This window comes from Gorilla gorilla, chromosome 16, assembly GCF_029281585.2.
Source record: "Gorilla gorilla gorilla isolate KB3781 chromosome 16, NHGRI_mGorGor1-v2.1_pri, whole genome shotgun sequence".
Taxonomy (NCBI): domain Eukaryota; kingdom Metazoa; phylum Chordata; class Mammalia; order Primates; family Hominidae; genus Gorilla; species Gorilla gorilla.
In genome coordinates, this window is record NC_073240.2 from 18,221,338 (window position 1) to 18,293,426 (window position 72,089).

The 72,089-nt window shown below is 38.1% G+C and overlaps 1 pseudogene; it reads right to left on the bottom strand.

Moving 5' to 3' along the window:
* Nucleotides 1–14,992: 14,992 nt before the first annotated feature.
* On the bottom strand, nucleotides 14,993–52,286 carry LOC129526948 (protein FRG1-like; annotated as a pseudogene).
* Nucleotides 52,287–72,089: the final 19,803 nt, after the last annotated feature.

Below are 72,089 nucleotides of genomic sequence, written 5' to 3' on the forward strand. Positions count from 1 at the left end.
AAATTAATGTTATTTTCATGACTGCTAATACAATATTTACCTTCAGCCTGTGGATCAAGGAGTGGTTTTGACTTTCAAGTGTTTTTATTAATTAATAAATGCATTTTGTAAAGGTATAGCTGTCATAGATAGTGATTTCTTTGATGAATCTGGATAAACTGAATTGAAAACCTTTTGGAAAGGATTCACCATTAATCCTTTCATGATATTTGAACCTCCTCCCGTGAATCACAAATGTCCTTAATAGCAATCCTTAAGTGCCATTAAGGACATTTGTGATTGATGGGAGGAGGTTGAAATATTAACATTAACAGGAGTTTGGAAGAAGTTGATTCCAGCCCTCATGGATGACTTTGAGGGCTAAGGATGTCAGTGGAGGAAGTCCCTGCAGATGTGGTAGAAATTGCAAGACAGCTAGAATTAGAATTAGGGCCTTAAGGTGAGATGAAATTGCTGTAAACTCATGATGAAACTTGAAAAAATAGGGAGTTGCTTCTTATGGACGAGCAAAGAAAATATTTTCTTGAGATGGAATATAATCCAGGTGGAGATGCTATACACATTGTTAAAATGACAAAAAAGGATTTAGAATATTCCATAAACCTAGCTGATAAAGCAGCAGCAGGGTTTGAGAGGGTTTACTCCAATTTTGAAAGAAGTTCTACTGTTGATAAAACGGTGCCAAACAGCATCACATGCTACAGGGAAATCTTTTGTGAAAGGAACAAACTTCATTGTTTGAAGAAATTGACACAGGCATCCAACTTTCAGCAGCCCCCACACTGATTAGCCAGCAGTCATCAATATAGAGGCAAGACCCTCACCAGCAAAAAGATTATGACTTGGTAAGGCTCAGATATTCATTAGCATTTTTTAGCACTGACGTATTTTAACTTAAGGTATGTACACAGTTTTTTAGACATGCTATTAATTACTAATTATTAAATGCTCATTAGACTACAATATAATTTTAAGCATAACTTTTATAAGCACTGGGAAACAAAATGTTTATGCAACTAACTTGATTGTAACATTTGCCTTATTGCAGTGGTCTGGAACCAAACCCACACTATCTCTGAGGTGCGCTTGTAAGTTTTTGGTTGCAACATTTGCCTTATTGTAGTGGTCTGGAACCAAACCCACAATATCTCTGAGGTGTGCTTATAGGTTTTTGGTTGTAACATTTCCCTTGTTGCAGTTGTCTGGAACCAAACCCACAATATCTCTGAGTATGCTTGTAGGTTTCTGGTTGTTCTTTGTTTTGAGATGGGGTTTCACTCTGTCGCCCAGGGCAGAGTGCAGTGGCATGATCACAGCTCACTGCAGCCTCCAACTGCTGGGTCAAGTAATTTTTCTACCACAGCCTGCTGAGTAGCTGGGACTACAGGCATGCAGCACTATGCCTGGCTATTTTTTTAAATACTTTTTTTGTGGAGACGGGATCTCACTATGTTGCCCAGCTCGTCTTGAATTCCGGGGCTGAAGCAATCCAGCCACTTCAGCCTCCCAAAGTGCAGCCATTACAGGCTTGAGCCACTGCACCCAGCTTGTCTGCAGTTCTTAAAACAAAAACGGCCAGGTGCGGTGTCTGACGCCTATAATCCTAACACTTTGGGAGGCCAAGGCAGGTGGATCACAATGTCAGGAGTTTGAGACCAGCCTGACCAAGATGGTGAACCCAGTCTCTACTAAAAATAGAAAAATTAGCCGGGCGCAGTGGCGGGCACCTGTAGTCCCAGCTACTCGGGAGGCTGAGACAGGAGAATCGCTTGAACCCAGGAGGCAGAAGTTGCAGTAAGCCGAGATAGTGCCACTGCTCTCCCGCCTTGTGACAGAGCAAGACTCCATCAAAAAAAAAAAAAGTAATTTAAAAGATTAAAAGTTAAGATAGATTTTTACAAATGTATATGTCTACCATTACAGTATCATACAGAATGGTTTTACTGCCGTGAAGATTCTCTGTGCTCTGTGTATCCATCTCTTCCTTCCCCTTGGTCCATGGCAACCACTGATCTTTCTACTGTTCCCATAGTTTCACCGTTTCCAGAACGTCATATAATTGGAATCGAACAGTACGTAGACTTTTCGGATTGGCTTCTTCTTTTAGCAATATGCATTTAAGTTTCCTCCATGTATTTTTTTGTGGCTTCATAGTTCATCTCCTGTTAGCAGTGAATAATATCCCTTTGCCATTATGCTTTTGTCAAGACTCAGAACGTACAACGTGAAGAGTAAACGTGAATGTGCACTGTAAGCTTTGAGTGATAATGAAGGGTCAAGGTAGGTTCCTGGTTGTCACAGGTGTGCTCCTGTGAGGCAGGAAGCTGTAGTGGGGAGGCTGTGTGTGGGGAAAGGGACATAGGAGAAGTCTGTACTCTCTGCTCCGTTTAGCTGTGAACCTGCACTTCTCTAAAAAATAAAATTAGTTAAAATTAAAAGCAAAAATTAGAAAAATTAAAACATTACAATGTGTCATATGGTTTTCAAATCAAAAGACAGGAAAAGACATAATAAAAGAAACTATAGAAAACAACAAAGATAGGAAGAAAACATCAGTGATAGAAGGCAGAAGACAGAAACGTGGAGCCCAACACATTAATTTATTTTAATCATTAGTTATACTCATTTATACTAATTTATATTGATTTAACATATTAATTCTGACTAAATGGCATTAAGGGAGGTTTGAGGAATTTGCATGTCACATTCTGGATGAGAGGACTCAATAATACTAGCTCTTTAGTTTGCTGTAAATCATTTAAAAATATGCTCAAATTCCAATAAAAATTCCAAGAAAAATATTTTTGAACAAGAACATGTGATTTTAAATCCATATATTGAACATACACACAATGAGAGCCAATATTATAAAATTTACTATAAGATATTTTAGATTATTATCACTATTCAAAATTAAATTTGAAATGGCACAAAAATAAACACATTAATGAAAGGGAATTAAAAACACAGAAATTGAGTGTAATTTTATCTAGTAACAGGGTAACATTTTAACCCACAAAACAGAGCGATTGTTCCATTTATGGTATTAAAATATTGGGTAATGATTTGAGAATATAAAATGACAGAACTGAATCATTGTCCCACACCTTACATAAAAGTTAATTCCAGTATTAAATGTAAAAAAAAGAGAGAGAGAGAGAAAAGAAAATTAGATGTGTGTGTGTTTTATGACCTTGAGAATGAATGTCTTCTAAAATCAAAATTTCAAACAGAAACCATATAAAAAGGAATAAACCTAATGTACGTAAAATGTAAATTCTTACACATTTCAACACCACGCAAATAGCACAAAACAAACTGGGGACATTTTTACAACAATTATGTTACATGAAAGTTAAAATCCTTATGACATATACAATGTATAAAACAGTATTATTACCACTATTATTAATACCATTATGATTACCTGGTCTTCCCACGCACCAGTCCTCTTCTGGTTCCCTGTGGTGAAACAGAGCCCTCCCTCTCTGGCCACAGTCAGGGATCCAGCAGGAAAACTGCCTAAGCCCTCAGAGGGGTGAGCCAAGCCAGGACATCACATTCCCTCCTGCAAAGGCGCAGATACCCACTCACGACAGAGATTTGGTCCCTCTCTGGAAAAGCTGTGTAACAATTATTGCAGAAACTTGTTTCTTATGTTCCCAGACACATGGAGAAAGCTGGTCTGGAAGACTGATGTCCACATGCTAAGAGAAGCAATCACTCATAACATACACACTGCACACACCACACCATGTGCACACGCACACACCCCCCACACAGAGACACCACACAAACAGCACACACACCATGTGCACACGTGAAGGGGTGGCCTGCCCCTCCACACTTGTGGGCGTTTCTCATCGGGTGGAACAAGACACTTGAGAAAAGAAAGAGACACAGAGACAAAGTATAGAGAAAGAAAAGTGGGCCAAGGGGAACGGCACTCAGCATAAGGAGGACCCGCGCCGGCACCAGTCTCTGAGTTTCGTTAGTATTTATTAATCATTATCGGGCATTTCTCTGAGAGGGGGATGTGGCAGGACAATAGGGTAATAGTGGAGAGAGGGTCAGCAGGAAAACATATGAACAAATGTCTCTGCATCATAAACAAGGTAAAGAAAAAAGTGCTGTGTTTTTGATGTTCATATACATAAACATCTCAATGCCTTAAAGAGCAGTATTGTTGCCAGCATGTCCCACCTCCAGCCCTAAGGAGGTTTTCTCCTATCTCAGTAGATGGAATATACAATTGGGCTTTACACCCAGACATTCCATTGCCCAGGAAGGAGCAGGAGACAGATGCTTTCCTCTTATCTCAACTGTAAAGAGGCATTCCTCTTTTATTAATCCTCCCCCAGAACAGACCATTTATCGGTGTCAGGCTGGGGGACAGTCAGGTCTTTCCCTTCCCACGAGGCCATATTTCAGACTATCACATGGGGAGAAACCTTGGACAATACCTGGCTTTCCTAGGCAGAGGTCCCTGTGGCCTTCCGCAGTGTTTTGTGTCCCTGGGTACTTGAGAGTAGGGAGTGGTGATGACTCTTAACAAGCATGCTGCCTTGAAGCATTTGTTTAACAAAGCTCATCCTGCACAGCCCTTAATCCATTTAACCTTGACTTGACACAGCACATGTTTCTGTGAGCACAGGGTTAGGGGTAGGGTTACAGATTAACAGCCTCTCAAGGCAGAAGAATTTTTCTTAGTACAGAACAAAATGGAGTCTCTTATGTCTACTTCTTTCTACATAGACACAGTAACAGTCTGATTTCTTTCTTTTCCCCACACACACGCATACACATCCCACACACAGGCACACACACCCCAGACACCACACACACTGCACACACACCATGTGCACATGCACACACACCCCCCGCACTGCACACACACCACACCCCCTGCACACACCATGTGCACATGCACACACCATACACCACGCACACTGCACACACACCCTGTGCACATGCACACCCCACTCACACCACACCCACTCCACACACACCATGTGCACATGCACACACCCCACACTGCACACACCACACCATGTGCACACACACACACCAGACACCACACACACTGCACACACACCATGTGCACACACACTCACCACACACAGACACCACACACACTGCACATAAGCATCTGCACATGCACACACCCCAGACACCACACACACTGCACACACCACACCATGTGCACAGGCACACACCCCATACAGACACCACACACAATGCACATACACACACCACACAGACACCATACCCACTGCACACACCACACCCACTGCACACACCACACCATGTGCACACACACACAACTCAGACACCATACACACTGCACATACACCATGAGCACATGAACACATATCACACAGACACCACACACTGCACACACACCATGTGCACAAACACACCACATATTGCACACACATGTGCACATGCACACACCACAGACACCACACACTGCACACACACCATGGGCACACACACCACACACACACTGCACACACACCATGTGCACGCATACACACCCCACACAGACACCACACTGCACGCACACATCATGTGCACACGCACACACCCCGCAGACACCACACACCACACACACCACGCCATGTGTACACACACCCCACACACAGACACCACACACTGCACACACACCCCACCACACTGCACATGCCACACCATGTGTACATGTGCACACCACATACATGCCACACACACCGTGTACACAAGCACACATGCCCCACACATACACCACACAGGCACCACACACACTGCACACAGCACACCATGCATGCACGCACACACACACCCACACACACTGTACACACACCATGTACACACGCACACACACTAACAGACATCACACACACTGCACACACACCATGTATACATGCACACACACCCACACCACACACTGCACACACACCACATGCACACGCACATACACCACATACACCACACACTGCACACACACCATGTGCACACGCACACACCCACACACACACACCACACAGACCAGGTGCACATACACACACCCCAGATACACCACACACACCACACCATGTGCACACACACACCCCAGACACCACACACACTGCACACACACCATGTGCACACGCACACACATCCCCACACCACACACTGCACAATGCGCACACACGCATACCCCCCACAGACTGCACACACTACACCACACACACGAATCTACTACACACACAACATACACATACAGCACCACACACACCCCATACTCCCCACACACATCAAACACACACCCCACACATACTCCCCACACACTGCACACGTATATATAGCACCACACACACAGAGCACACACATCACATACACACAACACACACACTGTGCACACACACACCACACATTCTACACATCACACATCAAACACTACAGTGCACACACACCCAGCACCATACATACACACACATCACATACACCACACACTGCACACACACATATCACACACACACCACACCACACCACACATAGTATACACACACCACACACAGATACACCACAAACACAGCACATATACACACCATGCACCACCCACAAACTACACACAGTATACACACATAACACCCACAATACACACCACACACATACATACCCCATGAACCTACTACACACACAGACCACATACACACACCATACATACACATCATACGCATACACCGGCGCACACCTCACAGCATGCATACAATCCTCACTTTTAGAAATTAATTTGGCTTTTAAGGGGCCTGGATAGTAAAGTATTTTATTGGCATTTGAATGAACCAAGAAAATGCATATAAATACACATGCGTAACTATAAGAGCAAAAGTAGTACTTTCGAAATCACAACATTAGATTAAACAATGTAAATTTTTAATTGTTTTTAAAAAATCAAGTCTTTCTCATCTTACTAGAAACTATTTACCAGAGTAAATAAGCTTCTTACTGAGGTCAAAAGACTTTCTGGAAAAACTTCTCCTTGATGAAATTACACTTAAAACATCACTTCCATCGTGAAGTATTTAAGATGTTCCTGGTCCTTTTCCTGTTATGTGGAATCGTCAATTCAAATTTTAAAAGTGACTTTGAGATGTTTTTCATCTATTATTTTAAAAATGTTGAAGGCTTTTTTAATTCTGCCTTCAACAGAGATGGACACACTCTGATTATGATGTAAAACTGAACACGTTACTCTGACAGGCTTTCTTTTCTGCAGCTCAGCTACCATCATTATTAATAAGGATTGAATGCTTTTACTCCTTGCACAATCTGTATTCCCTGCTTTATAAAGAACAGAAATCTAATTCTCACTATGAAGACAGATAAAAGTAATCCCTTCAACCTATAGATGAATCATTTACCAAAGCACTCAGACTTTAAATAGCATTTATCAAATGTGTCTACATTTCTACGCAGATTCATAGAAATAACATGTAGTTTAAATCATTGCACATTTTATGCTTTTAATGAGTTGTGATGGTCATTAGTATTTTTATCACATTTCCCCAAAGGTAGGCTAATTACTATTATTTTCAGCTAGAAATATAAAATGTATTTTCTATTTTTGATGACTTTGAAACATAATCCTTGCAATATAATATCTGTGTATAATATCTGTGGAAAGCATGAAAGTAATATTCAAACAGTAGGCATTTTTTCCAGAATGAAAATTTCCTCTACAATAACATTCACCTTTTTTTCCCTGATGGGCAAATAAAAGTCAACATTTCTAACATTGCTGGACGTTATTTACATTAAACTTGCCTCAGCGTCAGGTGTTGCAGAAACTGGACAAAAGGCCACAAGGTACACAATACACACACACACACACACACACACACACACACACAAAACTTGTATTATTATACTTAGCTAAGTGTCTAAAGAGGTGGATAAATATATTAGATTGCTCCAGAGGAAGGATTTTTATGGGGCCTATTGGAAAGTATGACTACAGTTTGAGTGAGATGTCTGTAAGAGATTCAGTTTGGCCACTAATAGAGTATCCAATTTTAAAAATACTGACAGAAGGCTCATGAGATAGAAATTTTCACCTAGATCTATTGGAAATATGCTACTAGATTCTGTAATAAAAAGACTGGTGCGGTAATTCTAAAACACATCTGATATCTAAACCTTTGTTTGTTTTTTACCTGAAATCCTTATGAGGGTGATTGTGTATGTCAATTTGAATCTTCCCATCAACAAGATAAATAAATACATAAATAAATAGCCAGGCTGCCTGGATAAATTAGTTCACCTTTTCTATATTTTGAGGGCAGTGCTTCTCCTCCTTTGACAGACACAAGATTCACCCGGGGATCCCTTGCAATGAAAAACCATAGACCACACTTTGACTAGCTTGGATAAGGGGCCAGAGCATTGAAATGAGTGTGTAGGTGACTGTGCTAAGATTCTGCTGCTCATTTGGGCACTGGCTCACCATATAAACAAAGCTTAGGACCTCTAGTCCTTGCTGGAAAAGAAATACACATACATAGGATGTGACTGTGCATATGGAATATCTGTTGTGTTCTGGACATTGTGCTAGACAACAGAGATAAGAAGTCAAATAATCCCTTGTCTCTATTGGAAAAGAGCTTCCTAAACACTGGCTTTTGAGGTCTTTGAAACTAGATTCACTTTCAGATTTGATTATTATATTTATGATTTGATATTTTCATTGAACCCCATGATATAAGTTTTCTAGAACCTGCTAGAATAATTGACTTTGCTCTCAGCATTATGAAGCCACTGGGGCACATAAGTAATTCATTTATGTTTCTATTTAACCAGACAGGAACAACTTGAGCTACTTTTCTAGCCACTTTCGTTTAGAGCTGTTTTTGTTTGTTATTTTTGTTTGTTTGTTTTTAAGACGGGTCTCACTCTGTCACCTAGGCTGGAATGCAGTGGCGTGATCAGAGCTCACTGCAGCCTCTACCTTCTGGGCTCAAGCAATCCTCTCACCTCAGCCTCCTGAAAAGCTGGGACCACAGGTTCATACCACCATACTCAGCTCATTAAAAATATATATTTTTTTTGTTGAGACGGTTTTTCCATGTTTCCTAGACTTGTCTCCAACTCTTGAACTTAAGCAATCTGCCTGACTCAGCCTCCTAAAGTGTAGAGCTGTGTTTTCAGTCTTTTTTGAGCTGTTTTACAATCCAATTTTGAATTGGTAAGTTTGGATTCATTCTGACATTTACAGATTTAACATCCTACTTCACAAGATGCTCATAGCCTTAATCCATTACAGCCGATGACTCATCCATCTCTGCTCATAGCCTTGATCCATTTCAGTAGCCACCTCGTCCATCTCTGCTCATAGCCTAAAGTAATAGAAGCCAGAGGGAAGAAATGGAAGCCAACGTGAGTCCAGAACACACATTTTATAAGAGTATAAGAAATATAAAAATAGCAAAGTATATCGTGAAGTTTGTAATAGATGTGCATGGCTAAAATTTATTCTTAATATATTCTATAAATTGGGAAAAAATATTAAACACATGAAAAGTAAGGAACTTGGGCTGGGTGTGGTGGCTCATGCCTGTAATCCCAGCACTTTGGGAGGCCGAGGCTTGCGGATCACAAGGTCAGGAGATCAAGACTATCCTGGCTAACATGGTGAAACCCCGTCTCCACTAAAAATACAAAAAATTAGCCAGGTGTGGTGGTGGGTCTCTGTAGTCCCAGCTACTCGGAAGGCTGAGGCAGGAGAATGGCATGAACCCGGGAGGCGGAGCTTGCAGGGAACCGAGATCGCGCCACTGCACTCCAGCCTGGGGACAGAGCGATACTCCATCACAAAAAAAAAAAAAAAAGAAAGAAAAGTAAGGAACTTTCATCATTAATATATAACTAATATGACAAGAATGTGGTTTATGTTTTTATCTTTGCAAAATTTGGGAACATTTAGTGGAAGGAGGAAGAATTTATAATCATGAAGAGTGTGTATGATACTGGAGGGAGCCTTTTGACAAGGGGGAAATGGCATCACGAGATATGCTATGGTCATAGCTATGTGGGAGCGCAGCCAGCTATGATCTCCCCCGTCAAACCCACTGGGCAGTGTTCAGTTACCAACATTGAGATAGGGCTCACCCACCCAGGACAGAAGAGAAAATATACGCTGCAGTCAGAAGCCACTGTGTAGGAAGCTCCTTTCAGAAAGAGGCAAGGGATATTTGAATTTTTATCTCTAGTGTCTAGTACAATGTCGAGAACACAACAGATATTCCATATGCACAGTCACATCCTATATATCTGTATTTCTTTTCCAGCAGGAACTGGAGGTCCTAAGTTTTGTTCATATGGTGAGCCAGTGCCCACATGAACAGTAGGATCTTAGCACTGTCACCTGGACATCCATTTAAATGCTCTTGTCTTAGCTAGTCAAAGTGTGGTCTATGAGTTTGCATTTTAATAAGATTTCAGGGTGAATCTTGTGCATGTTACAGGGAAGCACTGTCCTACATCATATGTGACAGGCTGTCATAGTCACCATCATCACGGGAATCTTGTGCATGTTACAGGGAAGCACTGTCCTACGTTGTATCAGACAGGCTCTCATAGTCACAATCATCATGGGAATCCTGTGCGTGTTACAGAGGAAGCACTGTCCTACATCATATGTGACAGGCTCTCATAGTCACCATCATCACGGGAATCTTGTACATGTTACAGGGAAGCACTGGCATACATCATATGTGATAGACTCTCATAGTCACCATCATCAGGGCAATCTTGTGCATGTTACAAGGAAACACTGTCCTACATCATATGTGAAAGGCTCAAATAGTCATCATCATCATGGAAATCTTGTGCATGTTACAGGGAAGCACTGTCCTACATAGTATCTGACAGGCTCTCATAGTCACCATCATCATGGGAATCTTGTGTATGTTACAGGGAAGCACTGTCCAACATCATATGTGACAGGCTTTCACAGTCACCATCATCACAGGAATCTTGGGCATGTTACAGGGAAGCACTGTCGAACATCATATGTGACAGGCTCTCATAGTCACCATCATCACGGAAATCTCGCGCATGTTACAGAGAAGCACTGTCCTACATCATATGTGACAGGCTCTCATAGTCACCATTCCCATGACCATAGTCATGGGAATCTTGCTCATGTTACAGGGAAGCACTGTCCAACATCATATGTGACAGGCTCTCATCGTCACCATCATCATGGGAATCTTGTGCCTGTTACAGGGAAGCATTGTCCTACATCGTATCTGACAGGCTCTCATAGTCACCATCATCAGGGGAATCTTGCGCATGTTACAGGAAAGAACTGTCCTGCATCGTATCTGACAGGCTCTCATAGTCACCATTATCACGGGAATCTTGCACACGTTACAGGGAAGCACTGTCCTACATCATATGTCACAGGCTCTCACAGTCACCATCATCACAGGAATCTTGCACACGTTACAGGGAAGCACTGTCCTACATCATGTGACAGGCTCTCATAGTCACCATCACCATGGGAAGCTGCATTTAGAGCATTTAACTATATGGGCTCTGAAATCAGATGACTTAGGTTTAGACTTACTTCTACTTCTTACTATGCAGAGAACTCTGGGTTGAAAACTTTACGAGACCCAGTTTTATCATGTCCAAATTGGAGGCATGGGGAAATTATAGCATTTTGCATAGAATATTGTTTTAAGTATAAAATGAAATAGTACATAGTAAGCTTCTGCCATACACTGACTGCACAATAAATATTAGTTAATAGTAACTCATTTAATCCTAAGGTCTATAAATTTGTACACAATAATTTTTTGTGACTACCTTAATTTTCATAATTAGTCTAGATTTAAAATCAAGGAATGTTCTTACGTGTAGTTGGCAATCAATATGACATGCCAAAATGATATGTAAGTATTTCATTGTTGGTGGGGATATAAGAAATTTACCATCAAAAGAGAGACGATAATCTATGTTTGCAGACTCCAGAAAGCTATCTCTCACATAAGAATTTGCAATTTCTGGGGGAAAAGAAAAAGTTGATTGTGCAAAGAAAGATTACCATGGAGTCTTCTCTATGGCAACACCAAAAATGAAAGCTGATTCTCATCTTCCTAACAATCTGCAAAGACGAGAGAAACACAACCTACTGAGCATCAAGTTAAAGAAGGAGAGAATTTGAGTGGCACAGGAGGAAATCATGTCACCGCTAGCGAAATCAATATGACCAGTGCTCCTCTGCCCTCCTCCGAGGCTAAGGAGGGGTTAAATATCAGTGGCTGACCTCAGGTAATGGAATGAGCAAAAAAGCTATAAAAATGCATGCATTACGTAATTAAGAGGGTGGGAAGGGATTTTTTTAAAAACGCGATTCCCACTCGGGTTCCTTCCTGTTCACCCCATTGGTGAAGAAGCTAGTCTTGCCCTAGAATTCTGGGAATGGCTGCAGACAAAACAAACACTGAGCAGACGAAATTCCCAGTAATTTACTTGTCACACATACTCAGCCCAGTGGGGGATGACACTGCATTTATGCAGGTCTACCCAGGGTTGCTCTCTGGAACAGATGGTGTGGGAGGAAGGCTTGGTAGAAATCAGAGGGTGGGGTAACCCCTCGTCCCTTCAGGGATGTGCTTGACTAATTCAGAGTTTTGCAGTCTGGTGAGGGCATGAAAGCCATTAGGCTGAGGACATGGTGGGGTGCTGCATGAAATTTTAGGTGTCACAATACAATTGACCCGTGATGCTTTAACATCAGACATTTATTTTTGTGATGAATAATATTTTGAGAGCCTGAGCGAAAGCTGCTGAGACATTGTAATAAGTGTTTAGGGACATAAGAGATTAGGAAGGCCACAGTTATGAGTAATGTAATGTGGAAGCCGATGCAAAGCTACTGCCCCCATTTATTTAGCAGGAGGCAGGAAAAGTGATCTGGGGTCTCTGGCAGAATAAGCGTGTTTGTAAATATTTGGGTGATATCATGCATTCCCCATGCATTGGTTTAGAGATCTGGGGTCTCTGGCAGCACAAGAGTGTTCATAATTATTTGGGTGACGTCATGCATCCCCCATGCATTGGTTTTCATGTCTCCAGTGAGTTGTTGGGCAAGTCTGATATTACTGATCCACACGCAGCAGGCAGCTTCCTGTACTGAGCTAGCTCCACACCTTGGACAGTCCAGGACTGAACGGTTGTCAAAAATGTGAACTCCTTGATGTCCAGTAAAGGCAACTGAGGGAGCTGTGTAGCATTGGTGTAAAAAGTGCACTTTCCTAAGAAGCATGAACTTAGAGTAATCAAAGCCTGTGGCAACACTAGAACCCAGCAGGGCATCCACTCGCTGCTTTGTAACTTAAATAGGAATTCTTTGAGGAGCTCAGTCTATCTCTCAACTAAAGCAGCTGCCTGCAGCCTATAGGGGCAGTGGAAGCCCTACTAGACACTTTCACAAGCCTAGCACTGTGTTTTCTGATGAAATGTTGCCTTGGTCACCATCAGTAGTGTCAGGAACTCTGCAGGGGATAAGGAGTGTCCCTGTGAGATCCATACTGTGTCCTTCGTTATAAAAAAGGCATCTGTTACCTTGATTGTATTCTGAGTATCCATGAGGCAAGAAGTTTCTTTAATTCAATGGGGATGGAAGGTGGATAATTCTTGGCAATTGCCAAAAATTTGTAAAAATGTACAAATGGGGCTAATTGTTGGCCCAGCATCAGTGCTGAGATGACCACCTCAAGTTTGGCCAGTCGTGCTGAGGCTTGGGTGTCATCCTTTATCAGGGACATCCTGGCTAAGGGAGGGAAGACAGCAGCAACAACCCACTGAGCTCCATCACGTCAGATGATGGCATCCATTCAGAAGGTGGATGAACTTCACTGCTGGTCACTCAGTCAATCCCAAGGGGCCTCGGAGATGGGTGGCTTCCAGCAACACAGCCTGAGGATGAAGGAGGCCAGTGTTTCCTGCAGATGAGAATGGCAGGGGGTCCAGGTTTGACTCCATCCTGAGGCAAGGAGGTCTCTGCAGCTGTGCCAAGGCTGTGGGGTGCTGCTTCCCAAGGCCTGATGGCCAGATGGGCATGAAGGCTCGTGGACATGGATGCAGAGCCCTCTGTTTCCAGAGGGTCCAGTATGTGGTCAGCAATCACTGCCCTGATGCTGTACAGAACACAGTGAAAAGGGGAAGGTTTGTTTTTTACATCAGAAGCCCATGGACTACTTATGGCCACCATATGCAATCCAGATACTTCAGGAGGCATGGGAAGAGGTTGCTAAAGCATCCACAGTGTATTCTCTGAGGGAATTCATAGGAGCACCTGTTAATTTAGATTCGGACAGATTCCAGACTTGTTGGAGGAGGCTTCATTCAAGGTGGGTCAGTTAGCCAATGACAGACAGCATCAGTGAGATTAAGTAAGATTTGTAAATAAGAAATATGTTGTCACCTGAACCCCAAGTAAAGAATTAAAGGGCTGGGAACAGTGGCTGACACCTGTAGTCCCAGAACTTTGGGAGGCCGAGGTAAGAGGATCGCTTCAGCCCAGGAGTTTGAGACCAGTCTGGGTAACATAGCGAGACCTTTTCTCTACAAAAAAATAAACAAAATTAGCTGAGTGTGGTGTCACACACCTGCAGTCCTAGCTACTTGGAAGGCCGAGATGGGAGAATTGTTAGAGCTCAGGAGGTCGAGGCTGCAGTGAGCTGAAATCGTGCCACTTCATACCAGCCTGGGTGACAGAGCAAGACTGTGCCTCCAAAAAACAAAACACAAATTAAAGAATGTTGGGCTTGTACTAACATTGTGGATGCTGAGAGGATCAATAACTATTTCTTGAAAGTGTCAGGAATAGAGCAGCCCCATGTTTACCAAGGAATTTTCAGGAATTGAAGCAAAGTGGCAGGGCCTTGCACTGCTGTGTTGGGGAAAGATCCATTCCCTTTGTGTAAGCCTCCTTGTATCTGTGTGTCCTTATTGCATAAAATGAATTTTCTCTGAGAATGATGTCATCAGTATAATGTCACACTTGTGCTCCTGTAGAAAGCTGGTTGCAGTGAGATCTTGTCTGTGAAGATTGCATGCAATAACAAGGCTGCCAAGGCACTCGGTGGGTCGCCTGGTCCCTTCAGAGATGAAGGCAGGCTATGACTGAGACTCTGTTAAAATAGGCACAAAAAGAACATGGTAGCCAAATCTGTAACAACAAAATATTTATCAGTTGCATGAATATATATAGGTTTATTGTAAGGAATTGGCTCATGTGGTTATGAAGGCTAAGAAGTCCCAGGACCTCCATTCAGCAAGCTGGAGACCCAGGACTGCCAATGTTGGAGTTCCAGTCCAAGCCTAAAGTCCTGAGAACCAGGAAAGCTGATGGCGTAAGTTACAGTCCACGTCTGACTTCAAAGGCGAGAGAAGATCTACATCTCAGCTCTGAAATCATCAGAGAGTGAATTCTCTCTTCCTCTACCCTTGTGTTTTATTTGGGTTTTAATGGATTGGATGAGGCCCACTCACACTGGGGAGGGCTAGCACTTTACTAAGTCTACATATTCAAATGTTCGTCTCATCAAGGAACACCCTCACAGACACATCCAGAGTGTTTAACCAAATATCTAGGCAACCCAACTTGGCAAATAAAATTAACCATCATAAGGCGAAAGATATATACGATCTGAAGACAAATCAGGGATGCAGGATGGTTAAATATCTGCAAGTCAATAAATGTGATACACCATATAAACAGAATTAAAAACAAAAATCACATGATCATCTCAATACATGCAGAAAAAGGATTTGACAAAATCCAGCATCCCTTTATGCCTAAAACCCTCAGCAAAATTGACATAGAAAAAACATTTGGCAAAATCCAGAATCCCTTTGTGACTAAAACCCTCAGCAAAATCAACATCGAAGGGACATACCTTAAGGTAATAAAAGCCATATATGACAAACACAGCCAACATTATATGGAATGGGGAAAAGTTGAAAGCATTCCCCCTGAGACTGGAACAAGACAATGATGCCAACTTTCACCACTTCTATTCAACACAGTACTAGAAGTCCTCGCCAGAACAATCAGATAAGAGAAATAAAGGGCATCCAAATCGGTAAAGAGGAAATCGAACTGTCACTCTTTGCTGATGACACGATCGTATACCTAAAAAACCCTAAAGACTCATCCCAAAAGCTACTAGAACTGGTAAATGAATTCAGCAAAGTTTCAGGATACAAAATTAATGTACACAAGTCAGTGGCTCTGCTATACAGTAATAGTGAACGAGCTGAGAATTATATAAAAAACTCGCCCCCTTTTACAATAGCTGCAATAAAAACCTTAGGAATATTATAATTCCTATAATTATAATAGTATATTCCTATAATTGTCAATTGCATGCAATCTTTGCAGACAAAATCTTAATTATATCTGGAATACTTAACCAAAGAGACAAAAGACCTCTACAAGGAAAACTATAAAACACTGCTGATAGAAATCATAGATACAAACAAATGGAAACATATCCCATGCTCACGGATGGGTAAAATCAATATTGTGAAAATACCATACTGCCAAAAGCAATCTACAAACTCAATGCAATCCCCATTAAAGTACCAACATCAGTCTTCACAGAACTACAAAAATTCACATGGAACTAAGAAAGATATAGAAGGGACATACCTTAAGGTAATAAAAGCCTAGAACCAAAAAAGAGTCTGTATAGCCAAAACAAGACTAAGCAAAAAGAACAAATCTAGAAGCCGACTTCAAACTGTACTAGAAGGCCATAGTCACCAAAACAGCATGTTACTGGTATAAAAATAGCCATATAGATCAATGGAACATAATAGAGAACCAAGAAATAAAGCCAAATACTTACAGTCATCTAATCTTCAACAAAACAAACAAAAACATAAAGCAGAGAAAGAATACCCTATTCAACAAATAGTGCTGAGATAAATAGCAAGCCACGCATAGAAGAATGAAAGTGGATGCTCATTTCTCACCCTATTCAAAAATCAACTCAAGATGGATCAAGGACTTAAATCTAATATCTGAAACCATAAAAATTCTAGAAGACAACATAGGAAAAAGCCTTCTAGACATTGGCTTAGGCAAAGACTTCATGACCAATAACCCAAAAAGCAAAAGCAACTAAAACAAAGATAAATAGATGAGACTTAATTAAACTCAAAGGCTTCTGCGCAGTAAGAGAAATAATCAGCAGAGTAAACAGATAACCTACAGAGTGGGAGAAAATCTTTGCAATCTGTACTTCTGATTAAAGGACTAATACCCAGAATCTGCAAGGAACTCAAACAAACCAGCAAGAAAAACATCCCATCAAAAAGTGGGCTAAGGACATGAACAGACAATTCTCAAAAGAAGATAAGCAACTGGCCAACAAACACATGAAAAAATGCTCAACATAACTAATTATCTGGGAAATGCAAATCAAAACCACAATACAATATGATACCCCGTCACTCCTGCAAGAATGGTCATAATCAAAAAATCAAAAACTAATAGATGTTGGCGTGGATGTGGTAAAAAGGGAACACTTTTACACTTTTTGGAGGGAATGTAAGCTAGTACAACAGCTATGGAAAACAGTGAGGAGATTTCCAAAGAACTAAAAACAGATCTATCATTTGATCCAGTAATTCCACTCCTGGGTATCTACTCAGAGGAAAATAAGTCATTATATGAAAAAGATACTTGCACACGCATGTTTATAGCAGCACAATATGCAATTGGAAGAATTTGAAACCAGCCTAAATGCCCATCAATCAGTAAGTGGATAAATAAAATGTGGTATAAATATTTACCACATGGAATACTACTCAGCCATAAGATGGAATGAAATAATGCATTCATAACAACCTGGATGAAACTGGACACCATTATTCTAAGTGAAGCAACTTAGGAATGGAAAACCAAACATTGTATGTTCTCATTCATAAGTGAGAGCTAAGCTATGAGGATGCAAAAGCATAAGAATGATACAATGGTCTTCGGGGACTCAGGGAAAGGCTGGGAGTGGTGGGGTGGGTGCGGTGAGGGATAAAACACTACACAACGGGTACAGTGTACACTGCTTGGGTGATGCGTGCACCACAAATCTCAGAAATCGCCACTAAAGAACTTATTCCTGTAACCAAACACCACCTGTTTCCCAAAAACCTATTGAAATAAAAAAAAACCCATCATATTCCCCAAAAACCTGTTGAAATAAAAAAAAATTAACCACAATATTAGGCATTGGGTACGAGGGCCTTAATGGATGGGAGCACTGCAGTCACATTACAGCAATCCACTGTGAAACACCATTTATTATTTGCAGGTTTAAGAACAGGCCAAATTCTACTGCTAAACGTTGAAGCAATGAGAATTATCACCCCTTCACTAATTAATTAGGTCTTATATAATAAGTTTTATTTATCTGAAGTCATGTTGTAATTTATGTTGGACCATATTTGCTAATTTATCAAGATGGGGAGGCTGGACACGATGGTCCACACCTGTAATCCCAGGACTTTGGTAGGCCGAGGCAGGAGGATTGCTTGAGGCCAGAAGTTAGAGACCAGCCTAAGCAACATAGCAAGACTCCACTTCTATAATTGTTTTTAATTGGCAATGTTGGTGCATGCCTGTAATCCCAGCTACTTAGAAGGCTAAAATGGGAGGATTGCTTGAGCCCAGGAGTTCAAGGCAGCAGTGAGCTATGATTGTGCCACCACACTTCATTCAGCCGGGGTAATGGAGCAAAACCTCATCTCTAAAAAAATGAAAAATTAAAAATAAATGAAATTTAAAAAAAAACAGGAGAGGGAGTTCTGTAAGGTTACATTTGGTGAAGTCAATGTGTAAGTGCAAATGATTTAATATCAATTTGTTACTCATTAGGTCAGAGCATCCAGGTCCCCTATGGACAAAGGCTTCTACGACTACGGGAAATTTAGTCAAGGTAAAAAATGTGAGGCATAACTATGTGTCCTCTATTCTATATGCAGTTACTCTGCTAGGATTAGGGGATGCAATGTTTAAATTTAGTGAAATCTCAGGTATAACAAAGTTTGAGCTCCAGTATTGATTAAGTTTGTGAAGGTATGCCAATTGGTAGATTTCAGCAGATGTTAAAATTGATTCAGAATATATGCTGGAGAGTTACAAATACCAATCAGCACACTTTTATCTTTGGACTGTATAAATTGTTTTAGAAAATAGTACATTTCCAATTAGGCCAGATGATAAACTTCCGTTTTAATTTAAATTTTGTTTTTCTGCATATCCAAGTTCCTTCCCTTCCTTCCTTCCTTCCTTCTTTGCATCTTTCCTTCCTTCCTTCCCTCTTTCCTTCCTTCCTTCCTTCCTGCCTTCCTTCTCCTTCCCTTTCCTTCCTTCCTTTCTTCCTTCCCTCCTTCCTTCCCTCTCTCCTGCCTTCCCTCTCTCCTTCCTTCCCTCTCTCCTTCCTTCCTTCCCTCCCTCCCTCCTTCCTTCCCTCTTCCTTCTTTCCTTCCTTCCTGCCCTCCTTTCCTCTCTCCTTCCTTTCTTCATTCCTTCCTTCCCTCTCTCCTTCCTTACTTCCTTCCATCCCTACCTCCCTCCCTACTTCCTTCCTTCCCTCTCTCCTTCCTTCCCTCCTTCCTTCCTTCCCTTTCCCTCATTTTTTTGCCGCTGGATATAGGGAAGGTTGTTCTCTTTCCCACTCATATTTATAATTTCTTTCTTTGAAACAGCCCCAAATCAGTGTCTTCAGAGTTAAGGTCCTCCTTGTGAGCAGATTGTGTGGTTTAAGAACCCTAGACTTAAGTCTTGTTTGGATTTATCCCTTCTCTGTGCCTCAGGGGTACCGCAGGTGTCTTTTCCTATAACCCTGGGAATTAGATCTTTGTTGCGGCAGAACCATAAGTCACAGAGCGATGCAGCACAACCAGCCCACAATTCAGGGGTCAGTGGATTGAAATCATCTGCTACGGCTCCATCTGGTTCTTCCAGGACTTCTCTCCCCTCCTTTTTTCCCTTTTAGGGTGTTGAAACTTTAGTGGTATATACATTGCCTCATAATCAGTCAAAACTCCCTTTATCTCACATCATGGATTGAAGAAAACATTGCCAGGAGCCCTTCACTCTTCTAGAAGGACTTAATTTGATAGTTCCTTTTTCCATGGTTTAGAATAAAAGAGGTAATAACTAAAAATATCTCCCTCATAATAGGCTCTACAGCAAATTCTACTTTAAAGGCTGTTGTTCGTGTGTTTAACTGTGGCTGCCTTAATGTTTTTATCATCCACAGACAATTGTTGTCTCATTTTGGTCCTCTTTAAATGATGGTTTTATAATCAGCTATAAAATTTAATAGATGCCCTTAAATGCAGGATTCTGATTAATGACGCTGGAGATTGTGATATTAGAATAGAGGGAAAACTTTCAAATGGAAGAGTGAATGGTGTTTGTTCTACTTTGGACTGTATTTTTATAAATATGTTATTAGTATGTGTTCCAAAATTATTGGAAACTTCTATAGAAATGTAATCCCCAGTGTTGGAGATGGGGCCTGCTGGAAGATGGCTGGTCCATGGGAGCAGTTTCTAATGGATAAGCATAATCCCCCTAGCGCTGCTCTTGTGATAGTGTTCCCATGAGATCTTGTTGTTTAAAGTGTGTAGGACCTTCCCCCTCTCTCTCTTCCTCCTGCTCTTGCTTTCCCTTCCACCATGATTGTTAAGTTTCCTGAGGCCTCCCCAGAAGCTGAGCAGATGTCAGCATCATGCTTGCTGTACAGGCTGTGGAACTGTGAGCCAATTTTCAGTACTCTTCTGTTTTCTTTTTATTTTTTTAAATTTTATTTTAAGTTCCAGGATACATGTGCAGGAGATGCAGGTTTGTTACGTAGGTAAACGTGCACTATGATGATTTGCTGTACCTATCAACCCACCGCCTAGGTGCCTAGGTATTAAGCCCCACATGCGTTAGCTATTTATCCTGATGCTCTCCCTCCCCTTCCCCACTGACAGGCCCCAGTGTGTGTTCTTCCCCTCCCTGTGTCCAGGTGTTCTCATTATTCAGCTCCCACTTATGAGTGAGAACATGTGTTTGGTCTTCTGTTCCTGTATTAGTTTGCTGAAGATGATGGCTTCCAGATTCATTCATGACCCTGCAAAAGGCATGATCTCATTCCTTTTTATGGCTGCACAGTATTGCGTGGCGTGTATGTACCACATTTTCTTTATCCAGTCTATCACTGATGGGTATTTGGATTGATTCCGTGTTTTTCCTAATGGGAATAGTGCCGCTATAAACATACGCGTGCATGCATCTTTATAATAGAATGATTTATAGTCCTTTGGCTATATACCCAGTAATGGGATTTCTGGGTCAAATGGTATTTCTGGTTCTAGATCCTTGCAGAATTGCCAAACTGTCTTCCACAATGATTGAACTAATTAACATTCCTACCAACAGTGTAAAAGTGTTTATTTCTCCACAGCCTTGCCAGCATCTATTGTTTCTTGACTTTTTATATTTTTTATTATAGTTTAAGTTTTAGGGTACATGTGCAAAACGTGCAGGTTTATTACATATGTATACATGTGCCATGCTGGTGTCCTGCACCCATTAACTCGTCATTTAGCATTAGGTATATCTCCTAATGCTATCCCTCTCCCCTCACCCCACCCCACAACAGTCCCGAGAGAGTGATGTTCCCCTTCCTTTGTCTATGTGTTGTCATTGTTCAATTCCCACCTATGAGTGACAAAATGCGGTGTTTTGTTTTTTGTCCTTGTGATGGTTTGCTGAGAATGATGGTTTCCAGCTTCATCCATGTCCCTACAAAGGACAGGAACTCATCATTTTTTATGGCTGCATAGTATTCCATGGTGTATATGTGCCACATTTTCTTAATCCAGTCTATCATTGTTGGAAATTTGTGTTGGTTCCAAGTCTTTGCTATTGTGAATAGTGCACAATAAACATATGTGTGCATGTGTCTTTATAGCAGCATGATTTATAGTCCTTTGGGTATATACCCAGTAATGGGATGGCTGGGTCAAATGTTATTTCTAGTTCTAGATCCCTGACGAATCACCACACTGACTTCCACAATGGTTGAACTAGTTTACAGTCCCACCAACAGTGTAAAAGTGTTCCTATTTCTCCACATCCTCTCCAGCACCTGTTGTTTCCTGACTTTTTAATGACCGCCATTTTAACCGGTGTGAGATGATATCTCATTGTGGTTTTGATTTGCATTTCTCTGATGGCCAGTGATGATGAGCATTTTTTCATGTGTTTTTTGGCTGCATAAATGTCTTGAGAAGTGTCTGTTCATATCCTTTGCTCACTTTTTGATTTTTTTTTGTTTTGCATTGTTTTGTTGTCAATTTGTCTGAGTTCATTGTAGATTCTGGATATTAGCGCTTTGTCACATGAGTAGGTTGCAAAAATTTTCTCCCATTCTGCAGGTTGCCTGTTCACTCTGATGGTAGTTTCTTTTGCTATGCAGAAGCTCTTTAGTTTAATTAGATCCCATTTGTCAATTTTGGCTTTTGTTGCCATTGCTTTTGGTGTTTTAGACATGAAGTCCTTGCCCATGCCTATGTCTTGAATGGTATTGCGTAGGTTTTCTTCTAGGGCTTTTATGGTTTTAGGTCTAACATGTAAGTCTTTAATCCATCTTGAATTAATTTTTGTATAAAGTGGAAGGAAGGGATCCAGTTTCAGCTTTCTACATATGGCTAGCCAGTTTTCCCAGGACCATTTATTAAATAGGGAATCCTTTCCCCATTGCTTGGTTTTGTCATGTCTGTCAAAGATCAGATGGTTGTAGGTAAGTGGCATTATTTCTGAGGGCTCTGTTCTGTTCCACTGATCTATGTCTCTGTTTTGGTACCAGTACCATGCTGTTTTGGTTACTGTAGCCTTGGAGTATAGTTTGAAGTCAGGCAGTGTGATGCCTCCGGCTTTGTTCTTTTGGCTTAGGATTGACTTGGTGATGCGGGATCTTTTTTGGTTCCACATGACCTTTAAACTAGTTTTTTCCAATTCTGTGAAGAAAGTCATTGGTATCTTGATGGGGATGGCATTGAATCTATAAATTACCTTGGGCAGTATGGTCATTTTCATGATATTGATTCTTCCTACCCATGAGCAAGGAATGTTTTTCCATTTGTTTGTATCCTCTTTTATTTCATTGAGCAATGGTTTGTAGTTCTCCTTGAAGAGGTCCTTCACATCCCTTGTGAGTTGGATTCCTAGGTATTTTATTCTCTTTGAAGCAATTGTGAATGGGAGTTCCCTCATGATTTGGCTCTCTGTTTGTCTGTTATTGGTGTATAAGAATGCTTGTGATTTTTGTACACTGATTTTGTATCCTGAGACTTTGCTGAAGTTGCTTATCAGCTTAAGGAGATTTTGGGCTGAGACAATGGGGCTTTCTAGATATACAATCATGTCATCTGCAAACAGGGACAATTTGACTTCCTCTTTTCCTAATTGAATACCTTTTATTCCCTTCTCCTTCCTGATTGCCCTGGCCAGAACTTCCAACACTATGTTGAATAGGAGTGGTGAGAGAGGGAATCCCTGCCTTGTACCAGTTTTCAAAGGGAATGCTTCCAGTTTTTGTCTATTCAGTATGATACTGGCTGTGGGTTTGTCATAGATAGCTCTTATTATTATGAGATATGTCCTATCAATACCTAATTTATTGAGAGTTTTTAGCACGAAGTGTTGTTGAATTTTGTCAAACGCCTTTTCTGCATCTGTTGAGATAATCATGTGGTTTTTGTCTTTGGTTCTGTTTATATGCTGGATTACATTTATTGATTTGCGTACGTTGAACCAGCCTTGCATCTCAGGGATGAAGCCCACTTGATCATGGTGGATAAGCTTTTTGATGTGCTGCTGGATTTGTTTTGCCAGTATTTTATTGAGGATTTTTGCATCAATGTTCATCAAGGATATTGGTCTAAAATTCTCTTTTTTAGTTGTGTCTCTGCCAGGCTTTGTTATCAGGATAATGCTGGCCTCATAAAATGAGTTAGGGAGGATTCCCTCTTTTTCTATTGAATGGAATAGTTTCAGAAGGAATGGTACCATCTCCTCCTTGTACCTCTGGTAGAATTCGGCTGTGAATCCATCTGGTCCTGGACTTTTTTTGGATGGTAAGCTATTGATTATTGCCACAATTTCAGCTCCTGTTATTGGTCTATTCAGAGATTCAACTTCTTCCTGGTTTAGTCTTGGGAGAGTGTATGTGTCGAGGAATTTATCCATTTCTTCTAGATTATCTAGTTTATTTGCCTAGAGGTGTTTGTAGTATTCTCTGATGGTAGTTTGTATTTCTGTGGGATCGGTGGTGATATCCCCTTTATCATTTTTTGTTGCACCTATTTGATTCTTCTCTCTTTTCTTCTTTATTAGTCTTGCTAGTGGTCTATCGATTTTGTTGATCTTTTCAAAAAACCAGCTCCTGGATTCATTAATTTTTTGAAGGGTTTTTTGTATCTCTATTTCCTTCAGTTCTTCTCTGATATTAGTTATTTCTTGCCTTCTGCTAGATTTTGAATAGGTTTGCTCTTGCTTTTCTAGTTCTTTTAATTGTGATGTTAGGTTGTCAATTTTGGATCTTTCTTGCTTTCTCTTGTGGGCATTTAGTGCTATAAATTTCCCTCTACACACTGCTTTGAATGTGTCCCAGAGATTGTTATGTTGTGTATTTATTTTTTTTAAGGCAGAGTCTTGCTCTGTCGCCCAGGCTGGAGTACAGTTGCTTGATCTCAGTTCACTGCACCCTCCACCTCCCAGGTTCAAGCGATTCTCCTGCCTCAGCCTCCTGATTAGCTGGGATTACAGGCGCCTGCCACCACACCCAGATAATTTTTGTATTTTTAGTAGAGATGAGGTTTCACCATGTGGGCCAGGCTTGTCTCAAACTCCTGACCTCATGTGATCCACCCGCCTCAGCCTCCCAAAGTGCTGGGATTACAGGTGTGAGCCACCGTGCCCTGCCTGTTTCTTGTATTTGATGATGAAAGTCTGTTATTGACAGTAAGAGGATGGGGGCTCAGGTTAACAACAGGGTGTTAGAAAAGCAGCAATAAAATTTTGGTTCTCAAAACATTTGATGTCTTATTCCTTTTTTTGAACATGGGTTTTGCTAAAAAAAAAGGCCAGGCATTTTGAAACTTGATTTTATTGTCATGTTCTTATTTTGAAATTCATCTTATTGTTTGTACGAATTGGCAGCCGTATGTGGGAAATTTCAGTTTTGCATATTTTCAGATTATTTTCATTTTTACATCAGAGATTTTGAACAGATGCTATACAAAAGTATTCATGTATTTATTCAACAAAATTTAGTTCTGGTTATGTTGCAAGCTCTTAGTGAACTTCATGCTGTACGTGCCTCAGATACTTTTGTGAATGTAATGGCAACATCAAAAACTTTGCCCTTATGCACCTTATAAATCTTTAATTTCAAGGCATGTTGATGAGTGAGCATCTGCTATAACATACTTTCATTGCCATTTAATTAACCATTATTTGGGCATACCTTATATTAAAACTGATTATTAAAAACTGGAAAATATTTAACACATCTTCATCTTGCCTTTTTCCTTAACATATGTAGATCAAGGGAGTCACTGAGAATCAATTTTAGGGATAGTTATAAAAATCTTAACTTTGCAATATAACTTTGTCCTCAATGTAAGAAGTGGAAACAATAATTTTCGTTTCAAAGGCTTTAATCTTTGTATTTTTTTGAAAAGGAGCCTTCACTGAGATTCTTTAAAAATTCTTGCTCTGTCCTACAGTAGAGACTGATAGACTCATGGATATGGTCCTCTAATGGATCTGTACCACTTCAGTTCTCTGATTGTCGCCCTCCTGTGGTGAAAATTAAAGCTTATTTTCATTTCATGTTTAGGATGTAGTGTGTTCTTTTTGGAAAAAATGATGTTTCTTGAGAAATAAGTGCCTTCAGTATCACTGTGTGTCACTTAATAAATACGACTAGTATCTACTTTTACCAATTGCTGCAATTTGATCCTTAAAGAGCCATCTTTAAATTATACTTTTTCTTTGGTTAAAGAAATTATAATAGACATTAATAATTTTTACATAATTTTCTTATGTGGACAGCCATTCTTAGAACTAAAACTTTCAGATGTTTATATTACAAGTACAATTATTATTTATTATTATTAATGTCAGTAGCCAAATGTAATCAACTGTCTTCCTTTTACTTCCTTTTTTGAATCAAAATGTTACACTTATACAAGCAAGAGCAACAGCTCTATATCTGCATCACTGCAGTGCCTAGAAGATACAACAGCACAATTTACAAATCCAAATTTCCAGGAAGTCTCTGCACATACCTCTAGTACAAAAGATGCTTCAGAGACTAGAGGGTCAGAGGGCAGAGAGGAAATATTCAACTCCCAGTTCAGGTCAAAAGGGAAGAAAGACTGGTGTTGAAAGAAATCCAAGGATGACTGTATCTGCAACTCGCTCCTTTCTGTAAAGTATTCATGGTGTTTTACTTAAAATATTTGCTCTTATGATGGTCAATAATATTAATATTTATGTTTTGTAAAAGAATTTATTCTTTACTTATAATTAATGGATCATTCTAAGTTATTATATGTTTAGTAGCTATAGTAAGATGACGTGAAAGATTTGTTGCCTGTTAAATGTTTCTGGGATCTTTGCTTTATTTTTATATTATGATATGTGCTTCCAAAGTTGAGCTGTAATTTTATTGTTTATACGAACGTAGAATAAAGCTTAAGTATGGGGAGAAAAATAAAAGCTAGAGTTTTCCTTTCAGCTATAGAACAGTCATTTATTTCTATAAATGTTCTTTATGTAGCTTTCCTAGTTCCACATTTAAGAAGATAAATATGGGGATCTACACAGGTCTCAGTAAATAATAGTTCTTGATTAATAATGCATTTATTATAAAGCTTCAAGTTTAAAGTAGAATTTTGCTCAGCCTACATATCTTTTATGGTCAGGCTGCTCTAATTATGTAATACCCAGTTAAATTTCAATTTCAGAAAAATAAGGAATAATATTTTAGTATAAGCATGTCCCAAATATTGTATGGGATATACTTACACTGAAAAAAGTATTTGTTTATCTGAAATTTCAAATTAACTGGGCATGCTATATTTTCTGTGGCAACCTGTTTTATAGAGAACAGAGTAAGTCAGCTGAATTTTAGAATACTTAACCCTAACCTGGTGTTCTAGGTCTTTCCTTTTTGTAATTATTATTATTATTTGGAGTTAGGGTCGTGCTCCATCACCCAGGCTGGAGTGCAGTGGCACAATCACAGTGCCCTGCAGCCTTGAACTTCTGGGCTCAAGTGATTCTGGCACCTCTGCCTTTGCCTCCCAAGTAGCTAGTACCACAGGTACATGGGCCCAGCTAATTTTTTTTTTTCTCATAGAGACAGGGTCTCTGGCTGGTCTGGAACTCCTGGGTTCAAGCAATCCTCCCACCTCTGCCTTTACTTCCCAAATAGCTGAGACCACAGGCACACGCCACCACCATACCCAGCTTATTTTTTGTCAGGTTAGTGCAAGAGTAATTGCGGGTTTTGCCATTGAAAGTAATGGCAAAACCAGCAATTACTTTTTGCACCACCCTAATAATTTTTTGTGGAGACAGGGTCTTGCCCTGTTGTCTAGGCTGATTTCCAGCTCCTGGGCTCAAGTGACCCTCCTGCCTTGGCCTCTAAAAGTTCTGAGATTACAGATGAAAGCCACTGCACCAAGCTACTTTGTATAATTTTTAACATAAACATAAATATTTTGAGAAATAGAAATGTTAAAACTATTGGAGGAAAATATATTGTAAAGTATACAATAGAAAAAAATCAAACAAAATACAAAAAATACAACAAAAAATTATCAAAATATTCAGAGGAACAAAACAAAATCTAGTTTTACAATCTTCAGAATTCAATCCCATTATATCAAACATATAAAGAAACATATTCAAAGAAAAAGGCAATCAATAGAGACTAACCTCGAGATGACCCAGATGTTGGAATTAGTGTGGATTTTTAAAGTAGTTAGTTATTGTAATTCTTACTAAAATCAAAATCCCAAAAACCCTTAAAATAAATGGATAGGAAATCACAGCAGAGAAGAAGAAACTACAATAATAACAGGCTCAAGTGGAAATTCTAGAAGTGAGAAAGTTTTCAAAATTAAAAAATAGTAATCAGTTGTGTTCAGGAGCAGCTTGGAGGTGGAAAAGAGTCAATGAACCTTAAAATACAATTGAAATGATTCAATCTGAAAAATGTGGGCAGTCATAGGTTGGGGTGAGGGAGCTTTTCCTTTGATTAATGCTTTTAGGTAATCTTGGTTTTGATAAGATTACTAGACTGATCCGTCAGGGGCATGCTAAGCCAGAGTTTATCTTGGTTTCAGTAGTGCTTTAAACAAACTCATATCCTTGTGTACAAGATGGAAGAAGAGTGGACCAGATGACAATATTTAGATGCAGTCATTCTTAACCTCCGTTGCTCTCCCAGTGGTCTAGCTGGGGTTTGTATAAAGTGGAATGGGAGGAATAGGGAAGGAGCCCACACCAACCCTCTCCCCTTGTCCACTTGTCCTGTTTCACTAGTGGATAAAGTCCACGGAAACAGGCAAGTTATTTTAAATCTGTATCTTCTGTTGTCAAGATCTGTAATCAGTTCTGCTCCCTGGACTGGGGACAGGAACCAGGGAACATGAGGGTGAACGGGTTGACATGGAGTCCAGGAACACACTGTGCCTACATGCAGAATGTTTGTGCCAGGAAAGCCAGTCAGCAGGCAGATTGTCTCAGATACCAAGCTAGTGTTGTGAAGCAAGATTCAGTCTCTTGAAGGCGTGTTCCTCATTCTGCGGTTTGTATCGCTTGCTCAGAATGACCTGGAGTACTTGTTAAAATGCAAATTTTGAGCCCAATCCTAGACCTCCTAAGCCTGCATCTCTACGGATGGGTCTCAGTAGTCGATATTGGAAATGTGCAGGTTCCTAGGAGATGCTTATGCATATAGATTTGAACTGTTGTGTTTAAGGGTTAGGGAGCTGGCAAAAGCAAGGAATAGACCAAGCCCTTGGGTGGGAAGGCTCCACAACCTTGACACTGTTAGCATTCTGGGCGGAACAGGATTCTGCTGCATGCTTTGCAGCATCCCTAGCCTCTACTCTCTAACACCGTATTCCAGTTGTGAAAACCAAAAATGTCCCCTCAGAGGCAAAATAGTCACCAGTTGGGAACCGGAACCACTGCTTTGTGGGATCAGAGTGGTTACTTTGTTCCCAATCCAAGGATCAGAACACACGATGAGAGAAAGTCCAGCTATTGGAACTGGAGTGCCAAGTTGAAGCTAGACCTACAACAAAAGCTCCAAAAGCTCCTTTATAGGGCTGATCCCATGCCTCAGCTACCTAGCTTCTACAGATGCCATGTAACTCTAGATTTGGTGACAGAAGGAATTTAAGGCTAGAACTAGATAGGGTCTTTCAAGTTAGGCCAGCACACAACGTGGACTTTTGACATCATCCAGATGCTTGAACCAACCTCAGTCCTGAGGCAGAATTTCCCGTAGCATCTGATACACAGCCTGGATTTGGAGCACTCACTGGGATTAGATGCCACGGGAATATTGTGTTTAGGAACTCTGAAAGAGACAGGCTTCAACAAAGCAGACCTAAGCAACACGTAGCGTCTGAACTTCTTTATCAGCTTCCATTCCAGCCCACGAAGACAAAAGCGTCACATACATACCCAGTGTGGCAAACCTGTCCTCAGTAGGGAGTTTCCCCAGTACTACTCTCCCCTCTGTTCTGAGCCTACTTGCTCCTTTGTAATGTTTCCACTTTCTGTCCCACTCCCTAATAGATGATTTGTCCTCTCTGTCCAGCCCCCTAGTTCTGATATTTGGATTGTCTGTGATCTGGGTAGTACTTAGGAGGTAGAAACAAAGCCTTGTTGATTGGATTGGGAGTTTCTAACTTTCTATGAAAGGCACTGATTAAGCATCTATTGTTTAAAGTAAAGTAAGATTATGATCCATTAAGAAAGATTCCACAAGTAGCGCAGGAAGAATTGGTTTCTAGTACACTTCATGCTTCAGGACAGGAAATCCAGAAAAAAATTCTGTGGTACGTTAAATATGTACTGTAAGTTTCATTTCCATGTGAAAAACTGTAGTTAGCTAAAAAGTACATCCATGAAGAATCCTGATTAAACTTGTTTAATCCTTGTTATACTAGCTACTAGCTAAACAATAATTTCACAACTACTCAAGAACTCTGTAAAAGCATTTCCTCTGAATATTTTATTCAGAAAAAAAACACAAAAAGATAAGACAGAAACAAAAATCCCGGTCATCTGCAGTATCTGTCGGCTTTCAATTTGGTTCTCTTGTTTAAATAAAGAAAAATAGTAAAATTAATCTATGTAAAACATGCCATATATATTCAACTGCTACTAAATATAAAAAGCTTTAAAACTGTGTGTTCAGTTTTGGTTATTGTATTACCACAACACTTATATTAAAACATGTATACTTTTAAATTTGGTTTCCATAAAAAATGGATTCTAATCTTATAAAAGTTATTTCCTAATGTTCAATAAATGTTGCCTAAGGGCTTTTCAATCCAAATAGCAATTTTAATTATTCTGGAATTTAAGGGTGCTCTAAATTTCCATTTAACAGGGTGAGAATGCTGTATTATTACAAGTGAAAAAAGTTACAGGACATAGAGCTTATTCCGTTTTAGAGTCCATATCCTGATAATATTTTATATCCTCTTCTTGATTTCTTACAACTAGATACATATTCATTTGCTCAGCTGGAAAAAATTCTTAACATTATTTACTGACTTTAGGTATGAACTCTACCAGCTAGTTAACAGGAAATATGTAATTAAACATTGCCTTTATCAAGTAATGTAAAAAAAGGGTAAGAGTAACTTTGCAACATAGGACTTGAATGAGCAGCTGGTGATTATCAAAATCTGGCACTTAATTGATTTATATTTGTACACTGACAGCTAAACATCTTTACCTGTTTTTCTATGTTGTAAATCTAGGACATCACTTATCTACATAGGAAGAGTAATAAATATTAATAATGTGCTATGATAAACATCCTGCACTCTTCCAAATCTTACAATAAAACTGCTTCAATTTCACTTATTTAGCTTTTATACTTAGTTTTTTAGTTGATCTATGCTTATTTTAAGGAATCTGAACTACTCTAACAGAATCCACATAATTTTTGTATTAGTCAAACTGCTTCTTTCTAATTCTGGTTCTAATAGTTATAAAAAGATAATGATAAATTTATGAAGTAGATACAGTCAAACCTGAATTTCTTAAAGTATATACTTAGAATTGGTTATAATTTTTAGATATTCTTTCTTGACAGTCTTTTCCCAAACTCATGATGTCCTCTCTAGGTAATATTGCCACACTCATAAATTATAAATAAAGACAAAAATGTGAAAACTACAGTAATTTAAGAGAATATAGGTTTTCTACATGCCATTTGTATTGGCTACTGAAAATAGTGAAAATAAGTAAATAGCTACCTGTCCAGAAGCGTTTCATGCAAAAATCCATCTTTCTGAGCCTTTTTAAGAATTTTACTGTATTCTTTACTTATTTTAAGTTTGTGGTCTTGGAAGCTCTGAAATTTCTTTCTGCAAAGAAAATGTCTTCATTGAAAAATACCTCAAACTCTGATTATACATATTTACTATTAAATTTATAAATACTGTTAATTTCTTTTTCACTTCTTAAAAAAGTCTAATTGTAGGCCAGGCGCAGTGGCTCACGCCTGCAATCCCAGCACTTTGGGAGGCCAAGGCAGGCAGATCATTCGAGGTCAGGAGTTCGAGAACAGCCTGGCCAACATGGTGAAACCCCGTCTCTACTAAAAATACAAAAATTGGCCGAGGGCAGTGGCTTGCGCCTGTAGTCCCAGCTACTCGGGAGGCTGAGGCAGGAGAATCACATGAACCTGGGAGGCGGAGGTTGCGATGAGCCAAGATCATGGCACTGCACTCCAGTCTGGGGGACAGAGCGAGACTCCGTCTTGGGGGAGAAAAAAAAGTCTAATTGTATTTTTTTAATAAGCTGGAGCTTTTGAACAACAAGATGAACTTTGTGACCTCTCAAGAGGAGGGCCACTCATTGACTGGGTAACACAAGAACCCACTTCTATTAGGGCATGCTGGCTGGAGTCCCCTGTGTCCTGGCCAGAGAACAGCCTTTGACTGCCATCACGCCCATTCTATGAATGAATAGAGAGGGTGACTAACCCGACTGAGTAGCTTTGGGAGCTGGTAGGATGATTAGGAAAACTGAACCCTCAAGAAAAGAAAAGAATTTAGCTCAGTGCTCTGTCCTAGAGGCTACATCGTGTTGCCTCTTCTTGTCCATCAGTTTTTATTTTTTCAGACGGGATCTTGCTCTGTCACCCAGGCTGGAATGCAGTGGTGATCAGAGCTCACTGCAGCCTTGAACTCCTGGGCTCAAACAATCCTCCTGTCTCAGCCTCCCAAGTAGCTGGGCCTACAGACATGCACCACCATCCCCAGCTAATTAGGTAATTTATTTTGAAAGCACTTTGAGAAGCACTTCACTGTCAAATCTGTAGGTCTAAAAGGAAAAGCATACACACACGTAATTGATTTCACATTGTTTTATATTTCCTTTGTCTTCTTCTGGAATGTCATCTTTTTTCTTTGTTTCTCTTTCAGCACAGGATCTAATCTAGATATTGGAAAAGAGAATCCAGTGGGTTATATGTTTATCTTCCACCTTCCCCACTTTACGTATCACATAAGAATATTCGAGATGATTTCCTATGCAGAAGAAAAAATTAACTGAGCAACTATATTCAGAAAAAGACAGGTTCTGGCTATGCGTTTTTAATTCATATATATAATCTATATGAGTAAGTGCTATCACATGCTTCCTCCGCAGCCCTTGTGTCAGAAACACTACAGACAAAATTATTTCAGAAACATTTTACACATCAGATCCTGCTAGGCAATAAAGAAATCATTCATTTAATTTCATCCTCCAAGTGAATACACTAGGATCAAATTATCCCTAGTAGACAAGTATTCATTTGATCAGACTGAAAGCTTAATAGCTATTTTACATTGCACAGACTATTATCAAAGTATTAAAACTTTTAACATTACACAACTTGTTTTTAATTAATTGGAACCCACCTCTTTTACTGGCTTCTTATAGTCTCCTAAGTTTGGACAGATGTTTACTATCACATGTCATAAGTTAATTGATCTGCATTCAACAATTAGGATCACCCACAGAACAGGCAATTGGCAATGGTAAGGACTCATGTCTCCTAAATGATCTCTGTGGCCAGAGTCCAGTTCCAGGGCTGCTTAGAAAGTGATGACAAATAACGTGTTTGTGCCAATGACATCTTTGTGACAGTTTTGATTAGAGGGGTCCCAGACCTGAAAACATTCCCTGCTAGGGCCTGTAACACAATGCTACCTTTAGTAAGAGGGATCTGTGTTCTGGTAGATAAGGCAAGGTCATAAAGGTGAAGGGCTGACAGAGATTAGGAGAGCCTGCAATTAAATGGTATGAAAAGAGTCCTAAATAATCACTGTTCAGAGCTTCCAAGTACTTGACTAACCAAAGAGACCCAGAAAACTTTGTATTTCATCTGAAAATTGCTTTAAATTGTGAAAAACACAATCTTTGTGTAAGTTTCTTTGTATCTTTGTATAAGTGCAAAGCACTGCACATATACTTGTAATTGTTGCCTTCAATAACACTTTTGTGATGATATCCAGATGAAAAACAATTTACACATGATACAATAAAATATAAATAAATAAAATTAAATGTAATCACAAACCCATCTGCATTTCCTCAATGACCTGTTTCCTGAGAAGCAATGTGCTATGAAATACTGAGAGTGACCTCTGGAGTCAGCTGGGCCTGGGTACACATCCTGTCTTACCACACCTTGAAATCACTGTGATTTCCATGAACTGACTGACAAAAACCACGAGGATGTAAGGAGGGTCAGAGGCTGTCTTCCTGTCTGTAAGGCTGAGCTCATATCCACCTCACAGGAGCATTATGGAAATTCAAGACTACAACGCATGTGCCGGATGCATGCAACGAAAAAATATAACATTTCACTTCTCTAACTGTAAGAAAAACCTACATTTTAGATTGAAATTGTTTGAGCTTTAGATTTGAAATTATCTGAAATCAAGACTATTCTAAAAAGAAAATCAAACATATGACCGGAAATCTAACATGAAGCACGTACAGAGAATTGATAGATGCTTTTAAATTACACTAGTAGTAGAGAAAAATGTAACATTAATTTTTATGCTCTAATTATAAGAACGAAGGGCATTTTAGAAAAGGCATTTGCCCCCTCTCTTAGAGCCTTCCACTCTGGCCCCCACAATGCCTTACAGAGCAAACCTGGGTCAGACTGGATGCAACCTGTGATTCCCAACAGAGACAAACAAAGCAAGTTTCAGGATGCTCAGTACTGCGATGGAATGCCAAGACACAGAAAAGCCATGTGTCAAGAAGGGGGGAGTTATTCTTTAGACACATCCTGGTATATGTTTATCATTAAAGATCAGTGGCTTTTGTAAGTCTAAAAAATTAAGCCTTAAATGTTTTCATCACACTCCAGTTAACTACCTGATTAATCTAGGTTATATTAACAGTATTATTTAGAATTTCACCTTGAAATGAAGATGTCTGTATAACATTTACAATGTTGTAAAACAAAGAGTAGAATTAGGGAGGCCACAGTCTACTGGTGCAATAGCTAATGCGTCTGACTATGGATGAGGGAATTTAGCCTGGAATAAGGAACTTTTATTTCCAGCTTAGTGATGCACACAAATTTTAAAAATAAAATAAAATCATGTTTTATGTGATTCATGTTTCTCCTAATGCAAAGAAGATGGGTACTATTAATAAAAATATTTTTAAAATGTAAGGGCTAAGGCCCCAGAAGTTCTGCTATGATTTTTTATGTTTCATAGAGTGATTATCATCACAGAAGCTCAAGCATTACATAAATACAAACGTGTATACCCCGACCTGGTAATTCTGCTTCTGGAAATTTATCTTCAAGTCCACCCGCACATCTACAAATTGATGCATATTCAATATTATGTACTTCAGCACTGTTTATAAGAGCAAAAGACTGGAAACAGCCTAAATTTCCATCTACAACAGACTAAATACAGATACATCCCTAAAATGGAATATTATGTAGCTGTTAAAAAAGAGAAAGAGAGAAAGAGAGGAAAAGCAAGAAAAAGAGAAAACTTTCTACATTCAAACTAATAGTAGAAAACTCTCCAAGATACAATTTTAAGGAAAAAAAATCAAAGTCGAGAAGACTATAGAGGAGGCTGCCTTTAGTGTAAAACAGTTGAAAATTATAAATATATTCATATGTTTATAAAGAAATTTTAGGAGGCTATAAAAAAACAAAGGGAAAGAGGAACAGGAGGTGGGAAACAGGTGAGTAAGATGCATGGCAGGCATATGTCTTCAACTTCATATGCTTTTATTTAAAAATGTTGGACCACGTGTACACGTTATCTATTTTAAAAATTAGATTTTAAAGTACAAGCAAGAAAACAAGAAAATGAAAGCTTAAAAAGAGCATGTGGAACTACCAGAAAAAGATACTAATCCATGGAGATAATGGCAAGGTAGCTCCTAGATGCACTGATTTCTCTACCACATTGTATAAACAAGCCATCAACTATGGGATTTATAATTAAAAATGACTCTATTTGAAACACCACATTATAAAAAGCCATTAACAAATCTTTAAAGTGACTGTAAATGATGACTTAACATTTTAAAGAGATACAGTCACATCGCATGTGTGAATGCAGTCATCTGTATAAAATGTCATCATTACCTTGATCATTTCTTCTTCTCCTGCTGTTTTACTTTTTGCTTCTATGTCCCCTGCTTAACTGCATCTAATAAAGCAGCTATTTGAGGCCGACAAAGCCATTTTCCCCTAAGTGAAACAAAATAACAAAATAGCCATGAGGATTCTTCTTGTAGAAGAAACATTAAGTGTTTACACTGAATTAATTTTTCCTCCCTGATTTAAAAATCACAGAAAAGAACTTAGAGAAAAACCTGAAAAATATAATACAAGAACATATAGAAAAGGAAACCAAAATCACCTTTCATTTTACTATTCAGAGATTACCACAATAAATATTTGTAGCGTATCTTCCTAGTAGGACTATTCTAATTAGATGAGGTAGGATTGCTTCCTTTCTAAAAGACCTACTGAAGATAAAACTGATTTAGTTCTGTTTGAAAAATTAACTTTAAAGAGGAGAACATAATTATGAATGCATACTTTATTGAAATATTAGCATTTTAAGTAAAATTTATTTTCTTCACAATTAGAAAACATGAAAAGGTATATACAATGCCTCTGGTGTTTTTAATTTAAGAATCAATGTCTGAGGGACTTTCGTGTGTGAAAATAAATATTCATATACATTTTTAGTTGTTTAATGTTTGATGTATTACACTGCTTTCTATTAAACAAAACTTTAAAAACTGATTTTCTTGTGTATCTAAATCTGGGTTATAAATTTGGTTAGCTTAACTCCCGTAACAAATATAACGTTTATTTATAACTTGTATTTGGTTATTCTTTTGGAAAACTTGGAATACCATAACATTTAGACAAAATATTTATAAATACAATGATTACAAAATATGTTAACCTTATATCACATCCAGTTAAAAACGTGCTGATAACATCGATTTAATTTCTTAGTCAAGTCACAAGGGCTGGGTGGTCTCTCATCTGGATGGCTCCGGGTGAGCCCTGGAACATGGTGGTGGGGTCCAAGGCGATTTAAACCTGTGTCACAGATTATTCAGCTGAGCCCTTTTTGCAAGAGAATTTTAAGACCCTCTTTCATTTAAATTTAAATTTTTGAAACTTAGTGTCCTTCCTAAAAATAAAATGAAATGAACTTTCCTAAAGTGTTGTATTATTGATACTATCTAAGTCATCATCCTGGCCTTATGAAATATTGGCATTTTCTACTGGTGTAACTTTTATTAGAAGCATTTCATCGTAACTAGTAGGATCACCTCAAAGGGGTTGCAACACATTAGCAGGTAGTGAAATCAATGTAGTGTTTCCTGAATGGTATTGGGTGGGTGGGGGGGGGGGGGGAAAGGAAAACACACAGACACACAGAGGAATGGTAAAAGAGAATAAGAAATGCCAAAGTGCATAACACATGGATAAGTAAGTATTGTTAAGTACAACTCTTGCTTCAGTTATACATATGTGTGTGCTGGGCTGCAATGTAAAAATGCATTTCTCAATGGATTGGGTCAAAATACTTTTCAAGTCACTGACTTAAGATTTTATCCTAGGGGATGAGGAAATTAGTCTAAGTGATTACCTCTTTCTGGTGGGATGTTTGTTTAATCTGTCATCTCAGAAAACACTGCTGAGTTCCTATTTTCAGTTCATTATTGTATACTACCAAAGCTGCTACTCAAAGGCTGAGCTTATCTTCTATTTGCTTGTTCTGCGTGGTGCCCACTGGTCCTTACTGTTTTTGATATAGTTATCTACTTTTTAAAGACAGTTTAGCACTCACATACTTTTGTTCAATCTTTACTTCTCACACAGAAAAAGGAAATTATGTATTCTGTATCAACAAAGATTTAACAAAACATCCATATACTACAACTACTTACTAAAATTAAGAATTAGTATACTATCTTTTTTCTTATATTAAATCTTTTCATACACTATTTTAAGCTTATGAACTGAAAGTCTTTTAGAGATAATTTACTTCAATGAACTATTATTATTTATATTTTATATGCAAATTGTCACAACTTGGTCTTAGCTAGCTCCACTGTTCGCTTACAGTCTGTAATGTTTCTGAAAGCATCCATGATTTCTGCTACAAAGAAGATACTTAGGAACTATTATGTTTTCCTACTCTGTGACCTAAAATTGACTGGTTCTTCAATGGAAATGAGATCCATATCTAGGCACTAAGGGTATACAGAAATAATTGTGGGCAAAAGTACTAATGCTATTTTTGTTGCACTATATTTTGAGACCTCTTTAAGGCTCTTTGTTCTTACCGATTTATTCCTATTTAATGTATTATACTATTGCATCCTACTTTTTCTTTTTAAATATGTTATGATTGACTGTTACAGACTTTCTGTTAAATTGACAGGGAGTTTTTATAAACAATAACAGCACTTACATTTTTAAGGACTGGTTCCCATTGTTCTCTTGGTCCAATTGCATCTGAACGCCCAACAACAAGTTCACCTGAATTTATACCAAGATATTTTCCATAGCCAGATTTCAGGGTGATTCTGTACATTAATAAGACAGATAAAAGTTAAAAACTGAGAGAAAATTAATTATAGGGCATCAAAACAGGACATGTGTATGTGTGTGGGTGTGTACATATCTAAAATTTCAGACTGGACATATTCCAAGTGTTCAAAAGATGCATGTGGCTGAGTGGTGACTCACTCCTGTAATCTCTGTGCTTTGGGAAGGCAATGGGAGAATTGCTTGAGGCAAGAAGTTCAAGATCAGCCTGGACAACATAGTGAGACCCCATCTCTACAAAAAATTTAAGAAGTTAGCTGGGCATGGTGGTGTGCACATGTAATACCAGCTACTTGGGAGGCTGGTGAAGGAGGAGTGCTTGAGCTCAGAAATTTGAGGTTATAGTGAGCTATGATCACACCACTGCCCTCCAGCCTGGGTGACACAGTGAGACTATGTGCCTTCAAAAAAAAAAAAAGCTACATGTGACTGGTTGTTGCCATATTGGACACTGCAGATTTAAATTTAGTTTTATATTTTGCTTTTTTAATATAAACATTGTACCTTATATATTACATAACAAATATTTTCAAAATTCATCATTCTTCAATTATACTTCTTTAGTTATAAACTTCAATAATAAATTACTAAAATTATGTCATCAAACTGTTTTCCAGAAAATGCTGCTTCCATTTACATTCTTACCTCAAATTAACAGAGTATGTTTTGTATCCTGGATTTTTTTTTAAACATTATGACTCTAAAAAAATACTCGAAAACCTGATATGAAAAAAACAGTATCCTATTAATTTGCATTTTAGTAGTTAACTAGAATAACAATTGTTTTTCTTTTCCTTTCCTTTTTACTTTTTAGATTATCTGGTAATGTCCCTTGTCCATTTTTCTATTCAGATCTGATTGTTCACAATTTTTCTACTGGGGTCTTCAGTGCTATGAATTCTATACAAGATACATTTGAACAGTAAGAACTCACTGCCTATTAAGATTGTTGCAAATATTTTCCTCATTTGTCAGTTGATTTTCTTTATAATCCTTTTCTGTTTATAATTGTAAAGCAGTTTAAAACTATTGAATTTTTTCTTCCTCTGCTTTTATTCTTTGTCTTTCACCCTACTTATCAGTCTTTCAAAGAAAGAATAGAAATAATCATCTTAACGTGATTTTTTAAAATTATGATTTCTTTTACCTTACCAAGAATCTCCTCGGATGCCAGAATTGACTTTTACTCCTTTATACGTTAATGATTGTATAACAGAAATCATTATCATGTTGATGTAACCAATTACTAAAATATGTAAATTCACTTTCAGTATCTTTTACCCAAAGAATCATTCTATACTTCTGCACAAGGTGAGAATAAAAAAGGTTAATTTATAAAATGACTGTAACAACAGTGAGTAAAAATATTCTTTTGGTCATTATGATACTGTAACATTCTCTGCTGGTTTTGACAATATTCCTTTTTTTAGTCTTCCTGTTTGTCTTTAGACTTCCAAACAGTGAGTTTAAATATCATACCAACAGTGAACCAGGTTTTGTACTATTTGATATATTTTTTAATCTATCTTATTTGGTGTGTGAAATTATTAATCTTCATTTTTTAACTTACATATCTTTTTTCCAGCCTAGCATTATATATTGATAGGAAATCCACTAAAAGTAGATCACAAAATCTACTTCTCAAAAAAGCTATTTCATTTTTTATATCAAAATTACTGTGGGCTTAAGACAGATACTAAAATTTTTAATGAATACAATTAAATTTTTAAAATCACTGGTTACTAATTATATTACAACATAAGCTCACCTGGAATCAGATAATTTGACAGCCGTAAACTGCTCTGGAGGACTAGGGCCCTCATCAACTATTGGAGAAAAAACATTTGAAAATACATTTGACGTTTGCTATAAATATAAAGATATTATTTTGCTTTAAAAATGTGGCTATTTTCTTCTGCAATTAAATGTAAGAATATTCAGATATACTGATGTCACTGTAATACTGTATCTTTGGAATCAAGATCTATTTTACCTTCTTTTAACTACAGTGCTAATTTTATACACTGAGTAAGACAGGGTGATATAATGTTTATTTAATAACTTTCGAGATAGCTTCTCTTTATGTTTTAAAATACAGTCATAAATAAGCACTTATTTAAAAAAGCTAAATGCTTTCATTTATTCAATGGATGGCCTTGCTGACCAAATGATACTGCTTTTTATCTTCTAATTACTTCGTATCTCATTAGTGCTTCCTCTAATGGGCTAAAGAAAATGAGGAAACTTCAAATTGTTAAATGCACCCAGGTTAGTTTTGGTAATAGGTCTGAATAAAAAAGTAATTCAAACATGTTTGACTCAAATAGGTTTTCTTTTTTCCTTCCATTTACTATTTTAATTATTCATATTCTTTTGATTTCCAAAGATACTCTTCTGGAACGACACGGAATGTTTTCAAATGCTTATATTAGAAAGAGGGACTTGCCAATGGCTGGTAAGTATTAAGGAATTAAAAAAATGGAAGAGTCAAATGCAATGGTTCCATTCCTTTGGAAAATGTTTGAGACAAGTTAGAGTTTGGCCTAAGTGAATGAATGTCCTAAAATCTACACTTGTGGCAGGATCTTCCCTTCCAGACACAAACCTTCTTTGTGTGGGGCTCCCAGGGTAAAAAGTCCATTGTCGAGTGCATGTATATAGGTTCCCTCATCCATTTCAATGGCTATGGTTCCTGAAATTTCACCAAAGTTTGTTACTGTCCACCAGATTCCTAAAAAATAAAATTGATATTTCTACTTTATATTTTAGTTTTGACACAGAGTTCTTTTTTATTATAACTTAGTTTTAAAAACTTTCTATTTTGCAGTCGTAAGAAATAATACAAAGATCTCACATATCCTTTACTCTCTTTGTCTCAATGATGACATCTTGCATAAGTATCATACATTGTTAGAATCAGGAAACTGACACTGATATAATCCATGAAGCTTATTCAGATTTCACCAGTTTTACATGTACTTGTTTGCATGTATGTGCACAGATTCATGCGACTACCAGCACAGTCAGGATTAGGTTTTTAAAATACAAAATAGCAACATACAGCCAGGCATGGGGGTGCATGCCTGTAAACCCAGCTACTCGGGGAGCTGGGAAAGAGGATCACTTGAGCCCAGGAGTTCAAGGTTATAGTGAGCTATGATCACACCACTGCACTCTAGCCTGAGTGACAGAGCAAGGTCCTGTCTCAAAAAAAGACCAAAACAAAACAAAAGGCAACATGTGAAGGTACAAAGTGATATATGGAGAACGGTCTCTCTCATGATAGACCCCAGCCATCTATTCATGCCTGCTTTCCAGAGGCAATGTCTATCATAATGCTGACCTCGTGACCCACCCGCCTCTGCCTCCCAAAGTGCTAGGATTACAGGTGTGAGCCACTGCGCCTGGCCAGTAATCTTAACTACGATTTTAGATTGAAAGTAAAATGAGCAGAATCTATGTCTATGTATACTAATTCCCAATTTGCCAATAGAAATGTTAGATTCTAACAAAAATTATTTTAGCAGTTGTCATAAAAGTTTATATCTTAACGTTAAAAAATATGCTCAAACCTCCTCCTAAATTGTACTTTAACTAGAGTAGAAATGAGTCAATCATTAACTGGATATGACATATTAAGGAATACTTGTTAATTTTACAAGGTCTGATAATGACATAGTATAACGTATAAAAGTAAAGAACAAAACAGGTGATGAGAGAAAGACATACCACGTTAAGAAATGTACATTTATGTGCTTATGGGTAAAATGATGTAATATCTGTGATTTTACTTAAAATTTTCTAGGAAAAATTGTGTGTGGGAGTGTTTATGAAATGAAACGAGATTGGCAAAATATTGATAATTAATGCTGGGGCCTGGGCACATGAGGGACTCATTATATTCTTCTATGTATGGATTAGTTTGGATATTTCCATAATAAAAAGGTTTTAAAGATTCAGTTAATTCCACTGCACATAATTTTCTATTCAACTAAACATTTCATACTTTTCATAATCAATTTTAAAATATATAAAATTTTAGCTAAAATGAAGTTGGACCCTTATCTAACACCAAACACAAAAAGTAACTTAACATAGACCAAAGACCTAAATGTAAGAGCTAAAGTTAGAAAACTTTTAGAAGAAAATGGGAAAAGCTTCACGACAATGAATTTGGCAATGATTTCTTATATAGAACATCAAAGGCACAGGCAACAAAAGAAAACACAGACAAACTGGACTTCATCAGAATTAAAAACTTTTGTGCATCAAGAACCACTGTCAACAGAGTAAAAGGTAACCCAGAGAATGGAGACAATATTTGTAAACTACATACATTATAAGGAATTAATATCCAGACTATATAGAGAACTCCAAAAAGACAAATACCACAATTCAAAACTGGGCAAAGGATATACACGGACATTCCTCCAAAGATGAGATACAAATGGTCAGTAAGCACTCAAAAAGACGCTCAACATCACTAGTCACTAGGGAAATATAAATCAAAACCATAATGCAATGCCACTTCACACCCATTAGAATGCTATTATCAAAACAAACAAAAAACAGAAACCAAGAAAACCAGAAAAACAAATGTTGGGCAGGATGTGGAGAAACTGAAACCCTCTGCAATGCTGGTGGGAAGGTAAAATGGTGCATGTATTTAAATGCCACTGAAGTGTACACGTAAAAATAGAAAAATTGGCAAATTCTATATTCTGTATATTTTACCTCCACACACACACAAAACCAATGCAGAAAAAGAAAATTAATCAAAATTAAAATTTCAGCTAAAGACGATTAGAAAGCAATAAAACTAATGACAATTTAGGTGATTGAGTTATAGCTACAATTGTTTTCAGTAAAGGAAATAATGCTTTATTCAGAATCATTATGAACAGTGTTATGATTAGCAAGTCTTTCTTATAAACGTAATAGTTAATAATTTTAAATTAGTTTTATTTTGTATGTTCTATGCCACGTTCACCAAGTACACTTAATATTAAATAAAATCATTTAAATATAATATCTCATTAGTGTTTTGCAAATGGAGAAGAAATTTCTGGCAGAGAAGCTCCTCAAAATTTTCACCCTCTGTCCAAGTAGGAAAATGATACAATAACATTACTTATAATATTGTCAACTGAAAAAGAAATTACTTTGAGCAGATGCCAGTATTTCTTCTCAATGAGATTTCAAAGAATAAGAAAGCTAAACACAGTATTATCAAGAATTAAATGTGAGCATTCTGCCTACTTTCTGCAAGTGGCCTACATTCAACCTTTGGATGTATGCTTATATGTTTAGCGACTAAAGTAGCATAACATAATACTTAACGGTGCCACTCGGGGGTTTTAGCTGTGAAAAAGCAGTGGATCCTAAGAACAGTGGGCACTGAAGTTGCCTGTCTCTACGTCAGGTTACAGCTCAAGCTGTGTATATGCTGCAGACTCCCAAGCTGAATTTAAGAGAATCCGCTCTAAAACATTACTTGCTATTTAGACACATGCTTAAAGTTGTTTCCTTTTAAACCTTAGGCAGATGGTGAAATATTCCCGCTGTGTTGTCTCACAATGCATAACAAAGCTTTTCACATATTTTCACATAGTTGAGAATGTTTCCATATGTCTGGCATGCCTGTAATCCAGCACTTTGAGAGGTGGAAGCAGAAGAATCACTTAAGCCCAGGAGTTCAAAGTCAGCCTAGGCAACAAAAGGAGACCCCCATCTCTACAAAAAAAATTAAGAAATTAGCTGGGTATGGTGGTACAAGCCTGTGGTCTCAACTACTTGGGAGTCTGAGGTGAGAGGATTGCTTGAGCCTACAAGGTCTAGGGTGCACTGAGCCATGATCATGTCACTGCACTCCAGCCTGAGCAACAAAGCAAGAGCCTGTCTCAAAAAAAAAAAAAAAAATGGCCCGATGCACCAGTGTCATGGCTGATAAGATACTCCTAGGGCACCCTCATTCTAGCATCAAGGCTGTGAGACAGCTCACCTCACCTTCTGACTAACCCAGTGCTTCTGTGCTAAGGGCCCCCTTAAATCTCTACCTTCATTGTGCTTGGCACAAAGGAATGATATATCTTAGATTTGGAAATGGAATTTTATTCCCAAATCTTACTGTAGTCTAAGTGCCCTTCACAGACCTTCTATTAACCCATAGCTTACTTAGCTTTAGTTCCTGGGTAAATCAAATCTGTGTTTTGCAAACTACGATGTTGTAAGTCAGTTGCTTCTGAATCTAGCAGAGCTCAGTGAAACTATTTGCTTACAGACATGCTCATTTTTATTAATGTCACACATGGTATTCTCCATGTGAAAGACAGAATTTCTTTCATCCTATTTACCAATCCCTTCAGATCCTTGTGAGGAACCAACAGAACAGCTTTAAAAAATTAAAAGGTTTTTTTCTTTCCCTTCACAAATAGGCACATGCTTATTTTTACGGCGAGTTTAGAAAATCCACAATGCAAAAGAAGGTGGAAGGACAAAGAGAAAAAGATGCAGAAGGACTTCCTCTTCCAGCCAAGATGGACTTGCCCTCCCATCATGACCAATGAGAAAACTGAAACTGGATAGAGTATTTGAGAGAACTGTTTTTGGGGATTGGAACACAGGCAGAACAGGACTGTGATATTTGAGAACAGGAAAACACAGGAGGCAAATCTAACACACACTTCTGTTTTCTGCCCAATGGCAGTTTCTTGACCACGCAGAGAGCGGTAGAGACCTCCAAAAATGAGGCAATGTCACTGTCACTAAGCTGAGAGTCTTGCAGTGCTAACATGTTTGGAGTTTATAGAATAAGGTACTGGAGAAGAGGGAACAACATACAGGTGAGGCCTCAAAAGAGTATGCAAAAGTTCTCTGCAGGTCTGGGGCCAAGGGCTGGGGGGAGTGCATACAGTAGGCAGGCTCCACAAGGCCCATGCAGAGTGGCTGGCACTTCTGAGGGCTGACTGGAGATGCCAGAGATCACACAAATTTGGGACGTAGCAGAGTGGAGAGAACTCACCAAATATACCTAGAACATGTGGCTGAGGCCCATGAGGATGAAACTTTCCTAGAGTAAGAGTCACTGTCTAAGTCTACAGGCAAAAAACTAATAAATAAGCACAAACTAACAAAGGCCCAGGCTTAACAGGAGCAAAAGGGTGGTCAAATAATTTAACTAGGCATCAAGACATTTAACAGAAATAAAGGTTAAAATGTTATGAAAATGAAAGACTGAATTTATAAGAAAGACTTAACAATCCTAAATGTGTACACATGACAGCTTCAAAATACTTTAAGCAAAAACTGCTCAAGTAGACAGATCTAGAATTACAGCTGGAGATTTTAACATAACTCTCAATACATTGTAGGATGAGTGAAAAATCAGTAAGGACCCAGAAGATGTGCATAGTCACAAGCTCCACCAGTTGATATAACTGACATCTAAAAAACAATGAACTACCAAGCGCCACAGCTCATGCCCGTAATCCCAGCACTTTGGGAGGCCGAGGCGGGCGAATCCCCTGAGGTCAGGAGTTTGAGACCAGCTTGGCCAACGTGGTGAAATCCTGCCTCTATTAAAAATATAAAAAAAATTAGCCAGGCATGGTGGCAGGTGCCTGTAATTCCAGTTCTTCCGGAGGCTGAGCCAGGAGAATCACTTGAACCTGGGAGGCAGAGGCTGCAGTGAGCCAAGATCATGCCACTGCACTCCGGCCTGCTGGGCAACAGAGCGAGACTTCATCTCAAAAAACAAACAAACAAACAAAAAAAACCCTGAACCAACATCTGCAGAATACACATCCTTTTCTAGTGTACATGGAAATTCACTAAGAAAGTATGTTCTCCAACTATACTATATTAGAAATCAGCAACAATATCATACCTATAATATCTCTATGTAGTAGAAATTAAAAACAGTACACTTTTAAATAACTTAAGTGTCCATGAAAAGAAAAATCACAAGGAAAACTAGATGATATTTTGAATGGAATGAAAATGAAAACAAAATGTGTTGACTATAACTAAAACTAACATGGAATGAGGAGATCTAACTCCCTTCTTAAGAAGCAATAAAACAAGAGCAAAGTAAACTGAAAATAAGTTAAAGGGAGGAAAAAAAAAGACTAAAAATAAATGAAATAAAACATGAAAAAAAGAGAAAATAAGTAATGTTGAAACAAGCTTGTCCAACCTGAGGGCTGCATGTGGCCCAAGCCAGCTTTGAATGCAGCCCAACACAAATTCATAAACTTTCTTGACACATTATGAGATTTTTTGCTTTTTTTTTTTTTTTTTGGCTCATCAGCTTATCGTTAGTGTATTCTATTTGTGGCCCAAGACAATTCTCCTTCCATTGTGGCCCAAGGAAGCTAAAAGATTGAATACCCCCGTACTAAAAGATCATTAATGATCTAAAATAAATGATCTTATAAAGAATTGATAAACCTCCAGCTAGACTGACTGATCCAGGAAAAAATGGAAAAAACAAAAATTACCAATATGAAGAGACTGCAATACAGATTAGATTCTACAGACATTAAAAGGATATTAAAGGAATATTCTGAACAATTTTATGCCAATAAATCCAACAACTTGGATAAAATGAAATTTTCCTAAAAGACACAAATTACCAAAACTGACAACAGAAAAATCTGAAAATATCTCTTAAAAAATCTTAATTTTCCCACAAAAAACTAAAACCAAACCAAACAAAACCCTCTAGGTTCAGATGACTTCACTGGTAAATCCTATCAAACATGTAAAGAAGAAATCATATCGATCTTACACAGCTATTTCCAAAAACAGGGAAGGAGACAGCACTTCCCATCTAATTTTATGACACCCAATATCACCTTGACACCAAAATCAAATAAAGCCATTGCAAGAAAAGGATACAAAAGTCCAATATCTCCCATCAACACCAATATAGAAATCTTATAAAGAAGAAAAACGAACACCTAGAAGTCAAATCTAGCAATATCCCAAAAGACAACGCACCACAACCAAGTGGGGTTTATCTCAGGGATGTAAAGTTAGTTTAAAAGTTGAAAATGAAACCAATGTTATTCAATGGCAGAATGAAGAAAGTTGTATAATCATCTCAACAGATACAGAAAGAGGCACTGGACAGCATTAAACATCGTTATGATAAAAACTCCCAAGAAACAAAGTTTAAAAGGAATGTCCTCATTTTGATAAAGGTTTTCTCTGCAGATCCTACAGACATCATACCATATGGTGGACTACTAAAAGTTTTCTGCCTAAGCTTGGAAACAATGCAATTATGCCCATTCTCATGACTTCTGTTCAACACTATGGAAGTCCTGAACAGTATAATAAACCAATAAAAAGCAAGACAAGACATAAGGATTAGGAAGAAAGAAGTAAAACGATAGTCACAGGAAATATAATTGCAAATTTCTTAGTTTTCTATATAAACAAATCATTAGAAGTAAGAAGTGAAACAGACTCATCAGACTACAAAGTCACTATACAAAAATCAATTGTATATCTATATATACTGACAGCAAACAACTGGAAAATCAAATTCAAAAGTCCTACTGACAGTAGTGTAAAATTATAAAATACTTAAGAATAAATTTTTAAACAGGCATGCAAGACTGCTACATTGAAAATTATGAAATATTGAGGCCCGATATTAAGATGTTGATTCTCCCCTAAATTATCTGGACTCAATACTATTCTCCGAGAAAATCCAACAGGCTTCACTGTAGAAATTAATAAACTAATATTTAGTAAGTATAAAGTTGGTGGACACACACTACCTTATCTCAAGACTTCATGAAATTATAGCAATCAAGAGAAATATACCAAAGGAAAAACAGAAAATCGATAGAACAGAGTCCAGAAATAGACCAATACATACAAAGTTAATTGATTTTTTATGAAGATACGAAACTGGATTAATGGAAAAAGGAAACACCAGTGGTGCTGGCACAAATGGCTATCAAGATATTAAAAAAAAAAAAAGTAAATCTTGAAACCAAACTCACACCATGCCAAAAATTAATTTGAGATTAATGACAGATTTAATGTAAAAACTAAAACTATGATGCCTCTAAAAGACAATGTAGAATATTTTCCTGACTTTGGGGTAAGCAAAGATCTCTTAGATCAAAGAGATAAGGCCGTAACCATAAAAGAAAAAAATAAACTAAGATTTATAAAAATTAAAAGCTTCTGACCATCCTGGCTAACATGGTGAAACCCTGTCACTACTAAAAACACAAAAAATTAGCTGGGCGTTGTGGCAGGTGCCTGTAGTCCCAGCCACTTGGGAGGCTGAGGCAGGAGAATGGCGTGAACCTGGGAGGTGGAGCTTGCAGTGAACCAAGATCACGCCACTGCTCTCCAGCCTGGGCAACAGAGTGAGACTCCATCTCAAAAAAAAAAAAAAAAAAAAAAAAAAAAAAAAAAAAAAAAAAAGGTGTCCATCCGAAAACCACCATTAAGAAACTCAGACTGGGAAAAACTCAGACTGGGAGAAAAGACTGATAACACCATCAACTCTTGGCAAGGATGTAACTGGAGAACTAATTCATTCTTGGTGGGAGGGTAAAATATCACAACCACTTTAGAAAATTTTTGGCAGTTTCTTATATAGTTAAACATTCACCTATCCTTTGACACAGCAATTCCACATCTACATATCTACGCTAGATATTTACCCTAATTTTAGAACTGTTGATTTGCCAATTCAAAAACAATGATTCTTCCAGAATATTAGCCTTATACCATTCCATATTTTATATATTTTTTAAGCTACCATAATTTATGAAGATTCAAAATGCAACTTACCAAGTTTTAAAAGAGAAAAAAAAAGTACGGAAACAGCCAAAAAAAGAAAACAGGCTGGTTAAGTGTGTTTGGGTCAATTTATTTCCAGTATCATTTACAGGCTACCCTGATATTGTATTTAAAATTTTCATTTGTTTCAGAGTTTACAAAATAATGATTTTTCCTGTGAAGACACTTCGTTTAAGAGACAACTGACTTCTACAACTAAAATGTATACATGTTCAAAGAAAATAACTTGTAAAATATATTTGGTTGAATAACATTTACATTAAGTCTTTAAAATTATGTATCAGAATCTCCAGCTATTAAGCAGTCTAATGGTGCCTACTAAGTCAGAGAGTTGTAATTCTTCTCTCCTGTGCTGTGTTCTGATAATGAAGTAAAGGCATCAGTAGCATCTACTGTGCTAAAGAATAAATGGAATTTACAACTGTAGGTAATATTTAAGCACTTTAAGACAAATATGAATACATCATAAATTTCTAACTAGGAAAATGTTTTCAGTGAGATCTCAAGAAATGTTAACCTTTTTCAGAATAAAGCACTGAAAACTGACTCACCAACATATCAAGCTGGGTTTCTTCATCTTCTTCTCTTTTTCTCTTCTTATCTTTGCTCTTTTTCTTCTTACTACAGGACATAATTTATATAGATGAGTTTAGGTATATTGATTTGTGTGATAAATAAATATCATAAGATTGAAACTTGGAAGTCTTTTAAGTTGTTTCATTTATAAATTATTGATTTAGGAAGACTTACATTGCTATGCTCTCTTAAATACAGTGCTGAGAATTTGCTTCAGGCTTTGTACATATTATGTTAAAGTTCAAAGCAGATTGTAGAGCCACACTTCCAGATTTTAAATCCTGATTCTGTCACTTCTTAGCTCTGCAATTTTTAGAAAAGGTATTGAATCTCTCTGTGAGTTATTTAAGTTATCCTAACTTAAAAAGTTAGGATAATAACTTAACTCTTAAGGCTATTGTGAGGATTAAGAGGTAATATGTATCTTCACACATTGCTGGTGGAAATGTAAAATGGTGCAGCATCTACAGGAAACAGTTTGGCTTTCCTCAAAAAGTTAAAGAGTTACCATATGACCCAGCAATTTTACTCCTAAGTATGTATACCCAAGGGAAATGAAAACATACACCCACAAAAATACTTACATAAGACTATTCACACTAGCATTAGTCACAATAGTCAAAAAGGGGAAACAACCTAATTGTTCATCAACTGATGAATGGATGAACAAAATGTTACATCCATACAATGGACTACTATGCAGCCATAAAAAGGAAAAAGTGCTACAACAATGATGGACCTCAAGAATGTTATAAGTGAAAGAAGCCAGACACAAAAGGCCACATGTTGCATGATTTCTTAGGAAATATTCAGAATAGGCAATTTCACATAGATAGCAGACTAGTGGTTGCCAAGGACTAGGAGAGGGGGAGGATGGGATGTGACTGCTTTAATGGGTAGGAAGAGATTTCCTTCTGAGATGACGAAAACACTGAGAAACTAGACAGTGGTGAACCTCTTGAATATATACTAAAAACCACTGTACAAAAGGGTGAATTTTATAATTATGAATTACATCGTAATAAAAAATAAAAAACCAAGAGCGATTTGAAAAAAGTTAATGTGCAAAGTGCCTACAACTATTTCTTGGCACACTGAAAGTGCTATACAAGCATTAATTATGATTATTAAGATAATCTTAAGACACTCTTGTCTGCATTATCATCATAAAGTTTTCAGAAGATAACTCACCACTTCTCACAGGAAATTCACAGAGTAAAAATCTCACATTCATTCAGGATATACCTGCCACTTATTCTGGCATCTTCATGAGCCCAGACTCCTCGAGAGGGTTCTCAAGGGCAGTGGCTTCAGCTCACTCCTTGATACTTTCTTTCCATCTCGCCTAAAAATATCAAAACCTCTGTTTATCACGGAGACCAGGAGGAAATGCTCAATATTTGTATGTACAGTCAACCTCGGGCAAATCTGCCAGTGAAAAAAGAAGCGGGGATATGAGTGCACAGGTATTTTTCTCCTAAAGAGCTAATAAATTACTACTATGACCTCCTCCTCACATTTGGTTCAATTTATTTACTGCATATATGTTCTCTCATTTAATCCTCACAGTCTTCTAAAGGTATAAAAAATGGCCTGAAAGTATAAATGTGTAAACGGAGGTTCAAAGATATTTGATCTCTTAATGAGTAAATGGAAGTTCAGACATATTAACCAATTTGCCACAAATTACAAAATTAGTAAATGACAGAGTGCAGGTTCCAGCCCATATTCATATCAAAGCCCATATACACCTCAACCACTGTGTGATTCATCCTGGTTTCACTCTACATATTAGCTTAGAAAAAATTAATCAATAACTTTTCCAGGAAGAGACGATGGAGAAAAGAATAATCCCTAATAAAGGAAGTTATCATCATGAACTACAAGATTAGACTAACGCAGACCCACCAGGCAGAGGCCTGGAGAGATGCCTCAGGGGACCCAAACTCGTGGATACGGGGCCACGGGTCACCTGCCCCTCTCTGCACAGGCGCCAGGAACCGCGGTCCGGCCTCCATCCAGCCCGGACAGGGGCCAGGGCGAAGCCTGGGATGCCACAAAGCCAGCTCTCCACGCCACGACTTTCACCGGATTCGCGGGGGTGGAGTGCGTCCGAAAAGAACTGAGGAGGCTCCCGCCACAGCTGCAGGACCCACCGCTTTGCCTTGGTTCCCTTGAACACGAGCTTGGTAGACTTCACATAAGAGTACTCGACTCGCAGAAGTTGGCTCCAGGAGACTTCTGCGCGGAGAGGCTGAAGCTGGCTCAGGACGAGTATGTGACCCGGAGCAGCACCAGGGCGGGGAGGAACAGAAGTGGAGGCAAAGTAAACACTCCCTGACAGCGTACGTCTGTACAGAACCCGCCTTCTTCTTGACCCAAACGCTGAATGGCTGAGATTTCCACTTCCGAGTTTCTGCTGGGGAGCTACGGCGGCCGCAGAGGGCCGAAAGGTGCCGCACGCAGCTGCTCCCTGGCTCCCTCTCGAGGAGCCCCTGAGGATTCGCACCTCCCCGAGGGGAGTAAAGCCCGCCCGAGGCGCCGGTGCTGGCGGTGGCGGGGCTGCCGGGCGCGCTGTGAAACGGCCTCCCTCTAGAGCTGCGGGCTGGCGACGGTCCCCGCGGGGGCGGGAAGCGGCTTAGGCTGCCCTCGTTGGCCTGCGGCGGCGCGGCTGGAAGCGCGGGCCACTCTTGCGCCGGTCACTCGGGGCTGTGCCTCGTGCGACTGTGTGTGTAGGAAACAAGCAGGAAATACCCTAAAATAGAATGAAGCACCATGTTGAGGGCCGCGGACATCGTGAGTGCTGTGGGAATGTGGGCTGAGGTGGAGAGTTATGGTGGCGCGTGTTACAGGCTCAGGGGTCAGAAAGAAGGCTAATCGTGGAGGCGGCATCTGTGGAGGGTCTTGAACGCTGGGCAGGCTTTTGCCCGATAGAGATGGAGGAAGCTAGTCCTGTCTGATGGAGGAAACAGGGCGGAGGTGTGGAGGGAGCCTTGCAGCGCTGGTGTGAGGAGCCGTGAGCAGGCCAGGCCTGTAAAGCAGAGTGATGGGAACCAGGATAGAGAAGGCAAGTCGGGGTCCTGTTTTCGCTGGAGAATTTGAATGAAATCAGTAAACAGGTGAGAGGGATCCATCGCAAGAGCATGGGATGAAACGAGGAGTAGTCCACGGTGATTCCTCTGCAGCGGTGGGTATTATTCATCGCGTATGTGACACCAAAACGGTGGGTATTATTGATCGCGTATGTGACACCAAAACCACCCCACTCCACTCAAGCTGTGGCTCTTTCCCTAAAGTAGAAAACAGAGACCAGTTGGGTTCCGAGCATCCACGAAGATTTTATTAAATTCGTGATCCCTGGTGGTACCATGGAGTCAGGATTGGCTCATCTCAAACCTGACTCAGAAACAAAACCATCTCAATGTGCAGAGATGAGTGGCCTTACCCGCTATCATAACGTATTTTCTGGTGTTTTCACAGTGCTGCACTTCCTAATCCCCATTCCAGGGCAATCCACAAGCCATAATGTCCAGAGGCATTAACAAAGGAGACACACAGGGGCTCCTCATGTTTGCTTTCTGTGGTTTTGATGAAAATCTCAGTTTCCTCATCTCATACAATATGGTTAGTAGTAGTATCATTTAGGGTTGAAGAATTAAATGGTACGAATTATATAGGGTGCTTATGATAACCTACATGGAAAATGCCTAGGATATGTTAGCTATGCTCATCACCAACATCGTTATATGATGGTAATAATCAAATAGTCAGGAAGGCCGACACCAAGAAAATGGATACATGCTCTGAGGGAATGAATATGGAGAGATCAGAAGGTCAAGAACAAAGCCGTACAACATGTCTGCAGTAAAGGGATAGAGAAAAGAAAGGCTATAAAAGAAGGAGTGAAACAGAGTTAGAGCAAAATTATAAAATCAAAGCTAAGGAGAATTTCTAGAAAGGGTAATATCATTTAATATCATTGAAGTTTAGGAGCACAAGATGGAAAAAAGGCCGGTGGGTAACTGACATTGAGGCAGTCTTTAGGAAAGCTCCATTTCCAATAGAGAAGTAGACAGAAAGTCAGCTTGAAGCAGGGACTAGGTGAAGAAGCTGTTGGCTGGTCGCATGGGGAAATAAATAAGGGATGGCATATGCCATATTTCTGGATTTCTTTCTTTCTTGCCCAGCCTCTATATATGCATAGAGTTTGGCAAAAACTTACAAAAAATAAAAATGAAACCAATTTCGTTTGTAGACTCAAATACAATGCTTTGTGTTAGAATCAAGATAAATTCATGTCTCTCCCTTCTATTGTCACAGTCAGTTTTGAAATTAAACATCAGCTCTTCTTCTTCATTAAAATCATTTTCAACTCCTCCCAGGTGTTGATGGTTTGGGGGAGTTACATAAACAGTCAGGTCTTGATGAGTAGAGGAGGAGGGAACAAACACTTTCAGCAAAGGCAGAATTCTGAAATTCTGCTCATATTTTTCTCCAGTAACTTTCCTATGTTTGTGAGGTTATTCAGTCATAAAGATCCTAGTGAAATTTTTTTCAAGCTTGACTAATAGTAATCACTGTGGACGTTTGTTTAAAATGTGTATTCCCAGGCCTCTCACTTGCTGATTCTGATTCAGAAGATCACGGATGGGACTCAGAATACATGTGTTTGACAAGTACCACAAGTGGTTCTTATGGTCAGGCAAATTTTGGAATCTAACCAAGAATTTATGTTTTTATGACTGGCAGCTAGAAAAGATTCCTAGAGTCTTTGCTTTTTGAAAATAAAATATTCCTTCTTTAAAAGGAAAATTGTATGACTAGATACAACATTTATACATGTGGCACGTGTACTATATGGTGTGCTTTTGTCATATTTACAGTTAAAGATGTGTAAGAACACTCTGCAAAAAATTATATATTAAATGCAAAGAGGGGTAAGTCAGGGTTGGGGAGAAATGGGAAGGGCGTGCTTATTGTTGCTAAAAAGTAGAAAAGCCAGAATGATAGCCATCTAAGGTTGCAAATAGCACGTTGTAAGTTGAGGGAGCTTCATAATCATGTCTGAAACCTTCTTTGATATACTGAGTTGTTAACAGTGGCTTTGGACAAGATTTGAGGGAGAAACCAACTATGCTTTAAAGTGTTCATTTAAAAGGTTTTAATTAAAGGAAAGTCTTTGTATTTACTTGAGCTAATTTAACTTCAGGACTTTAACAAATTACTAGCCCTTAACCTCTTAAAAATTGTCTTTCATTTCAAATGAAAGTTTAAGATGGCCTTTATGTTCGATTGGTTTACTTGTGTGAAGACTTAACAGCAAGGTACTGTACGTTTCTAAATGTTTACTTCTTAATTTTGCTGGAAGAAATATACTACTCAATTGATTATTTTTAAAGCAAAGTAAAACAATTTATTTTGACAAGCAACACTGTATTTTCCCAGTTTTCTGGTGGCAAAGATTAGGCTTAACATCACTAATCATGAGAGAAATGCAAATCAAAACCAAAACGAGATACTATCCTACACCAGTCAGAATAGCTACTATTAAAAAATCAAAAAAACAACAGATCTTGGGACGCTGTGGAGAAAAGGGAACATTAATACATTATTGGTGTGAATGTAAATTAGTTCAGCCACTGTTGAAAGCAGTTTGGAAATTTCTCAAAGAATTTAAAATAGAATTACCTTTCAAGCCAACAATTCCATTACTGGTATATGACCCAAAGAAAGTCAGTTATTCTACCAAAAAGACATATGCACTTGTGTGTTCATTGCAGCACTATTCACAATAGCAAAGACATGGAGTCAACCTAGGTGTCCATCAACAGTGGATTGGATCAATAAAATGTGGTACATCCACGCAGTATTATTAGGCCATTCTTGCATTGCTATGAAGAAATACCTGAGACTGGGTAATTTATAAGGAAAAGAGATTTAATTGGCTCACAGCTCTGCAGGCTGTACAGGAAGCATGGTGACGGCATCTGCATGGCGCTTGTGGAGTCTCCAGGGAGCTTTTACTCATGATGGAAGGCAAAGAGGGAGTAGGCACATCACATGGCCAGAGCAGGAGCAAGAGAGAATGAGAGTGGGGTTAAGTACCACACACCCTTACACAACCAGATCTCGAAAGAATTCACTATCACAAGGACATTATCAGGCCATGAGAGATCCACCCCCATGACGCAAACACCTCCTACCAGGCCCCACCTCCAACACTGAGGATTACATTTCACCGTGAGATTTATAGGGGCCACCTTCCAAACCATTTCACACACCATGGAATACTATGCAGCCATAAAAATAACAAAATCATGTCCTTTGAAGCAACATGGATGTAGCTGAAGGCCATTATCCTAAGTAAATTAATGCAGGAATACAAATCGAAATACCACATGATCTCACTTATAAGTGGGAGCTAAACATTGGGTACTTATGGACATAAAAATGGAAAGAATAAACATCGGGACTACTAGAGGGGAGAAGGAGGAAGGCATGGTTTGATGAACTAACTATTGGGTACTATGCTCATGTATTAATCTGTTCTCACACTGTTGTATAGAACTACCCGAGACTGGGTAATTTATAAAGAAAAGAGGTTTAACTGACTCACAGTTCCACAGGCTGTACAGGAAGCATGGCTGGGAGGCTTCAGGAAACTTATAATCATGGCAGAAGGTGAAGGGGAAAGCAAGGCACGTTCTACCATGGCGGCAGGAGACCAAGTGAGCCAGAGGGGATGTGCCATATGTTTAAACCATCAGATCTCATGAGAACTCACTTACCATCTAAGAACAGCAAGGGGAAAATCTGCCCTCATGAGCTAATCACCTCCTACCAGGTCATTCCCCCTGCATTGGGAATTACAATTCAACATGAGATTTGGGTGGGGACACAGAGTCAAAACATACCAAATCAGCATCTGGATGATGGAATCATTCATACCCCAACACTCAGCATTATGAGATATACCCATGTAACAAACTGGCACATGTACCCCTGAATGTAAAATACAAGTTAAAATTATCTTCAAAATAAATTAACTAATGACTAAATAAATATGATTAAATGAAATTAAAAATTTGAATTAAAAAAATTTGAGAGTGATTTCAGCTTGACAGTTATGTAAGTTATGTAAATGGAAACAGTGAGTTCTGTAGGGTTCAGATCAATTGCACTATCTGTACTAAGTTGATGTCCAGTTGTTTGGATGAAAAGAAAGGAGGAGAAACATATAGATCTAACAGGAAAAAAGTGGACAAGTTTTTATGATAGCAAAAAGAAGAATGGAGGAAATAGGACTGAGGTTATAGTGATTGATAGATATTAATAGACGACTAAGTCAAAAGCCACCAGTTGCAGAAAATATTGATTAATTTTGTTTTATTCCAGTCAGACAACAAAATCCTATAGCCTGCCTCTAGAGAAAACCGTTTTAGCCCTGTAATTATCTTTATTCCAAGCACCATTCCGTTCATTAAGTAGTGTATAGGGTGATTAATAAGTGAATTATTCACAGAATTAGGACAGAATTTTTGAGTATTTCAGGATATTAATCTATAGTCAATGAGCTAAAATAAAATTTGACTAGAGGTGTGATCACCATGAATGCCATGTTGGTATTTTGTTAGATTTGGCAACCCAAAGTTGACAAATTTATTAGTAAAATAAACGTTCCTTGATGATTAATTTACATTTAGTAAACATGCTCTTTCTTCTTCCTTCCCTTTCTTATTCATTCATTCATTCATTCATTCCTACAGAGCAGTGACTTTCATTCTAAGATTCCCAGAATCCTAAGGAATTCTTGAATGTCATCATAGGGAGCCAGGTGTGAGGATTCCCAAAAGTTGTACTTAATACTTGAAAAATCTCAAAAAGTTATATATTTACACCAGAAAAAGCTATACAGGTTTTAAGTTATATATATATAGTCGAATACTTCTTATTTCCATCCAGAACTAAGTCATTAGAGTTAATAATGTTGATTATTTCATAGTGACCTAGTGGGTATCCTTTATATATCATTGATTACTTATTAGTAAAATAAGAACCCCCCCCAATTACAAAATACATATATTTTTTGGGTTTTTCTTAGGGCTTTTGAAACATAAAATCAGAGGAGAGGATTAAAAGTAATCCTTGATTGTTAAAAAGGCAGGGAACTACTAACTTAGAAAATTGTATGAAAACAGCAAGATATATACATGGCCCTCAGACCAGCTGCCTGTTTTAATGAAGTTTTGTTGGAGCACATCCATGGATCTATGGTGCTTTCCTGCTACAATGGTAGAGATGAATGGTTGCTATAGAGACCGTATGGTTGCAAAGCCTAAAATATTTATCATCTGGTCCTTTATAGCAAAAGTGAACCCAGTTTTAGAACATTCACTTCACAGATTAAGATACAGTGGATTCTGCCTTAACAGACTTCCACTTAACTGATTTGCAATCAGCACTTTCTAGTACCCCTGTACAACTTATTGGCTGATGTCCACTGCAAACTGAAAGCCTTTGAGCTACTTTTAATGCCTGTACATTTCTCCTTCCATCACAGAAATTGTATAGTTTCTAAGGGGAAGCTGTGTTCATTCCTAAATATGTTTACACCATTTGTTCTTGTTCTTGTAGTTATGTGATTTAATTAGATATTATGTTGAGACGCAGAGATGGGTGGATCATTAGGTCAGGAGATCGAGACCATCCTGGCTAACTCGGTGAAACCCTGTCTCTACTGAAAATACAAAAAAATTAGCTGTGTGTGGTGGCGGGTGCCTGTACTCCCAGCTACTGGGGAGGCTGAAGCGGGAGAATGGCATGAACCCGGGAGGTGGAGCTTGCAGTGAGCAGAGATCGCACCACTGCACTCCAGCCTGGGTGACAGAGCGAGACTCCATCTCAAAATAAATAAATAAATAAATAAATAAATAAATAAATAAATAAATAAATAAATATTATGTAAACTGAGAAAATGAGTATAACAACAGTAGTATTGTTGTTTCTTTGAGAAATAAACTAAATGTGTTGGAAAAATGAGAAACTCAAACAGCTGCTCTCAGCTTAACTGTTGTTGGCAAGACAACTAGAAACAAATGGGAAAAATTGTGTAATCTAGGATTTCAGATTGCTTTACCCCAGTTGTCTTCACAGAAAGTGAACAAGAAATCAATGACAACATATCATTGGCGTAGTTTCCACAAGAAACTCCACTCTGAATCTGTGCAAAGCTTTGACCTTGTCATCAAAATTCTGGCAAATTTATTTACACACGTCTTTTAAATTGAAGTTAAGTTTTAAAGACTTACATCTAATACTTCTTATGATTCCTCCATCTAACTTAAATTTGTGATTAATCTGTTTATTACTGTTCCCAATCTGATTGAATAAGGGGGTTTCTACCCTTTTTGCTAACCAAAAGTTTACTTTGATGAAGATGGAATTATAAATACAATAATTAAAGTTTAAAGAATTAGAATGGTAATGGTGAATGCAATTTAGTATGCCTAAAAATCATTTGTAAAGCCTACTAACAATGCAAATTGTTGTGCCTTAGGCCTGAGATTTTGATTCAATAGGTCTAGCATGGGGGATAGAAATCTGTATTTTTAGGAATGATAAAGGAAAATTGCTTAAAATAGGGTAAATTATAACTTACAAATATAAAATGAACACTTGTCTAAGATTTTTGTTTAACTCATTTATTTAATTAGGGAGCCAGTAAGATGTTATACTGAGCTTTATGGAAAATTAAAAGAGCCACACATATCTAGGCACTAAGGAACACTGAAATAAATCTGCTTGATAGGTTCAAAACTGACTTCTTGATGGAAGGTGGAAAAAGGAAAATTAATTATACTTCCACCAAAATCAATCATTTGCCTGTCTATAGTCAAGAATATTTGCATTACTATCAGTAATCTACAACTAACAGAATTGCAAATAACAAGGAAAACAAAAGACAGAGACCCTATAGAAACAGATAACCCAGGTTATTCTAGACAAGGCTGAGATTTCCATTAAAGACACTCAGTGGTAATTTCGTTGGTCCATCTTAAAATCTTTCCATTTTCTCCTGAAACGAATTGCTCAAGCAATTCAAATACAATGAATGTGGTCAGTGGGTCGCACCTGGAGAAATCATTTTCTAACCTATAATCAAGACTGTTGAATTACTCCCTTCACTGGAAAGAATAAAATATTACCTCATAGATTTGTATTATGATAATTGTCCACTATGAATGCTTTGGTGTTCTTAATTTTCTTAAGATTTATTAATATTTCTGAAGTAACTACTGAATGCCAAGCAATATATTTTCTAATTTAATCTTTCATTGACTTTTACTTTCACTTCAATTGAGCTACTCACTTTCATGGCTATAAACTTAACTTTTCAATAACTTAAAAATTGATTTCTAATGCTATAAACTTTAATGTTCCACTCTGTGACATGCTCTTTCAGACTCTCTCTTCCTTATTGCCAATTCACCTCTCTTCTATCTCTTCCAGTGCCCCAGTATCTTGACTCTTAAATTTTCTTTTTTCTTCTCTTTTATTAAGTGGATACATGATAATTTCACATGTTGATGGGGTACAAGGTGGTATTTTGATACATAACACATTGTTAAAACCTCTCCTCCCTATCTTTCCCAGTCTGGTAACCACTCTTCTACTCTCTATTAGATCAGTGTTTTTAGATTTCACATATGAATGAGATCATGTGATATTTGTCTTACCGTGGTTAGCTTATTTCACTTACCACAATGTCCTCTATGATCATTCATGTTGTCACAAGTGACACGATTTTATCCTTTTTTATGGCCAAATGTGCATATGATATAGTTTGGATATTTGTCCTGACCCATATCTCATGTTATATTGTAATCCCCACTGTTAGAGATGGGGCCTGGTAGGGGGTGTTTAGGTCATGGAGGTGGATCCCTCATGACTTGGTGCTATCCTCATGGTAGTGAATGAGTTCTCAAGCTTCCTGACTAGTCAAGCAGATGTTGGCACTATGCTCCCTGTACAGCCCATGGAACCAGGAGCCAATTATGTCTCTTTTCTTTTAAATTATCCAATCTCAGGTATTTCTTTATAGCAATGCAAGAATGGCCAAATACAGCATATATGACACATTTTCTTTATTCATTCGTTCATTGTTGGACACTTAGTTGATTCTTGGCTATTGTGAATAGTGCTGTAATAAACATGAGAGTCCAGAAATCTCTTTGACATACTGATTTAATATTCTTTGAATATATACCCAGTAGTGGGATTGCTGGATTATGTGATAAGCTTATTTTTAATGTTTTTGGAAGTTATATTGTTTTCCATAGAAATTGCTCTAATTTACATTTCCACCAACAGTGTATGAACATTCTCCTTTCTTCACATCCTTGCCAGCATTTGTTATTTTTTGACTTTTTCATAAAAAGCATTCTAAGCAGGGTGAGATGATATCTCACTGTGGATTTGACTTGCGTTTCTCTGATTATTAGTGATGGTGAGTATTTTTTCATATACGTGTTGTTGACTTTTTTGTCTTATTTGGAGAAATGTCTATTCAACTCTCTTGACTATTTTCTAATCCAATTATTTGTGTTTTTGCTATTGAGTTGTTTGAGTTTTCTATAAATTTGGGATATCAACCCCTTATCAAGTGAATAGTTTGCAGATATTTTCTCCCATTTTGTAGGTTGTCTCTTCACTCTTGTGACTGTTTCCTATGCAGTGCAGAAGTTTTTATTTGGAGTAATCCCATTTGTTTATTTTTGCTTTTGTTGTGCATGTCTTTTGATGTGTTTCTAAAAAGTCCTTGCCCAGACCAATGACATATAACATTTCATTTATGTTTTCTTCTACTATTTTCATAGTTTGGGGTCTTACATTTAAACATTTAATTTATTTTGAGTTGATTTTTGTATATTATGAGAGATAAGGGTCTACTTTCATTCTTTTGTATGTGGATATGAACTTTTCCCAGCATCATTTGTTGAAAAGACTGTCTTTTCCCCATTGAATGTTTGCACCTTTGTCAAAAATAAGTTGCATGTAAATGTGTGGATTTATGCCTGGGCTCTCTATTTTTGTTCCACTGGTCTACATGCCTGTTTTTATGCCAATACCGTGCTGTTTTAGTTAGGATAGCTTTGTAATATATTTTGAAATTAGATAGTGTAATACCTCTAGCATTGCTCTTTTTGCTTAAGATTTATTTGGCTATTTGGGGTGTTTTGTAGTTTCACATGGATTTTAAGATTTTTTTAATATCCATGAAGAATGAAATTGGAAATTTGATAGAGATTATATTGGATTTATAGATTGATTCGAGTAGTATGGTCATTTCAACAATATTAATTCTTCTAGTCCATGAACATGGGATATCTTTCTATTTATTTTAATTTTTTTAATTGTTTTTATCAATGTTTAATAATTTTCATCTTTCCATGGCTTAACTTACTTGTAGGTATTTTGTTTCTTTAATAGCTATTTTAAATGGGATTACTTTCTTGATCCCTTTTTCAGATAGTCTGCTATTGGTGTATAGAGATGTTACTGATTTTTTATGTTGCTTTTGTATCCTGAAACCTTATTGTATTCATTTATTATTTCTGATTCTCAGCGGTGTATTTGGGTTTTTTACATATATGATCATGTCATCTGCAAAGAGGGACAATTTGACTTTTTTTTTTCCAATTTGGATGCCTTTTATTTCTTTCTCTTACCTAATTGTTCTGACTAGGACTTCTAGTACTATGTTGAAAAAAGTGATTAAAGTGAACATCCTTGTCTTGTTCCAGATCCTAGAGACAAAACTTTCAAGTTTTCACCATTCAGTGTAATGTTGCCTGTGGGTTATCACATATGATCTTTATTTTATTATGTTCTTTTATAACTAATTTGTTAAGAGATTTGATGATAAAATGATGTCTAATTTTGTCAAATGCTTTTTCTGCATCTATTGAAATGATTATATGTTTTTTATCCTTCATTGTTTAATGTGATGTATCACATTTTATTGATTTACATGTATTAGACTATCCTTACCTCTCCAGGTAAATACCACTTGATTATGGTGAATAATCTTTTAAATGTGCTTTTGAATTTTCATTGCTAGAACTGCTGGTTTTGAATGTTTGCATCTATGTTTATCAATGATATTGGCCTGGAGTTTTCTTTTATTTGCTGTTCTTGTCTCATTTTGGAATCAGGAAATGCTGTCTTCATAGAATGAGTTTGGAAGAGTTCCCTCCTTTTCATTTTTTTGAAATAGTTTGTAAAATATTTGTATAAGTTTTTTAAATGTTTTGTAGAATTTGTCAGCGAAAACCACCAAGTCGTGAACTTTTCTTTCTTCCTCTATTTTTTTAGAGAAAGGGTCTCACTCTATCACTGTGGCTGGCATACAGTGGTGCAGTCATAGCTGACTGCAGCCTCAAACTCCTGGTCTTAAGTGATCCTCCTGCCTCAGTCTCCTGAGTACAAGTACACACCACTATACCTGGGGAATTTTTATTTTTATTTTTAGAGATGGAGTGTCGTTGTGTTGCCCAGACTGATCTTGAACTCCTGGCCTCTAGTGATTTTCCTGCCTTGGGCTCCTAAACTGTGAGATTACAGATGTGAGCTACTGTGTGAAGTGGATTTTCCTTGACTGAGAGCCTAAATCTCTCCTTCAGTCTCATTATTTGTCATTGGTGTGTTCACATTTTCTATTTCTTCTTTCTTCAATTTTGATAGGTTATATGTGTCCAGAGCATACGTTTTTCTTCTAAGTTTTTCAATTTATTGGCATATAATTGTTTGTAGTACTTACTCATGATTCCTTTTATTTCTCTAGAGTCTATCATAGTATATCCTTTTTCATCTCTGATTTTATGTGAATTTTCTCTTTTTTCTTAGTCTGACAAAACATTTGTCAATTTTACCTTTTCAAAAAAGATTCCTTCATTTAATTAGTCGTTTGTATTTTTTGTCTTCATTTTGTATATTTGTGCTCTGATCTTTATATTCTTTTGCTAATTTGGGTCTTAGTTTGTTCTTGATTTTATAGTTCCTTGAAATACTTTGTTAGATGGTTTATTCATTATCTTTCTTCTTTATTGATGTAGAAATGTATTGCTGTAAACTTCCCTCTAAGGACCGTTTTGCTGTATTTCATAAGTTTTCATATGTTCTGATTTCATTTTTATTCATCTTAAGACATTTTTAAATTTTTTTTAATTGACCCATTGGTTATTTAAGGATATGTTGTTTTATTTGTATATATTTGCACAATTTCTGAAGTTCCTCCTGTTGTTTATTTCTAGCTTTATTCCATATGGTCAAAAAAAACATGTGATATGATTTGATTTTTTATTAGCTAAGACTTGTTTTGTGGTCTAACATATCTATCATGGACAATATTCCATATGCAGGCGAAAAGATAATGAATTATCCAATTGTTGGATGAAATGTTATGTAAATAACTGTTAAATTCTTTTGATCTAGAGTGCAATTTGAATGTTTCTTTGTTGAGATTCTCTCTCAATGATCTGTTCATTGCTGAAAATGGGATGTTGAGGTTTCATACTATTATTGTACAGTTTTTTGTCTCTCCTTTTAGATCTATTAATGTTTGCTTTACATATTTAGGTTCTCCAACGTTGAGTGCATTATATATTTACAATTATTGTATTCTCTTGTTGTACTGACCCCTTTATTATTATATAATGGCCTTGTTTGTCTGTATTTACAGTTTTTCTACTTGAAGTCTATTTTATTTGATATAAATATAACTACATTCTCTGCATTCTTCTGATTTCCATTGTCATAAAATATATTTTTCCACCTGATCACTTTCGATATATGTGTGTATTTACAGGTGATGGGAGTCTCTTGTAGAAAGAATATAGTTAGGTCATGTTTTTAATCCATTTACCCATTCTCTGTCTTCTTACTGGATAATTTAATCTATTTACATTCAAGGTAATTATTGTTAGATAAGGACTTGTACTGCCATATACTGTTTTCTTGTTGTCTTTTAGAATTTTTGTACCTTTTTGTCCCTTCGTAGTCTTCCTTTGTAGTTAAGTGATTTTCTCTGTGTGTTTTTGTTTCTTGTTCTTTTATTTTTAGTGTATCTGATAAAAATGTTTGCCTTTTGGTTACCATGAAGCATGCAAAGAATATTTTATAGTTTCAATAGGTAATTTTGAATGGATAACAACTTAATTTTGATAATAAGAAATGGAGAAAAGCAATCACTCTGCTCTTTAACTCAATCACTCCCTCACATTTTGCATTTTTGATGTCTTAATTTACATCTTTTATATCACTTATCCCTTAACAAATTATTGTAGTTGTTGTTATTTTTGTTTTGTATTTTAACCTTCTTACTAAAAACATGTAAGTAGTTTATATTCAATTATTACTATACTAGAGCATCCTGAATTTGTCTGAATATTTATTTTTATCTGTGGATTTATACCTTCCAATTTTTTGTATTACATATTAGTGCCCTTTTCCTTCAGTTTGAAGATTGTTCTTTAACATTTCTTTTAAGGCAGGTATGGTTACAATGAATTTCTTCATCTTTTGTTTGTTTTAGAATGTTTTAACCTCTCCTTCATTTCTAAATGAGAGCTGTGCTGGATACTGTATTCATTTTGACAGTTTTTTTCTTCAGCACTTGATTCTATTATCCTACTCTCTCCTGGTCCATATTGTTTCTGCTGAGAAGTCTGCTGCCAGGCACATTGGAATTCTCTTATGTGTTATATGCTTCCTTTTTCTTAGTGCTTTCAGGACCTACTATTTGTTTTTGACGTTTGAAAGTTTAATTATAATATGTCTTATGGTTGTCTTATTCAGATTAAATCAAATTAGTGAGCTTTGGCCATCCTAAACATCTTAATCCTTCTCCAAGTTTAAAAAGTTGTCTGTTATTTCTCTGAATAAGCTTCTAACTCTTTTTCATTCTTAGTTCCACTTTAGCACTGTAGATTTTTTTTCTTGATGGTGTCCCATGGATCTCGTAAGTTTCCTTTGTTTCTTCTCATTTTTTTTCTCTTTTCTACTCTGACAGTGTATTTTCAAAGAGCCTGTCTTTGAGCTCACTGCTTTTTTTCTTCTACTTGATCAGTTCTGCTCTTGATGCCCTCTAGTGCATTTTTAAGTTTGTTTACTGAACTTTCCACCTCCAGGATTTCCATTTGATTTTTTCCCATTATTTTAAATTCTTTATTGAATTTCTCATAAATTTCCATATTGTTTCTCTGTGCTTTGTTGAAGTGCACAGATTAAAAAAAAAAAACAGCTATTTGAATTTTTTTGTCTGCCACATCATTCATTTGCATGTCTTTAGGTTCAGTTGCTGACACCTTGTTTTCTCCATTTGATGAGGCAGTATTTCCTAGGCTATTCTTATTTTTTGTAGATGTACATCTCTGTCTACACATTGATGAATTAAATATTTATTTCAATCTTCTCAGTCTGGGTTTGTTTTTGACTGTTTCTCAGTGGGCTTGTTTAGAAATTCTGTGTGGATTTCCATTATATTCCATTTTAGCATTAGGAGGTGCCCAAAGCAAAGGTTAGACATAAGTCTTGCAATGGGGCTTCACTATTGATGCAATGTAACTGGATGGGCCCATGGGTGATCCACAGAAAGACTGCTGTCTGTAGGGGGAGAACAAGCCAGGCCATCAAATCTGGACAGTCTGTGTATCATGTTTCCCACAGTGTGGTGCCCATAAACAACCTGCCTGGTATAATGTTTCCTCTGGTAGGAATGGCTAGCCACTGCTAAGTTTCATATAGTAAGTATTGCTAACCCAATCCCTTCTTTATGTCCCTAGCATGCTTCTGGTGGTTCAGCTCTGTTGACACTCATGGTGCTGCTTGTGGGCTGATGCAGGAGTGAGTCTACTGTGAAGGCACTCAGTATGGTGGAAAAAATATTCAACTTCTGCTCACTTTATTCAGTGTAAGAACTGTGAGTTCAGGAGGACTTTCTGCATATAATACCATTATGGCCTGGGGGAGGAGTATCACAGTCAAAGAGTACTGTTTCCCTTACTGTCCAAGCATGGTTTTACTCCTCTTTGCAGTCCAAAGGGGCTTCATAGACTCACTCACGTATTCAGGGTTCCTTAGCTCTTGTAAAGGTAATTTCATATGTGGATAGTTGTTCATATAGATGTGTCTGTAGTGGTATGATTACTGAAGAGATCTACTCCACTACCTTGCTCTGCCCAAATCCTTCCCCTTTCCAACAAGAGTTTGCCACCTCCTAGTTTTCTTTTTTCTTAACCAAACTAAGTTTAGCCTTTTAATCCTTCACCCTCTTCCACTTCTAATGCCATTGCTTCTTTGTATGCTTATTGTATTTTCCATGCTATATGACTTTCAGCTGGTTATTTACAGTATGTAAGTTTTAATATCTTGTAAAATGGGGATAATAATAGCATCCATTTGATAGGGATGTTAAAGATATTAAATGACACTGTCCATGTTAAATAACTTCTTGAGATATATTGAGATGTTTCTGTACTTCCTTGTTCTGGCCTTCTTGTTGAACCAGAGGAATCTATTGCCATGAAAAGCAATAAAACTGTGATAGTAGAAATTAAAAGTGAGTAGGAACTTATTTAAAAATCATCATTCTCCTTTTCAATGCAAAAATAAGAACTAGAAACTTTTAATAAGGCAATAGTCTGGAGAAATAATTTATGGAAGAAAACATGGATTTTTTAATCTTAAAGGGTTCTTTTACATATTCAAGGGTCGAGATTGGCTGCCTTGAATCCTACTAAAATTTCAATGTAAGTTTTAGAGAGGGAGGAAAGAGTCAAAGAAAAAAATTGCACTGGAAAAAGTTAAATAAGTAAGGAAGATATTATTCAAGCTATTGCAATACGGGAGAGGGGCCAGACCTAGTCTGAACTCAGCTCCTCTGATACAAAGGGCCGTGGAGTTTTTGAAAGTGAAGGTAAGGGGGCGATCATAGGCCACCTGTCTTTGCTAACTGTCTTTTCTCAAAGGAAAGTTAAACTTTCTTTTATCTTTATGATATAAGGTAATTTTTACAACTTGGAGCAAGATTAGGCTCTTACTCTCTCATGGAGACTGGGAAATAAGGTATTATCTTTCTGGAGGATTACATTTGAAAGGGATGGCTCCCAGATCCTTGAAAAAGGAAATTTTCTGCTTACAAATTACACATGCCACTTCTACCTGCATTTCAGTGGCCAAACAGGTCACATATCTAAATCTGACCCTTTCTTCAATAGGACAGAAATGTATAATCTACTAGGAGATAGGGTCACTGCAGTAGGAAGACCAGATAATGGGAGAATGATAATATAATCTACCACAATGACCACAGTGAAAACATTAGTAATCCTCAGGGTCAAACCAAGTCTTCTTGGACACTTAGGTTGATTCTAGGCTATTGTCAATAGTGGAATAGTAAAAAATAAAGAGAATAGCCCATTTATTTTTTGCAGAGAAGCTAGACAATTCACAGTAACTTATGGCCTAGACAATTTTGTTTCTTGATCACCACAACTCTTTATAGATGTCTGTGGTCCAAAAATGTGGATTCCTTATCATCCCCAAAATGAAGGGATCCTCTGCAAGGCACCCTGGGAGGGAGTTTAGGATTGTTCTGAGGCAGTGAAAGCCATTGAGATTCACATGTAAGAGGCTAGAGAAAGGGAATCCACATGTTTTGATCCCTCCATGTGCTGGATATAACTTGGTCTTCATTATATTGCACCACCTTTGGTGTCAGAGAGAACTGGATTTGAATCCCAGTTCCATCACTCATTATGATTTGATGGTGAATGTGTTTTTATCTCGTCTGAGACTCAGTTTGCTCATCTATAAAAGATGGGATTGTTATGAGACTTGCATAAAGTAAGTGTTTAAAAATCTGGGAATAATCCCTGTAATTTAAAAGACGAGGTTGTGATAAGGCTTCAGTAAGGTAAGTGTGTAAAATCTGGACACAATGTTACTAATTTTGTAGGTTTTCAATATATAGAAAAGGAGGATTATTTTTCTCTCATTTAATTTTTAGAACAAGTTTATAAAATTGGTATTATTCATATTTTTGAGATAATCAAAGGATCAGTAGGTTTAAATAAATCACCATAGTCACAAAGCAGTTCACAATATATTGACTGGATAATTGCTAGTGAAAAGTAGCAATGATGTTCACATTGAAAATCTTGTGTTAGGTGGTGGTTTTCTCTTGCATAAGCCTCTTCATTTGTTGAAACCATAGATTTTAAGTTTGCTCTATCAAAGTGATCATTAGAAAAATATAATGTACTTAGTGTATAAATTTTAGAAAATTTCCTTTTTAGTCCTGTTAATTTGATTGAATATGTGCATTTTGAATTATGAATATAAATAAGAATATGTATGGCATATGAAATATGACTTCACATCACAGAGTAACCTTAGATCGTGGCAATGTTTTTTTCTGAAAGCACCTGCAGAAATGTATCTTCTTTCTAGTTTCCAAAAAACTCAGAGGCCATGGGGGAAGAGGGGACTTTGGCTGTCAGATAGTGCATGAGGTACATTAGGATATAGTAATTGCATCATAATTCATATTCATAATTCACAGTGAGGAAACCTGAAACTTGCTTCCAGCTACCAATAAATGAAAGGTGGGGCGGGGTCGCTGGGGGGCGCGGCTTTGTGAGCCAGTGCCTGGACTCACACGTCACAAATGGAAGGGCAGCGCGTGGAGGGAACTCAAGGCCTGATTGGTTCTTCCTAAGCAGGACACGATCAGGTTGGCTGGGCAACCGGCCTTCAGTTGGTGGCCTTTAGTGGGTGCCTTAAGTTGGTGGCATTTGGTTGCCTTTCCTGGGGAGAGGCAGCAGGTGCTCAGCTCTGCAGACGTAGGGGCAAGCGAAGGCCCAAGCTGCCTCGAGAAGAGCAGAGGTGCCCCATGGGGACCACGATGACCGGTCGCATGTGCACCAAAGCCAGCCCCCGGCAGGGCCAGCGCAGTGATTCTGCGGGGCCATCCTGTGGCTCTGATATCTATGAGTCGTTGGCCAGCAAAGGCACAGGCACCAGCAGAAAGGAGCAGAGATGCCCAGAACATCCTGTCCCCCAATGCCAGTCCCAAGCAGGGCCAGCTTAGGGTGCAGTGGGCAGAGCCATCCTGCAGCTCTGAGATCCATGAGGAGGAGGTGGGAGTAGCGCCAGGCTCCACTGCGTTGGAGTTCGCACAATTTGAGCCCAATTTGATTCCAGAGCCATGACTTGCAGCACATTGGCGACCAGAAGACCCCCAAAGGTAGGGAGGCGACAGATACCGCTTGGCCTCAGGAGCTCCTCTGGCCATTGCTGAACCAAGGTTCCCCCAGAGACATCCACAGCCTGGGGCTCCTCCCTTCTTCACCTAGTTCCTTTCCTAGGCTCAGGCCCCAAGCATGAGGACTGGCTCTGCCTGGCGTCTCCATCCCTTGGTCTTTCTCTGTTGCATCCAGGTGGTTTCTTTTCTCCTCTCTACCCGTATGCCCAGTTATGGGCCTTCTTCTTCCTAGAGGCTGGCCAAAAACTAAGTTTTCAAAGTACAAAATGGATGCTACAGATTTCGTTGCTTTAGAGGAAATGTCTGACAGCTCTTGTATTTAAACTTAAGTAGCTACACTGGGACTCAGTTTCATATCTTGAGTTCTAGACCAGAGCTATCTACCCTAAAGCAACGGCAAGGGGTTAGAGGTACACTTCTTGATTCGAATAATAAAAAATGATTTTTTTTGTAGGGACAAGGCTCACTGTGTTGCCCAAGCTGGTCTCAAACCCCTGGCCTCAAGTGATTCACCCACCTTAGCCTCCCACACTGCTGGGATGACAGGCAAGAGCCACCACACCTGGTCATTGGAGGTGCTCTTGCTTTGTGTGTTTCGGCTGGTCTTCAGGCGCAGCTGTCAGTAAGATGCTCCTGCAGTATAGTTCTAAGTCTTTCTGCACAGATTCAGTGGGTCCTGTGTTTTTTACATGGAATAGCCCCTTTATTTTTTGCAGAGAAGCTAGATAATTCACAGTAACCTATGGCCTAGAAAATTTTATTTCTTGATCAACACAACTCTTTATAGATGCTTGTGGTCCAAAAATGCAGATTCCTAATCATCCCCACGAATAAGGGGGCCATTGCAAGGTAACCTGGGAGGGAGTTTAGGATTGCTCTGAGGCGGTGACAGCTATTGAAATTCCCACTTGAGGGGGCAGAAAAGGGAATCCACATATTTTAATCCCTCCATGTTCTGGGTGTAACTTGGTCCTCGTTAAATTGCACCATTTTTGGCATCAGAGAGAACCGGATTTGAATCCCAGTTCCATCCCTCATTATGATTTGATGGTGAATGTCTTTTTAACTCGTCTGAGCCTCAGTTTGCTGATCTATAAAAGATGTGATTGTTACGAGGCTTCCATAACGTACATGTGTAAAAACCATGGCAAAATGCTTGTAATTTAAAAGAGAGGGTTGTTAGGAGACTTCTATCAGGTAAGTATATAAAAATCTGGACACAATGCCTATAATTTTGTAAGTGTTCAATATATGGAGTAGGAGGATTATTTTTCTTTCATTTAATTTTTAGAGCAACTTTATAAAATTGATGATACTCATATATTTGAGATAATCAAACTAAGGATCAGAAAGACTAAACAAATCACCATAGTCACAAAGCAGTTCACAATACATTTACTGGATAATTTCTAGTTAAAAGTAGCAATGATGATTACATTGAAAATTTTGTATTATCTGGTGGCTTTCTCTTACATAAGCTTCTTGGAATTTAGTAAGATAAGTTGCAGCTCAAAAAGCAGATCCATAGAATATTTTATTCCAGAGATTGTAGTGGGGGCCAAAGTATTGCATGTGTTTTGTTGGGAACAAGGTGTAGGCTGAGAATCTAAGCAAACTTCAGTTGGTGGTTTTCAGTTGGTGGGCAGTGGCAGAAGGAGGAGGAGCTCCGTCTGTGATCTCTCTTCCCCCAGTCACAGCCCTCAGGCTTGTTGCATCCAGGCCCTTCTAAGTTAAACCAGACAGGTTGACAGGTTTATTTATCATTTAGTAGACAAGTCAGCTCAGGGTAGGCGGGTGAGGTGGGGTGTGGGCTGCTAGTACAGTGCTGCCCTTTGACCCAGGGCTGCCCGTGCCCATGGGGCTATTCCATA